General features: G+C 44.3%; 1 long non-coding RNA gene across 1 annotated transcript; it reads right to left on the bottom strand.

The window, feature by feature from the left end:
• Positions 1-41,851: 41,851 nt before the first annotated feature.
• Positions 41,852-64,455, bottom strand: LOC135983204 (uncharacterized). The gene is made up of 4 exons (XR_010600767.1): positions 64,021-64,455; positions 48,651-48,749; positions 43,254-43,314; positions 41,852-42,012 (listed from the first exon to the last, which is right to left on the bottom strand). It is a non-coding gene; the product is annotated as an uncharacterized LOC135983204 (long non-coding RNA).
• Positions 64,456-72,089: the final 7,634 nt, after the last annotated feature.

Genomic DNA, 72,089 nt, shown 5'->3' with positions numbered 1-72,089 from the left:
TCTGTAGTTTCCTGGATTTTTTTATTTCCCTTTTTATAGATGGGCACTATATTTGCCCATTTCCAGTCTTCTGGAATCTCTCCCGTCTCCCATGATTTTCCAAAGATAATAGCTAGAGGCTCAGATACCTCCTCTATTAGCTCCTTGAGTATTCTAGGATGCATTTCATCAGGCCCTGGTGACTTACAGGCATCTAACTTTTCTAAGTGATTTTTAACTTGTTCTTTTTTTATTTTATCTGCTAAACCTACCCCCTTCCCATTAGCATTCACTAGGTTAGGCATTCCTTCAGACTTCTTGGTGAAGACCGAAACGAAGAAGTCATTAAGCATCTCTGCCATTTCCAAGTTTCCTGTTACTGTTTCTCCCTCTTCACTGAGCAGTGAGCCTACCCTGTCTTTGGTCTTCCTCTTGCTTCTAATGTATTCATAAAAAGTCTTCTTGTTTCCCTTTATTCCCGTAGCTAGTTTGAGCTCATTTTGTGCCTTTGCCTTTCTAATCTTGCCCCTGCATTCCTGTGTTGTTTGCCTATATTCATCCTTTGTAATCTGTCCTAGTTTCCATTTTTATATGACTCCTTTTTATTTTTTAGATCATGCAAGATCTCGTGGTTAAGCCAAGGTGGTCTTTTGCCACATTTTCTAGCTTTCCTAACCAGCAGAATAGCTTGCTTTTGGGCCCTTAATAATGTCCCTTTGAAAAACTGCCAACTCTCCTCAGTTGTTTTTCCCCTCAGTGTTGATTCCCATGGGACCTTACCTATCAGCTCTCTGAGCTTACCAAAATCCGCCTTCCTGAAATCCATTGTCTCTATTTTTGCTGTACTCCCTTCTACCCTTCCTTAGAATTTCAAACTCTATGATTTCATGATCACTTTCACCCAAGCTGCCTTCTACTTTCAAATTCTCAATGAGTTCCTCCCTATTTGTTAAAATCAAGTCTAGAACAGCTTCCCCCCTAGTAGCTTTTTCAACCTTCTGAAATAAAAAGTTGTCTGCAATGCAGTCCAAGAATTTGTTGGATAGTCTGTGCCCTGCTGTGTTATTTTCCCAACATATATTTGGATAGTTGAAGTCCCCCATCACTACCAAATCTTGGGCTTTGGATGATTTTGTTAGTTGTTTAAAAAAAGTCTCATCCACCTCTTCCACCTGGTTAGGTGGCCTGTAGTAGACTCCTAGCATGACATCACCCTTGTTTTTTACCCCTTTTAGCCTAACCCATAGACTCTCAACACTTCCGTCTCTTATGTCCACCTCAGTCCAAGTGTGTACATTTTTAATATATAAGGCAACACCTCCTCCCTTTTTCCCCTGTGTATCCTTCCTGAGCAAGCTGTACCCATCCACACCAACATTCCAATCATGTGTATTATCCCACCAAGTTTCAGTGATGCCAACATCATAGTTGTATTTATTTATTAGCACTTCCAGTTCTTCCTGCTTATTACCCATACTTCTCGCATTTGTATATAGGCATCTAAGATACTGGTTCGATCTTGCCTCACAGTTTTGCCCTGACCCTCCTTTCTCTCTGCCATTATAGCCCACACTCCCTCTTGTTTCCGACCCATCTCCCAGGTCTCTATGTTCCCCACTTACCTGTGGGCTTTGCTCCCCTGTCCCCATCGAACCTAGTTTAAAGCCCTCCTCACTAGGTTAGCCAGTCTGTGTCCAAATAGGGTCTTTCCCCTCCTCGAAAGGTGAACGCCATCTCTGCCTAGCAGTCCTTCCTTGAATAGCATCCCGTGGTCAAGGAAGCCAAAGCCTTCCTGGCGACACCATCTTCGCAGCCAGGCATTCATCTCCTTGATGCATCTGTCTCTGCCCAGGCCCCTACCTTTGACAGGAAGAATCGAAGAGAATACCACCTGCGCTCCAAACTCCTTCACCCGTACTCCCATCTGAGTCATCTCCTCCTCCACCAGTGGTGTGTCAGCAGTCCTGTGTACTGGGACAGCTACCTCAGCTGTCTCCACATGGACACTGTCCAGGAATTGCTCGTGGATTCGGATGCTCCTTAACCTAGCCACCTCCTTCTGTAGCTCTCCCACCTGCTGCCTGAGAGATTCCACCAGCAGGCACCTCTCACATTGGATGGTCCCCCCAGCCTGGATATCAGTGAATGGAAATTGCAAGTTACAGTCTCTGCAAAACCACACCAGGATCTGGGTAGAAGCATTCATGCTCAGGCGCTCTGTCTGGCTACAGGCGCAGGTGGAGGAGACAGAAGCAGTGCTGGCACAAGTGTTGCGGGTCTTCCTAACCATCATAAGCCTCCCTCTCAAACTCCCCTGTCTGCAGCCCCCTGTCCGCTGAAAGGGTTGTTTAAGCAAGAAGTTTTGAATGTAGTTGGTTTATAGGTTTTAAGGGGAATAAAAGGAAAACAGATAGAACCGGCAAGGGACCCTCGCTCCCTTCCCACTCCCCTTCCAAACTCCCTTGCGAAACTCCCTGTTAGCAGCCCCTGGTCGCAAAAGCTTTTATTAGCCTGTGTTTCCTTTTCCTGAGGAAAAAAAATCTACTTTAGGCTGACATTTCTCATGCTGGTGCTTCAGCCCAAGGTGAGTGTCTTTTCTGGAACATTAGTCAGGACCAACTTGACTTGCATTCCCCAGGGCAAAAGGTACCAGTGGTTGAAAGAGAAAGCAGACCGTTTAGGCACCATTTTGTCAAGCGTGGGTATGAACTCTATAGTAGACAACTTCTACTTCTTCTGTACTTTGTGTAGATTTGTGCCTGTTTTAAGCATGTGCACATTCCTCTCATTCATCAGAGCTAGGCAACAGCCCCCGGCCCCCTCACACAAATTAGGCACATGTGCACTACAGCTGGCCAAGCGAAGGAACGTAAAGGTGACTCCTAAACTGAGGTTTTGTTTCAGAAACAATTTCATGTGGACAGAAGCAATTCTTTCTTTCTTGTAACACCATTTGGGCTCTTCACAGCTACCTTTTCTGGTCTCTTTTCATTTGTGGCCATGAGCTCGTGAGCTCCTTACCAAGTGAATGGTTTAAATGGACGTGGGTGGTCAGGAGAATCGCTCACGTTTTGCAAGTAAATTGTACAGAAATGGAGAGTATGTGGGAGGAAGGGATGACGTTTGGCAGATAAGAGCTTTAGAAGGGGAATTATAGTCCTCAGAAGCACCATAGGTGCTGACTTTTATTATTCCCTGTGGGTGCTCCACCCTGGCTCTGCCGAAGGCCCCGCACCCACTCCACCCCTTACTCCGAGGCCCCACCCTTGCTCTGCCTCTTCCCGCTCTGGCCCCTCCCCCAAAGCCTCCCCACCCATCCACCCACCACTAGTTCCTCTCTGCCCTCCCCGAGTGCTTCCTGCCAATCGCCAAAGCACTGATTGGTGCCCCATCCTCCACCCAGCCCCGCCGAAGAGCTGATTGGTGGCCAGCCCCTGGGCCCCCACCAGACAGCTGATCAGCGGCCAACCCCAGAGCCCTGTCGAAGACCTGATCGGTGGCCAGCCCTTGGGCCCCCACTAGACAGTTGATCGGCAGCCAGGGTTCTCCGCCAGACAGCTGATCAGCGGCCAACCCCAGAGCCCTGTCCAGCTAGATTTGCCTCTCTTTCCAAGTTCTTTCCATTACAGCCTGTAGCCCCACAGCTCCTGCACCTGTTCACTTCCTGCTCAACAACCACAGTGCTGACGCATCCCCATAGGATTCTGAGCACCACTCCTGTTGTTGCTGGCATGAGCAGAGCCTTCCCAGATTAGGGTTGCCAACTTTCTAATAGCACAAAACCGAAAACCCTTGCTCCACCCCTTCCCCAAGGCCCCGCGCCTGCCATGCCCCTTCTCTGAGGCCCAGCCCCCCACTCACTCCAGCCCCCCTCCCTCGCTCTCCCCCATCCTCACTCACTTTCACTGGGCTGGGGTTCAGGAGGGAGTTTGGGCTCTGGCTGGGGGTACAGGGTCCAGAAATGAGGGGTTCAGGGTGCAGGAGGGGATTCCAGGGTGAGGCAGGGGGTTGGGGTGAGGGAGAGGGTGAGGGCTCTGGCTGGGGATGTGGGCTCTGGGGTTGGGCCGCAGATGAGGGGCTTGGGGAGGGCAGGAGGGGGCTCTGGGCTGGGGCTAAGAGGTTTGGAGTGCAGGAGCAGGCTCAGAGCTGGGGTTGGGGGTGAGGGCTCTGGCTCGGGGTATGGGATCTGGCATGGGGCTGAGGATGAGGGGTTTGGAGAGGCAGGAGGGGGCTCCGGGCTGGGGTTGTGGTGCAGGCTCTGGGAGGGAGTTAGGTGTGGGAGGGGGTTCTGATCTGGAACAGGGGTTTGGGGTCCGGGTAGGGGTTCAGGCTCCAGCCAGGCAGCGCTTACCTCAGGCGGCTCCAGGTCAGCGGTGCAGCGGGGCTAAGGCAGGCTCCCTGCCTGTCCTGGCTCCGCGCAGCTCCCAGAAGCGGCTGACATGTCCAGCTCCTAGGCACAGGGTTGGCCAGGTGGCGCTGCCCGCACCTGCAGGCGCCACCCCCGTAGTTCCCATTGGCTGTGGTTCCAGGCAAATGGGAGCAGCGGAGCCAGCGCTCAAGGCAGGGGCAGACCGCGGAGCTTTCCTGAACACCCCTGCGCCTAGGGGCCACAGGGACATGCTGGCCGCTTCCGGGAGCTGCACGGAGCCAAGGCAGGTAGGGAGCCTGCCTTAGCCTCACTGCACCACTGACCGGACTTTTAACAGCCTGGTCAGCAGTGCTGACTGGAGCCACCAGGATCCCCTTTCGACTGGGTGTTCTGGGCAAAAACCAGATGCCTGGCAACCAATGGGAGCTCTGGAGCCATCAAAAGAACTGCAGCCCCCAGATAGCAGTGGATGAACAGTGTGTAAACAGTAGGGTAGCCATGTTAGTCTGGATCTGTAAAAAGCAACAGAGAGTCCTGTGGCATCTTTAAGACTAACAGATGTATTGGAGCATAAGCTTTCGTGGGTGATGAAGTGGGTATTCACCCACAAAAGCTTATGCTCCAATACATCTGTTAGTCTTAAAGGTGCCATAGGACTCTCTGTTGCTTTTTAGTGTGTAAACACACACTGGGCCTCATTCACCACTGTGTTGCTTCTGTTTTAAGCCAGTTTGAATCCATTGCTGACAGTGGAGATGTGCTGGGCTGGAATTTGAATGATGTGGTGGCAAATTTATTTTGGATCACTAAAGTTTTGCACTGAATGGGCAAGCTGAAGTCATGAGGCGGAAGTGGGAAGCCACGGAATCTATCTGTTGAAATGAACATGAAAGATAACACAATATAGAGAACCAGACGTGTGCTCTTTGTGTGTGTGTGTGTGATGGAGAAGCTGCTGATACGAACACATAGCAAGACTAGTACAGTAGAACCTCAGAGTTACGAACACCTCGGGAATGGAGGTTGTTCGTAACTGAAATGTTTGTAACTCTGAACAAAACGTTATGGGTGTTCTTTCAAAAGTTTACAACTGAACATTGACCTAATACAGCTTTGAAACTTTACTATGCAGAAGAAAAAATGCTACTTTTAACCATCTTAATTTTAATGAAACAAGCACAAAAACAGTTTCCTTACCTTGTCAAATCTTTTTTTTTTTAACTTTCCCTTTATTTTTTTAGTACTTTATATTTAACATAGTTCTGTGCTGTCTTTGCTTTTTTTATTTTTGGTCTCTGCTGCTGCCGGATTGCGTACTTCCGGTTCCAAATGAGTGTGTGGTTGACTGGTCAGTTTGTAACTCAGTGTTTGTAACTCTGAGGTTCTACAGTAAGTATAGTTGCAAATGTGGGCAGCTCATCTGCTGGAATGCTGAGTACACTTCCTCAAGGATGTCTACTATACATTTCCGATGATTAATACTTTGAAAGCTGGTATCCCAAACAGATACTAGATTTTCTGGCTCAGAAGAGAAACATAGGAAGAGAAATGAATCAGTGAAGGGAAAGTATTCTAAGCTCTGCAAAGATAATCATATCCATTTGGAGTGGAATTTATAGTTTATCTTCTTTTAAGATGGGGAAAGGGATGTCAGCTATAAATTTACTGAACACTTTGCCTCTAACATGCAGCTTCTGCTCTCTCATGGGAAACTGAATAGGAATAAATAGAAAGAAATCAAACTCCTGGAAAAGGAATGCCTAACATTTCTGACACAAAAGTCTAGTTAAAAGGGTATGTCTTCACTGCAGAGGTAGCCTGGACTCTTACCCAGTTGTTGCCCCTAACTTTCTTCCTGTTCATACAAAGAAACCTCCTACCTGAGGTTGGTGGTGCTTTAAAACGGGGCCAGGCAGGGGTGTGTGTTAGAGCTTATGTGATGTGTTCACCTGGGCTGGCAATTCACCCCCTTTGCAGTGAAAATACAGGCCAAATTACTCAAGTGCTGCTGGTCCTCCAATGTCTTCCCATAATTCCCCCCATGTGCCTGGAAGGACAAACAAGTTCTCTTACAATTCACTGGGAAAGAACCATAGAGTGGCTCAGCTTACTGCAGCACAAAACATCATAGGATATGCCCTGAGATGTCCCAGCAGCACGTCCAGGTGAGTGCAACATCAGTGAGGACGCAGTAGCTAGTGTAGGTCCTTGCAGTGTGGTTGCTCACCCCAGGCCTAGGCTAACCTGAGTGCTCAGACTCTGTTACTGGTTGCTGCCATGAAGACATACCCGAAGAGGGAGTCTATCAAACAGATCTGCTGAGGTTGTTATGATGCATACAGGAGGGTGTAAAGCTAAACTGTTACAGAGAAATAAGGTATGTTAAAAACCCTTACCTTGCAACTGATTCTTTGTGAGGGAGTCCCATTTATTTCAGTCAGGAACTGCCCAGGCACAAGTTGTAGGCTTACGGCCCTATTGCGGTCTTGCCAGTATCCTTATTACTGAAGCAAATAATCAGCAATAATATTTTACTGCAGCATAATCAGTATGAGGATTATTTTGGCTCACAATTTATAGAGTGGTATATTTTTGGTAGGTAGGCTGAGTATTTTTACTTCTGCGCTGTCGTATAAAGAGACTGAGCCTTGATTACAGTTAGTCAAAACAGTTTAGAGAAGGTCATTGCTTCTGCAGGACTATTACACTTGGAATATTTTACAATACAAAACCATTTGAGTAACGCGGCAGGATGTGGCTTAAGTTGCCTTAGTTAGAGATTGTTCAACAGGATATAAATTTTAACTCCCAGAGAGTTAGAGATGTAGTTTTAAAGAAAGTAGTTTGAATTGCCAAATAACAAGGAAAACTTGGTTTGCAAGTGAAATTTTGCAAAACAACCAGCCTGTGACACCCAACTCACTTTTCAGAGTGGTAGCAATGTTAGTCTGTATCAGCAAAAACAACGAGGAGCCTTGTGGCACCTTAGAGACTAACAAATTTATTTGGGCATAAGCTTTCGTGGGCTATAACCTACTTCATCAGATGCATGGAGTGGAACATACAGTAGGTAGGTATAAATACACAGCATATGAAAAGATGGGAGTTGCCTTACTAAGTGGGGGGTCAGGGCTAACGAGCCAATTCAATTAAGTTGTTAGTGGGCTATCTCAACAGTTAACAAGAAGGAGTGGAAATCACTTTTGTAGTGCTAATAAAGCCAATGTAAACAAGGTGGCCTATTTCAAACAGTTGACAGGAAGGTGTGAGTATTTAGCAAGGGGAAATTAGTTTTTGTAAATGAGTACTTGTGGCACCTTAGAGACTAACAAATTTATTTAGTTTTTGTAGTGACCCAGGCCTAATTTGATGGTGTACAGTTTGCAAATTAATTCCAGTTCTGCAGTTTCTCGTTGGAAATTATTGCCAACATTCTGTTTGCTTTTTTGACTGCCGCTGCACATTGAGTGGATGTTTTCAGAGAACTATCCACAATGATTCCAAGATCTCTTTCTTGAGTGGTAACAGGAAATTTAGATCCCATAATTTTATATGTATAGTTGGGATTATGTTTTCCAATGTGCATTACTTTGCATTTATCAACATTGAATTTCATTTCTCATTTTGCTGCCCAGTCACCCAGTTTTGAGAGATCCTTTTGTAACTCTTTGCAGTCTGCCTGGGACTTAACTATCTTGAGCAATTTTGTATCATCTGCAAATTTTGCCACCTCACCATTTACCCCTTTTTCCAGATCATTTGTGAATATGTTGAATAGGTCCCAGTACCTACCCCTGGGGGACACCACTATTTACCTCTCTCCATTCTGAAAACTGACTATTTATTCCTACCCTTTGTTTCCTATCTTTTAACCAATTACCAATCCATGAGAGGACCTTCCCTCTTATCCCATGACAGCTTACTTTGTTTAAGAGCCTTTGGTGAGGGACCTTGTCAAAGGTTTTCTGAAAATCTAAGTACAGTATATCCACTGGATCTCCCTTGTCCACATACCTGTTGACCCCCTCAAAAACTTCTAGTAGATTGGTGAGGCATGATTTCCCTTTACAAAAACCATGTTGACTTTCCCCCAACAAATTATGTTCATCTATGTGTCTGACAATTTTGTTCTTTACTGTCGTTTCAACCAGTTTGTCCGGTATTGAAGGCAGGCTTACTGGCCTGTAATTGCTGGGATCACCCTTGGAGCCCTTTTTAAAAATGGGAAGCTCACTGGTGCCCGTGATGGGTGGGGAGCTCATGTAGAAGGGAAAAGCACCAGGGCCAAGATCCACAAAGGTATGTAGGCTCCTAACTTGCATTGATTTAAATGGAAGTTAGGAGCCTATATACCTTTGTGGATATACCGAGTAAGTCTAGGAGTACGCGGTGAAAGGGCCACAAATGTGGCGAGTAGCTCTGCAGTTATGTGGATCTACTGCCCTATACTCTATGTGGAGGGTGTGGGAGGGCGGGTAGACACTCCTATAACTCAGAGACAGCTGTGCTAGTAGGGACCAGGGAATCAGCTTCTTTGTTCAGGCTTAATCAAAAGTCAGGATTTGGCCCATTACCAGTGTGATTCCAAAACTCCCTCTTAGGCTTGGTCTACACTAGAAAATTAGGTCATTTTAATGACATCAATCAGGACTGTGAAAAATCCACTCCTCCTGAGCAGTGTAGTTAAGCTGACCCAAGTCCCTGTGTAGACAACACTAGGTTGACCAAATTCTTCTGTTGGCCTTGCTACTGTCTCCGAGGGAGGTGGAAGACCCCCACTTATGGGAGAATCCCTCCTGTTGGCATAGGGAATGTCTCCACTGAAGCACAGGAGCTCTGGTAGTTTAAGTGTAGATAAGCCATTAGCTAGGCCCATGCTAGGGCAGCTCTGTCCCAGAGACAAGAAACGGGGGAGTTTCAGCACAAGGCATCTGTTAACACTGGTTTGAATTTAAAATATTTGAAATGTTTCCGAATCAATGTTCAAAATGCAATCTTGGCACCTGAAACAACACAAAAGCAAACACCAAATGGAGAGAGAAATCAATGATTGTGAATAATTGCTCCTAAGTGTTAATTAAGTCATGCGCAAGTCTACATCTCTTAATAGGAAAATGTAAATCCTAAATCATGCCAACCTCTCTGGTATGTTTTATTCAAGCCTTAACTGTCTCCAGGAATCACAGGTAATAATACTGCTATTGTATCCATATTCTTACATCACCTTTAATGACTCTTGTTTAATTTGCTAAGTGGCAATGTTCCATGTCACATTATGTAGGCATTACAAGGATTACTTTGTAGTCTTTAATTTTAAACATTTCTGAAATGCCAGGCATATAAATTGCTGCTTTTAAGCATTGGGTAAAAAGGAGAAAAATGAAAGGCGTATCACTGCAATTAAACGATATAGCATCTTGTGTTCTTCACAGCAAATACTGAACAATCACTCTATACCATTGCTCTGGCCATATGAGCAGCAGCCAGCCTGAATCTCCATGTAAAAGACAGGAAGAGTTTGCCATCAGAGTTCCCCATCTACAGCTGTACAAAGCAGGAAACATTCTAAACCCGTCATGGCATGTGAATGGACAGGAATAGGAAGTCCTGTGTAATTGCATCAGTACCACAGGAATGGGATGAAGGCAGTATTAGAGCAGGTGTGAGGAACTGGGCATTTGAAGTTTGCCATGTGATATATTTTTAAGCTTTTAAATAAGTCAGTGAGGAGAGTCATAATAACTTTGGCTAATCCCTAGGAGGTGGAAATCTTGTAATTTGCCTTTTGATTCTTTTCCTCTGTCCTTTATTAGCCTTTGATTGCTAGAAGCTGGGAGTGGATGACAGGGGATGAATCCCTGGATGATTGCCCTGTTCTGTTCATTCCCTCTGAAGCACCTGGCATTGGCCACTATCAGAATACTAGGTACTGGGCTAGATGGACCATTGTTCTGACCTAATATGGCCATTTTTATGTTTTAGCCCCAAATCTCCCCTCTCCACACAGTCAGCAGTAGGGTTGTCTGGAAAATAAAAATGCAGTTTCATGACATTTTTGAGGTTTCAACATCTGCTTTTGCTCCACACCACAATGCAAATTTGACCAAAAAAACAGGGAGAGAGACTCAATCCAGAATAGTCAATAGTGCCTTGGTTACAGCATTTACTTGGGATGTGGGAGAGTTTGTATGTTGGTCTTCCATAGCCCAGGTGAGTGACTATTCTGGGGTAAGGATCTCTCTTTCAGTTCTGTCTGGGAAGAGGAGGTGGTGGATGCAGAGGTCAAAGTGGTGGGTCTTCACAATCCGTGGTGACTGAATACACAACTTTCCTAATGCATCAAGGCAATAGTCTCAGATCTAGTTAAACTGCAAGGGTTGTATGCCGCATTTATGGCCTCCCATTCTTGGAGCTAGTTCAACTCCCCGCACAAGCTAGGGCATGCAATGTCCTAGGTTATGAACCCAGGCCTGGGCATCCCCAGATAGTTGCCACTTCCTGGTCTCCACCCAATGGCTGCTGAAATTAGCTGGGCTGAGAAGCTACTAGGGCTATAGCAGAGGTTCTCAAACTGGGGGTCGGGACCCCTCAGGGGGTCACAAGGTTATTACATGGGGGTTGCAAGCTACCAGCCTCCACCCCAAACCCTGCTTCGCCTCCAGCATTTAGAATGGTGTTAAATATATTTAAAAGTGTTTTTAATTTATAAGGGGGGTTGCACTCAGAGGCTTGCTGTGTGAAAGGGGTCACCAGTACAAAAGTTTGAGAACCACTGGGCTATAGCCAAGGCACCACACACAGGAGCTCTGATTGGAGGATCACCCAGCTCCACTGATTGGTCCAACTACACTATTTAAGCCAGGAGGAGGAACAGGAAGTTTGTCTGAGCAACAAGATGGTTTTCTGTATCCTGCACCCAATCCAGTTCCTGGTCGGCTCCTGCCTTATCCCTGCCTTTGCTCCTGTTCCCATCATGCTTGATCTTTGCCTCTCTTCCTGCCTTTATGACTTGCCTCCAAAGTGACTAGTCCTGGCTCTGACCCCGACCTCTGATCCTGACTCCAGCTTGCCCCTGGCTCTGGCATTTGGCATCTGCCCTTGGCTCCTACTCTCAGATTCAATTCCTGGTTCTGACTCTGACTTGACCCCCTTGCTCTGGTAATTGGCAGTTGACTCTGGTGCTGACCCTTTCTGCCCCAACCTGTATGCTTGCTCCACCCCCTAGACCTGACCGCCAAGATCCCAGTCCATAACAGTGCAGGCTGCTCAAGCTTGTGCTCAGCTGCAACAGCACCTGGAGCCATTTTAGCAGCTGGAGATCACTGGAGCAGAATTGTGCTCTGGACACACCCTCTATCCTGAGGAGATGGAAAAAGGGTGATGTACAGCCTGCTATGTCAACCATATTCCACATGAATTTTCTCCTAACCCTTCCTCCCAATCCCGCACTGGGAGGCAGCCTTGGGTCAGGCTTTCCTTTTCCCTCCCCAAATCCCTCACCTGCAGCCAGCGGCGGGGCTCCAGGGCAGCAAAAGCAGCGTAAAAGTAAGGGTGGTAATGAAGTGCTAAGTCTGCTATGTAAAGGGATTACAAATATCACTTTTCACATGGCCAGACACCCTTACTTCTGTCCTGCTGCTGGTGTGGCGCTGCCTTCAGAGCTGGGTGCCTGGCCAGCAGCTGCTGCTCTCCGCTCTTCCTTCAGATCTGGGTGGTAGTATATGTATTGGGGGGGAGAGGGGGGGCAGGGAAGGCATAAACGACTATAAACACACAGAAGGGGGGGGGCGATCAAAGAAATTTGAGAAACATTGCACAAGACTGACAGAGTACTTGGAAATATAATACTTTTCACCTCCATCTCACTCTCATCTGAAGATTTTAAAGTACTTTACACCCATTAATGAATGAAGTCTAACAGTCACTCTGTGAGATAAGGAAACATTGTCCCCATTTTAAGATGGAGAAAATGAGGCCTAGGGAGGGTAACTTTCTCGACTGAGGTCATGCAGCAAGTTTGTGTCAGAGCTAGGAACAGAACACAGGCCTGCTGGCTCCCAGAGGTGTGCTGTAGCCATGAGCGCATGTTTCCTCTCAATGGTTAATGAGTCATCCTTTGAAACATTTATGGACATATTCAATTTGTTTACAGAGTTCACACGAATTTGACTGGAAAAGGAAATGCCGAAGAAAGTTCCCTGCACTGTTAGACTCCCAGTGGTGTCTGTCTGCTCTCGTGTTAATGAAGACAGCCATGTCATGCTGTGCAAAGCCTTTCAGACGGCTCCACTGTTTAGGACCATGTGCATTAAACTTTAATGTGCTTTTTCCACACATCTTGTGTTTGACAGTATGCATTCGTTGACTGAAAATGAGCTTTGTGCCAAATGGTGCAATTCTGTTGACTCTTACGCCAAATCTTAGGACAAGTTCTCCAGCCTCTACTATACAAGAGGCTGAGTAGACCTAACTACCCATATACAAAAATTCCCCAAAAAGGTGTCGATTTTTCCTGCTAAACTCAAGTGCTGAGCTGGCATGTTTCAGATGTCTCCCCAGTGACTGTTTATTTTTAACCCTTCCTGTTCCTCAGCCCTCATCAAAGGGGTTTGATAGACAGTGTATGTAATGAGTGCCGGTAGACAGTTGTGGTACAAAGTTATTTCACTACCCTTTCCAACTCTAGAATCATAAGTTTGAATTCAAGGTACCTTGAAAAAATATGGTGGTCTCATTAATCCCTGGAATTTGTTTTCTATCAGGATGTAGGGTGTTTTCTGCAATGGATATTGCAAATGGTTTGTCCCTATCCAGGTTTGTCCCTGTCTATCTTAACAGCCAAAGAGTTTGCAGCCCTTGTCGAGGGGTGAGCATGGAGATATATGGTAGACACATATCATCATTAGCTTAGCGTAGGCAGGGCCTGTATTAAGAGAACCATGCACAACTTTTGGCCATCCCTCTAATCTCTCGGTTTCATGAGCTCTGACTTCACCCATTGCATTTTGGATTTTGATCTCAGCACTGTGTGGGACAGAGGTGGTGGGTGGCATTATAAATTTCTAAACCAAGGGGGGTGGAAAAGGTGAGCAGGCCTGAAAATGTTAAGATGATGCATCTAGTAGACAGTGGTCTTCCTTTTGCAACACACATCTTTAAAATGTCTGAAGTTTTATTTTTATAAAACTATCAAAAACATCAGCATAAATACGCATCTGTAGCTTTAAATGTTGAGAAGACCAAGCAATGAATGGCTTTGGGTGAAAGTCTTAGGGCCTGAGAACTTAATGACAAACAGGGCAGGCTTAAGTAACCTGCTGCTTCTGACCACAGTGAAAGATCAGCAAGAAGAACAGGAGTACGTGCTACAAAGTAGCAGCCGTGTTAGTCTGTATCCGCAAAAAGAACAGGAGTACTTGTGGCACCTTAGAGACTAACAAATTTATTTCAGCATAAGCTTTCGTGGGCTACAGCATCTGAAGAAGTTGGCTGTAGCCCACGAAAGCTTATGCTGAAATAAATCTGTTAGTCTCTAAGGTGCCACAAGTACTCCTGTTCTTTTTGAGGAGTACTTGTGGCACCTTAGAGACTAACAAATTTATATGAGCATAAGCAAGAAGGTTAACACAGAATGTCAGACACATTGGGCCACAACCATTCAGCTATTTAGAATTAAGCAGGAGTAACCGCTTGAACTCAAGAGAAAGAAGGTTGTTTATTTGTTTGTTTTTTCCGGGAGCAGAGTAAAGATTATGAATTAGGAGTGTGCATTTGGAAGAGACGAATGCCCTGAAAGAGGTGAGTGGAAATGTTCTGTATGGCCTGTAGTATGGATGTGATGTAAGCAGGGACTCCTCCAAATAAACAGCTGATATTAGGTTGATCAGGCTGAGAACATGTAATGGTAAATTCAGTTTGGAGTCTAGGGGCTTCCCTCTGCTTTCAGCAAGAGTAAATCCTTTGAAGTCAGTGTAAACCTGATCTGAGAGGAGAATCCTAGGCAGATGAGCATATTCATCAAATGCTCAGCACTGCAAGAGCATAAATAAATGTACTGTAGTGTTATGCCTGTGCCATATGAGTTGTGGATCTCAGAACTATAATATGGAAAGAGAATCTGATATCCCTATTCCTTTATAAATTCCGTGTCGAGAGCCCTTTGCTTTGAACTGGTAAAAAAAAAGCACTACTGGTGTGTTACTCAAAGGATGGTGTCATCCTAGAAAATATAGATCCAAAAGAAGTAGCTACAGCTTAATTACAGGATAAGTTGGTCTACGGAGTACTATGTTTTCCTGGCAACTTGTAGAAATGCTGGCATATACAGCGTTTCTGATTTAGTGCCAGCATGCGCAGTCCTGATAGACTTCCACATGAGAATTGTAATCACGGCCTTAAACTTTATTAAAATGCATTTAAAAGAAAAGTGATGGGATAAAACAAAATAAACGACAAGTCAATAAAAAGTGACCGGTTTCAGAGTAGCAGCCGTGTTAGTCTGTATCCGCAAAAAGAACAGGAGTACTTGTGGCACCTTAGAGACTAACAAATTTATTAGAGCTAGGGTTACCATTCGTCCGGATTTACCCGGACATGTCCTCCTTTTTGTACTAAAAATAGCGTCCGGGGGGAATTTGTAAAGCACTCACAATGTCCGGGATTTCCCCCTCAGGCAGAGCAGACCGAGCGGCTGGGAGGGCTGCAGGGAAGTCCCGGGCTGGACTCCGGAGCAGCTGTAGAGGAGCCGGATCCGCCCTGCATTCTGAGCAAGTGTATCAGCACAAAGTGCAGCCCTCCCCTTTTGCAACTGGGAGCAGTTTCTGCCATGCAGCGTAGCAAAACGGGAGCGAGAGCACTTTGTGCTGATACAAGGGCAGCTCTCCCCTGCAGTCCGGTCCAGGCCAGGGACCGGGTTTTGTTGTGCAGGGCCAGGGACCCGGTTTTGTTGTGCTGGGGAGCTCAGCCACGTGTCCCGCTCGCACAGAGCCCAACACCCTGTTCTGAGCAGCAGGGTAAGGGGGCCAGGGGGCAGGAAGGTTCTGGAGGTGGCAGTCAAGAAACGGGGGGGGGGCTTTTTGGGGGGAGTGGAGAAAGTTTTGGGCAGTCAGGGTACAGGTAGGGGGTAGGGTCCTGGGGGGCAGTTGGGGGGGGTCTTAGGAGGGGGCCGTTAGGGGACAAGGAACAGGGAATCTTAGGTAGGGGGTGGGGTTCTGGAGGGCAGTTAGGAGCAGGGGTCCCAGGAGGGGGCAGTCAGGGGACAAGGAGCGGGGTGGGGGGCTGAGAGTTCTGGGGGGGAGCTGTCAGGGGGCAGGAGTGGGGAGAGGGATCAGAGCAGTCAGGGGACAGGGAGCAGAGGGGTTTAGATGGGTTGGGAGTTCTGGGGGGGGCTGTCAGGGGGCAGGAGTGCGGAGAGGGATCGGAGCAGTCAGGGGACAGGGAGCAGAGGGGTTTAGATGGGTTGGGAGTTCTGGGGGGGGCTGTCAGGGGGCAGGAGTGGGGAGAGGGATCGGAGCAGTCAGGGGACAGGGAGCAGAGGGGTTTAGATGGGTTGGGAGTTCTGGGGGGGGGCTGTCAGGGGGTGGGGAGTGGTTGGATGGGGCGTGGGAGTCCCAGGGGTCTGTCTGGGGGTGGGGGTGTGGATAAGGGTTGGGGCAGTCAGGGGACAAGAGGCAGGGAGGCTTAGATAGGGAGTGGAGTCCTGGGGGGCAGTTAGGGGCAGGGGTCCCAGGAGGGGGCAGTCAGGGGACAAGGAACGGGGGGAGGGTTGGGGGTTCTGGGGGGGCGGGAAGTGGGAGGGGCAGGGGCGGGGCTAGGGCGGGGCTCCTCCCATCCTCTTTTTTGCTTGCTGAAATATGGTAACCCTATTAGAGCATAACAAAGCTTATGCTCTAATAAATTTGTTAGTCTCTAAGGTGCCACAAGTACTCCTGTTCTTTCAATAAAAAGCGTTCTTTACCAACACAAGCAGCTAGGGTGCAGTAGGAATCCCAGGAAGCTATGGGAGTGGAAGTAGCCTCAGTTCTCTTTTGAGTTCTTCTGAGCAGAGTTAGTTAGAAAAATTTTATATGTGATGTATATTCTTTGTATGGGCATATATAAAATATGCCATAGGTGTACAGTATATAAAAATATATCTACAACGATGCATATTGAGTATACATTTACTGCAATGTATCTGTTGTACATGAATATATATTATATGGTGAGATCATATTGTACTGGTAATGATTTGCTCATGTGATGCAAATTATGGGCCCAATCCTGCAGTCCATACTTATGTGACTTTCTGATGAAATCCTATTAAAAGCTGCAAGATCAGGTCCTCTCATATTTGAGACTATATATATTGTATATACAGAATGGTGGGGAAAAAGTGTAGTTGGAGGTAAATTGCTATATAAGTAAGAATGGTTATGGGTAATTCATTTAAGCAGGGAAGTTTTATGCAAACATAGCATCTGGTTCTCACTGAGGAGCCACGGTTTATCCAATATTCCATGTTATGTGACTGAAAAACAAAAGGTCAAATGACATACTTAAATTCAGGCAATAATTCAGTGGCCTAGAGCCCAATATCTTTCTTGCTATCAATCCTTTCCTTTAGCCACTAGCTCTTATAGCCTTCATTTTGTATCACTTGATAGCATCAATCCAGTACTGCCTGTCTGGTCTGATATATCCTCTGTGCACCTAGATATTAAGGCCTTTTATGAACACAACCTGTTTTTTTCCCAAGCCTGTATATATTTTCTTATTTGACGTATGTGCTGGATTTAGCCAAATCCCCATTTCAGGGCTGTACTCTATGTATCTAGATCAGTTGTAAAACAATTTTCATTGTAAATCTAGAATAATACGCACTGTTCTTGGCAGAATTCTGTAGCAAAAACGTTTCCATTTTAAGATATATGCATGTAAGCCTTTTATGTAGGAAATATTGTCCAAGTGTTTCCTACCAGCACAAGGAGAAGAACATGGCAAGGAGGTTTAAGATATTCCAGGCTGCTGATTTTTTAATCCTCTTTCATGCAAACACATCCAACAACTTGAGTTTGTATTGGCCTCCTTCAGCACCTACAGCAGGAGAAGGAGCAAAGAGACAACTCAGAGTATCCTGTGCCAAAGGCCAGGGCTGGAGTCCACTGGGAGGGCTAGGGGCTAGTTGCAGTGTGCAACGTATTTTGTTGCTTCTTTTAGTAGTAGAAGCAAAGTGCACCCGGGCCTTGTGCTTGCACAGTCATCTTGGGCGTAGGGTGTGGGGTGGGGAGTGCTAGTGCCTGTTAGCCTACAGGCCAGCCCATTACCTGGCTGTCTTGCCTAGGGTTGCCAGGTGTCCGGGTTTCAACCAGAACACTCCGGGTAACACTGCTGACCGGGCCATTAAAAGGCCGGTCAGCAGCGTAGCAGGGCTAAGGCCAGGCTCCTTACTTGGCTCCATGCGGCTCCCTGGAAGTGGTAACATGTCCCTCAGCTCCTAGGCAGAGGCATGGCCAGGGGCGCCCTGTGTGCTGTCTTGCCCCGAGCACCAGCTCCGCAGCTCCCACTGGCCGGGAACCGCAGCCAATGGGAGCTGCGGGTGCGGTGCCTGTGGGCAGAGGCAGCGCGCACCACGCAGAGCCACCTGGCCGCCCCTGTGCCTAGGAGCCGAGGGACATGTCATTGCTTCCAGAGAGCCACCTGAGGTAAGCGCCGCCCGGAGCCTGCATCCCGCACCTCCTCCCACACCCCAACCCCCTGCCACCCCGCAATGTTCCTTAGTGGGGAGGAAGCAGGGAAAAATATGGGTGCCCTCCCACACAGTGCTACCCGAGCAACCACGAGCAGTTTCTGACTACACTGGCAGGGCGCACCTCTGCACTGCCGCACAGCACCCCCTTGACCATGGAGCCCCGGGTGGTTGCCTGGGTGGCCCACCCCAAGGGCTGGCCCTGCTTAGGGGAGAGGCCTATGTAGGGTCCAGGGAGCAGAGTTTTTACTAGAAATGTCATTAGTATTTATGGAAGGTGTCCCTCATTCAGGGTTGGCTTTAAGCACCAGCTAACCAGGACTCCCACTCATTGGAGGGGCCTATATCTCCTGCAAGCACTGCAATTCACAGACCAGCTCCAGTTCCCTCTCTGGCATCGGGACCAGAGAGGGAGGAAACACATCTGGCAGATGGATCAGAAAGCAACGCCTGGCCTGAGTTTCATTCTCCACAGCTTGGTTCCTGCTGAGGGTGAGCATGGGCCTTCTCCTGATTTTTCTTTTTCTTTTTTTTTTTTCTTTCCCCTCAGAGTTCCACCAGTGGGCTAACCCATCCTGTAGCATAGAAGGACTGGGCACAGCTCTCTGCTTTATGAGGGAGTGCACTCTCCCCACAGGGCCTGCAGACTCTGATCTGAGATTCCGCCCTTGGGCTGGCCTGTAGTTAGTCTGACAGTTTAGTTTATTGGAAAATTGTTGCGCCAGTTTAATAACTAAAAGAATGGAATTTCCTGCAATGGCTATTCTGCTCTCTAGCGCTGTGTTCATGTACTAAACCCCGGCCTGGTCCAGTACATCCAGACAGTAAGGCGGAGGTTGCAAAGTTGTTGTAGAGGGGTCCCCAGATTGCCACCCTCACTTTTATGCTGCCTTCAGAGCAATTGGTAGGGCCCTAGTGATAGATCAGGACTCCATTGTATATGCACTGTGCAAACATAAACAAAGACAGCCCTCGCCCCAAGAAGCTTAGAATCTAAATCATCTGACATACAGGTAACACAGCTGAACCTTTAAGTACTAAACTAAGATGGTGACTGAGGCCCGGTATTAGTGGGTATTATGATCACATATAATTAAAACTGCTTAATCATAGAAATGTAGGGCTGGAAGGAACCTTAAGAGGTCATCTAGTCTATCCCCCTGTGCTGAAGCAAGACCATGTATATTTAGACCATCTCAGGTGTTTGTCTAACCTGTTCTTAAAAATCGTCCAGTGACGGGGATTCCACAACCTGTGTTGGAAGCCAATTTCAGTGCTTAACTTTCCTTACGGTTATGAAGTTTTTCCTAATATCTAACCTAAACCTCCCTTGCTGCAGATTAAGCCAATTACTTCTTGTCCTGCATTCAGTGGATCTGGAGAACAACTGATCACTGTTCTCTGTATAACAGCCTCTAACACATTTGAAGACATATGTTCCTCCCTCAGTCTTCTTTCTCAGGACTAAACATGCCCAGTTTTTTTAACCCTTTCTCATTGGTCAGGTTTTCTAAATCTTTTATCATTTTTGTAGCTCTCTTCTGCACTGTCTCCCAGGCCCGCCGATGGGGGGAGAGGGAGGGAGGTGTCAAAGGGGTCAATTGCCCAGGGGGCTGGACGATTTAAAAGGGCCTGGGGGACCCTGGTTGCTGCTGCCACTGGCAGCACAGCAGAGCTAAGGCAGGCTTCCTGCCCGCCCTCACTCTGCGCCACTCCCGGAAGCATCCGGAATGGTCCTACAGCACCTGTGGGGGCAGGTGGTCTCTGCACTGCCCCCCGCCCTATGCGCCGACTCCACGGCTTCCATTGGCCGGGAACTGCGTCCAATGGGAGGTTCGGGGCTGGCGCCTGCAGGCAGCAGCATGCGGAGACCCCCTGAGCCCCCTGCCTGGGAGCTGCTGCCAGAGGGGTGTGACGATCGCTTTTAGGAGCTGCCCGAGGTAAGCGCCAACCCCCTGACCCCTTCCTCCACACCAATCCCCCACCCCAGCTTAGAGCCCACACTCCACACCCAAACTCCCTCCCAGAGCTCAACCCCGCATCCCCTCTAGCACCCAGACTCCCTCCCAGTGCCCGTACCCCCTCCCGCACCCAAACTCCCTTCCAAAGCCCAACCCCTTACCCCCTTCCGCACCCCAACCTCCTGCCCCAGCCTGGTGAAAGTGAGTGAGAGTGGGGGAGAGTGAGTGACAGAGGGAGGGGGGATGGAGTGACCAGGAGGCGGGGCCTCAGAGAAGGGGCGGGGCAGGAGCGGGGCAAGGGTCTTTGGGTTTGTGCAATTAGACAGCTGGCAACCCGACCAGGCGGGCAGTTGGAAGCCCTGGCCATGCTGGAAGAGTGCACCCAGCAGCACAGCTGGCAGCTCGCTGGCCACCAGCCAGCGCAGGCGCAGCTCTGCCCAAATGTCAGGTGGACTGTGTCCACGCGGGCACGGCTTGTGCGTGCATGGGGGCCCATTGACTGTTCCGCCCTCGGGCCCGGAATTGCTGTCGGCGGGCCTGCTGTCTCCAGTTTGTCCACATCTTTCTTAAAATGTGGTGCCCAAAACTGGAGACAGTACTTCAGCTAAGGCCTCGCCAGTGCTGAGTACAGCAGGACAGTTCCCTCCCAGGTCTTACGTACAACACTTCTGTTAATACACCCCAGAATGATATTAGCCTTTTTCACAACTGCATCACATCGCTGGCTTATATTCAATTTGTGATCCACCATAAACCCGAGATCCTTTTCTGCAGTTCTACTGCCTAGACAGTAATTCCTCATTTTGTATTTGTGCATTTGATTTTTTCCTTCCTAAGTGTAGCAGTTTGCACTTGAATTTCATCTTGCTGATTTCAGACCAATTTTCCAATTCATCAAACTCATTTTCAATTCTAATTCTATCCTCCAAATCGCTTGCAACCTCTCCCAGTTTGGTGTCATCCACAGGTTTTTTAAGCATACTCTTCACCCCATTATTCAAGTAATTAATGAAAATACTGAATAGTACCAGACCCAGGGTGGATCTCTGCAGTACCCCACTAGATATGTCTTCCAAATTTGAGGGCAAAGCATTGATAACAACTCTTTGAGTATAGTTTTTCAACCAGTTATGCACACAGTTTATAGTACTTTCATATAGACCACATTTCCTTAGGTTTCAGAGTAGCAGCCGTGTTAGTCTGTGTCTGCAAAAAATTGTTAGTCTCTAAGGTGCCACAAGTACTCCTGTTCTTTTTGCACATTTCCTTAGTTTGCTCCATGAGTTCTCAAAGATAATCGTTAATGATTCTGAGATTGCATCAGCTAGTTCCTTAAGTATTCTCGGGTGAATTTCATCAGGCTCTGCCAACTCAAATATATCTAAGTTACCTAATATTCTTTAATCTGTTCTTTCCATATTCTGGCTTGTGTTCCTTTCCCCTTGTTAATATTGTGTTAAGCATCTGCTCACAAATAACTTCTTTTAGAGAAGATTTAAGCAAAATAGGCATTAAAACCAGGCTCTGCCTTGGTGGTGGTATCTGTTATCCGCTCTCCTTCCTGTTAAGTAGTGGACCTACACTTTCCTTTTTTCTTCTCTTGCTTCTAATGTATTTACAGAACCTCTTCTTCTTGTCTTTTGTATCCCTTGCTCGGTGTAACTCATTTTGTGCCTTACCCTTTCTGCTCTTGCCCCTACATATTTGTGCTATTCTTTTATACTCATCTGTAGCAATTTGTCCATGTTTTCACTTTTTGTAGGATTCCTTTTAGATTGTCATAAGTGATTTTAATAATTAAGAACATGTGATCTGGTTAAATTTTGAGTGAAACCAGTTCTTTCTTATTAACTGAAATTAATTGTACCCATCTAAGTAATGTTGTTTATACTAGTATTCAGCACAATAAAAACCTCCAGCAGATTGAACTTCTTATCAACTGTATTTTATTTTTGCATGGTTGTGGTGAGGCCGAGTGGCCTCCCTCTGAGTGGGAGAGCGAGGGACCATTACAATACCCTTGGAGGGCGGAACCTAGATCGCCCTGCCCCCATCACCGGAAGTATCAGGGTGTGGCTGGAAGTATAAAAGGCTGGCCCTGCCGCTCAGTTGCGGGGGAGAGACTGCGGAGGAGGAGGACACTTTGCCATTTCTGCCACGTCCCCGGGAGGGACCTACGCTGGGCTGTTCCCGATCCCCAGACGCCGACGAGGACTGGCCCGGAGTGCCTGCCGCTGTGTACCCCAAGGAACTGGAAGGGGTCTGGAGACCATAGGTACTGAACCCCGGGAAGACCGGAAGTAGCCCGGGGCAGCCACGGAGCAGCCGGCTGCAGAGCTTGGTGTGACTCAGGCTTGGTCTACACTAAACCCCCAAATCGAAGTAAGGTAAGCAACTTCAGCTACGTGAATAACGTAGCTGAAGTCGACGTACCTTAGTTCGAACTTACCGCGGTCCACACCCGGCAGGCAGCCTTCCCCGTCGACTCCGCGTACTCCTCGCGGCGAGCAGGATTACCGGAGTCGACGGGGAGCACTTCTGAGTTCGATTTATCGCGTCCAGACAAGACGCGATAAATCGAACCCAGAAGTTCGATTGCCTGCCGCCGAACCAGCGCGGTAAGTATAGACAAGCCCTCAGTCTGTATGTTGCGGCTGGATCCCCGCCGACACAGGAGCAGCCACTCCTGCCCCTGCCAGGGCCCTGGGCTGGGACGCGGTGGAGTAGGGTGGGCCCACGTCCCCTGCCACCCCAACCTGGGTGACTGACCCCCCTACATAGTGCAAGGAGGCTCTAGCCCTTAAGTCACCTGTAGACTGTTTGTTTGCTGGCTGCCTGAGCCCCGCCCAGGCTAAAGCCAACCCTGGTAGACTGTTTTGTGTGCTGGCACCCTGAGTCTACTCACGCCCAGGCCCAGCTCACCTGTAGACTGTTTTGTTAACTGGCTGCCTGAACTCCGCCCAGGCCACCCGGATAGGCTCTGTTTAAGGGTTGACTGCTTGAGCTACCCAAACCCAGGCTAAAGCCTGACAGGGACTATTAATCACCCAGCCCTATTGTCGGCTCTTAGCTATCTCACAGACTCTGGTCCTGTCTGGCCAGGACCAGCCTGAGTGGCCTCCCTCCCAGTGGGAGAGCCAGGGACCATTACAATGGTGAACAAGCAAATGCTCTGCTAATACAAAAAGTAAAGCTTTAAACAATGCAGTAGCTCTGTCCTGTATCCGAGAGTTGGCCTTCCTTGGGTCAGGAGCTTAGCATGTTTACAGTAGTCATGTGCTGTGCTTATTTCAATATATTTAGCATTTATGTAAAGCAGAGTTTAAAATAACGTTCTACAATCATAAAATTGTATTAGTTTTTTATTTCCTTGGGGCCCAATGGGCCAAATTTGTATCTTGGCCCCACTGCATTAAGTCCAAAGTAATTCCATTGAAGTCATTTGGTCCTGTGTGTTGATGCTTTGTATTTTAATTACTTCCTCTCTCCTCATAGTGAATATGAAAATACATAGATCATTTCCAGCAGAACGGTGGCTCCTGCTGATCTAGCAAATAATTTTCTACTCTTATTTTGACTCGCTCTTAGAACAAGACAGGACGGATTTAGCTCTGCATGTAGAAACTAGGCTGAAAAAATGGGTGGGAGAAAAGACACAAGCCTCTTTGTCCTCTTTGGAATTCATTTCAAACCTCACAGATGAATAAGCGACTTTATTTAACCCAGCCGTACTAAAAATAGGTAGCACCACCTTAGCCTTTATGTAAACTACTGGGTTCAGCTGCATCTCCTCAGTTGCAATCGCACTTCAGAGTCTTTGCTTTAAATTGAGGTGTGTATAGAGCACATGCAACTGGGCTGTTAAAAGGAACAGAAGACTCGGAATGTAGCCGCAGTGTTAAAATGGCAGCTAACATGGGGCAGGGGAAAGGTTTAAATTGAGATTGGTAGTGAGGGGGAGGGGGAACCCCATAATGTCCTTTTTTGTAAATAGCATGTAAAAACCTAGGGTCAGATGCTGCTCCAGTCATTCCATTGAGCCAACAGTTACTCTGGATTTATGCTGCTGAGATGGACAGGAGGATTTGACCTCAAGTCTGGTGGAGGTGCTGTTTTTAGTGCTTTGTTTTGTCTTTTCTCCTGTTCTATCACTTTTCTATGAAGCACTGAATCCTCCCCAGGGTGCTGTACTCCAGGCCTCAGTTGGGCCAAATCTTGCTCCCATTGAAATTGTGAGCAAAATTCCCATTGGCTTCAATGCATGCAGGATCAGGTCCATTATTTCAACAGCACAGGGTATGTAAATAATGCTGCTGGAGTGCTACTACTGGGCAAACACTGCACATGCTACAACACAGAGTTGGGGAGGAAATAGGAGTGTCATACAAACTGACGGATTGTTTTCCCGCAAGAGAAGGAGTTTCCATGCCCAAGTCTGCGGCAGCAGAACTGAGATCATCCCCATGTTATTTTACATGAAGGTAGTTTGAAAACAAGCCTCATTTCCTTGACATTTGACCTCTTAATAGTATCTTTCACAGATATCCATAGCAACCTGGAAACTCAAGTTTGCCTTATGGAGTCTGTCTATCCTGCAATCAAAGGCATGATCTAGTGTAGGTGTGCCAATCAGTGCTGTAATTACACCTTTGATTGCAGTGTAGACATACCCAGGATGTCGTCTTGAGATTTTTGGCTGCAAAGAAGGCAGGCAGTATGATCTCCTAACCCGAGGGACCTGCAGGGAAAGAGGGCCTATCTTTTGGTGCTGCTGATCAAGTCTGCCCTACCAAGGCCAGTTCAAGCAAATCTGGGACCGACTGTATGGTCGTGGCCTCCTTGAAGGCAAGGTCCAGTAGCGTAGCTAGGGGTGGAGCACGGGGAGCGGCTGCTCCCCCACTGAGCACATTCTCAAAAGTGGTGCCTTAGGTGCCGACTCTCTGGGTGCTCTTTAGTACTTAGTGTACCTTTTTATATGGCTATGCTTGCTTCTCATTCCTCTTTGGCCATAGAAGAGCTATCCTTTGTGCATCAACTATGTCCCATAGTATCCTCCTGTGATGGATTAAGGCTAGATCTGTACAACTTATGAATTCTGCTTGATATTCTGAAGCTGATTATGCAAACCTGTTGTATTATGTCTCTCTACAAGTAGAGCCAGTACTACTGACAGGCCCTGGAGCATATATGCACCCAACAGATGCATTAAGAAGGTGATTAGGACTTAACGACCCTATTCAGGTGTAAACATCTGGGATAATGAGTGAGCTGCATCCTTAGAAAACCAGTTTAGCTGACTCTAGGAGGGAGGGGAAGGGAAGGTAGGAGCACTGGAAAACTGTACCAGGACGAGAACAAATAGGAGTCATACAGGAAGAGAAAGCACTGGGCAGGAAAGAGCAAGGTAATGGGGCTCCAGTGAGAGAGGTCACTCAGCACCAGGGTTTGAATTGTGCTGGAACACTCCAAAACATCATTCTAGCACATTTTTGAGGAGCTGGAATGGCATTTGGGTACTGCTAGTATCACTTAGCGGTGGAATTGGAAGCCTGTTCCAGGGAGAGGGATAGCTTAGTGGTTTGAACATTGGCCTGCTGAACCCAGGTTTGTGAGCTCAATCCTTGAGGGTGTAGGAGCTGGATTTTATAATGTACTATGAGACTTAATGTATGATTTAATTTCATCCTGTCAGACACCCCTTTTTGAATAGCAGAAAGGAATGACAGACCAGAACAATCCTTATGAGTGATTATGGTCACCCTTTTGTTTTAGAATAAGTTATAAAGCTACTATGGTTTCCTATACGTATTACAAATTAGGAAGTAAGAGACAGGATTCTCTATTGTATCTATGTTAAGAAGATTAGAGGAATGTTGAGGGCCTGAAGCCCCAATGTGAATTGTTTTAGTTATAAGATTTAGCAAGGCTTGATTTACAATGTATTCTGCTGAATATACAATACTGCTGTCTGTATACCTTTGAAGGTTTCTGTAAGAGATTTGTGTGAATGAGGCATGCATGCATCAGAAAAAGATAAGGTGTGAAAGCCATCACAAATGTCCAGATGGTCAAGAAGAAGTGAGAGACTTGGAAAGCCCAGAAGACAATCAGAAAACATCCATTGTATCCGATGTTAAACATGTTAGCAGCATTGACAACCTCAGAGGCGAGGCAGGCACCCCCGAAGGCGAGACAATAAATAAGAGATAACAATGGGAAGCTCGACAATAACCATCAAATGATACCACCACTTAAGGACTAATGATTACAGGATGACATTGCAAAATACATGGACTCAAATGGAAATTTACAACTATAAAGCTGGGGTGTTTTGCCATGGAACTCTGGGTTCAGTCCTGCAAAGCCTCGGAGCATCGGATCGCGACCGACAGAACCCAGTTCCACACTCGTGCTCAATCTAACTGGCCATTAGATTGACTTGAGTTACAACAGACTGGTAACTATGAACATCACTGGCAGGACTGTGTGTGTGTGTGTGTGTGTGTGTGTGTGTGTGTGTGTGTGTGTGTGTGTGTGTGTGTGTGTGTGTGTGTGTGTAAAAAGCATATGCTAACTGTGGTATTCTCAATAAATGCTGTGTGTATTTACCTTCCTCTATAAAGATCCCATGTGCTTTGTATGAGCATAACAAGGGGGCCCCTTAAGGATCAGGGACAAAATCAGTACTCGGACCTTCACAGCGGGGGCTGGACTTGATGACCTATCAGGGTCCCTTGCAGCTCTATGAGATACGTATATCTCCATATATTACTTTCCCCTCCCCTTTTTTTTTAAAGGATGGAAGTGCATTTAAAAAAAAAAATTCTTCGCTGCTTCGCAGTGGATGGCGCCTTTTTTTATGTGTTTGCTCCCCCTGCTCTTAGAACCTGGCTACGCCACTGGCAAGGTCCTAGATTTCGTAACCTTCTTTCCATCCCCACCTTCCCCCAAAACCTCAGTCCGATGAGAAAAGGGTGTTGAGTAGTTGTGTTCAGATCTGGGGACTATGTGTCCTGTTAAGCAGGAAGAAGGGGAAACCTACGCTGTTGTGATGGGCCAGTATATTTCATGGCAAGTGGGACTAAATGTTGTGGCAAATTCACTAAAGAGGTTTTCACAGACTCATTTCTAAAAATGAAGACCAAAGTAAGTTCAATAGCCTTTGTTGTTGTTTTTGATATTAAACGCAATTTATTGTATGCTAGCTCCATATTTTCAGTATTTAACATGTCAACATTTTTCTATTGCCAAAGCCTAACTGCCTTGTAGAACTTATCAGGGAGGAAGCTTGAGATTTGGGCAGCTGTGTAGGGGACAGTTGGGTTTCCTGGCACCTGAGGAGATTGGAAGGATGTCTGCGATGGTGGGATAAGCACCTTTACTGGTTGTTTCTGCTAGAATTGTCAGCAATGAAATTAACACTGATATTGAAAGTTAACTCTGAAACCCAACGATAACATGCCAGTTCATTCCTCTCAGAGGTTTTGTTTCAGGCTCTCTGGTGATTCAAGCAGACATTTGTGTATTGTGTAACTGAAGTTGACGTAACTTGGGTTGACTTACAGCAGTGTCTACAGTGCTGTGTTAACGGCAGACGCTCTCCTGCCGACTTATCTTATTCTTCTTGGGAAGCTGGAGTACAGGAGTCAACAGGAGAGCACTCTGCCATCGACTTAACTGGTCTTCACCAGACCTGCTAAATCGACACTGTTGCATCGATTGCAGCAGTGCTGATCTAGCCGTAAGTTTAGACACGCCCTTAGTTTTTGTAACAAAGAATAATAGATTGTGGAATACAAGATAGTAGCTGATGGGCAAAAGTACTGGTTCACTGATCACCATTAGTCATGCCAATTCAACATCCCAATTCAACCGCTGCAGCCAGGCCCTTGATAAAGAGGGAATATCCTGCAGCCCCCAGGGAACTTATGTTATCGGAACAACTTACACTATATATCATGAGGCACTGGGAAAAAGTTATGTACTAATAGGCTTTTCTATGGGACTCATCACAGTATTGTCAACCCAATTAGAAATCATAAGTCAGACAGTCAAAGAATTTTTTTTTAAATCAAATCACATTTTTTAGTTTGCCTCTTGACTTTTTAATTCCCCTCTGTTCCTCTGCCCATGTGCCTGTGTGATTATTTCAGGTTGAAAAAATAACCTATAATTCACACAAAAATGGCTGCTCATATATAGACTCGACTTACCCCCTTTTCATCCTTAAGTTAGTGGAACGTCTATCCATTTCCTTTTACTGTCTTCACCCAACAGCCCCACTCTCCTGCCTCCCACTACCCCAGGACTCTCTTTCTGCTCTAAGGCCATACATGAAGTCAGTGTTCAGTGGCAGGACAGGTTTGTTGCAAGCACCAAAATCCTGTGACTCACGCTCAGTTTGCGAGAGTGGCAACACTGCCTTCCCTGGCTGCTTGGAGGGGACTTCCCTTCCCCATCACTACCTCCAGGCTGGGGGAGCTGCCATCCATCTGCCTATCACTATCCTCTGTACCCCACAACACCCTGCACCCTATTCCCCCTAAATCTACCTCCTGCTGCCCCTCATTCTCCACATGCACCTTTCACAGTGTCTCTGTTGCTCCTCACAATCCCTGGGTCCTCTCCAGTCCCCCAAACCATAGAGTGGCAGCCATTTTGCCTATGGGCATGGCTTCAATCTAATTGAAAAAAATGGGAGATGGTTTATCAAGAGCAGCCTCACTCCCATATGCAGATAGACTGTAGGGAAATGGCAGCCACCTTGCTGGCTGCAGCCACATTGATAGTAATAGGAGATGGTGGCCATTTTGAGTAAAGGAAAATTCGTGAATTGGCACCTTTCATCATGTTCTCTTGAGCCAGGTCAAAAACTGCCCGAGCTGTGGTAATCACAAGACCTGGTAATGCTGCAAACATTAATGTATGAGGCCTCGCAACACCTCTTTGGGGTAGTTGAAAATGTTATAAATGGAGAAGCTGAGGCATGGAAAGGTCAGGTCCTACGTTTTCAAGTGCCCACCAATGTTGGGTGTCCAATGTGGAACAGTCAGGGCCTGATCCAGTCACCATTGAAGTCAGTGGAAATTGCCCTTTGAGTCTATTTTCCTTGGTCCTGAGATCATAAAACTTCAATTGAAATAAATGGGAGCTGTGGACTCTCATCGCATCTGAAAACCTGCAAGTGAAGGCAAAGCGGAGACCATGCCATGGAGGCAATTCCCTCTGTCACCGCTTCTGCCCAGTCAGGATCTGCTGGGTTCTGCTCTTCTGCTCATACTGAATTTACCTCATTTGGCTGAACATGAGCTCTCCTGCCAACACTACATATTAAAAAAGTAACATGTACTGTATAGTATTCGAATGCATCAGATATGTTGGAAAACATGAAAAGTCCTTGATATTTTATGTTGTTTATAAATTAAATCACCAGTGCATACAAAAAGGTTGTCACAATCCATTTACAAAAACAAACTTGAGCTTTGGCTTGATTTCATATCCCTGACCAATTGTTGGAATACAATTGTTCGCATTTTAAACAAATCCCATGCTTTATGTGTGTGAATTGTCAGAGGGCGTGAAAACGTTCACATGTCCCCTGTAATGGAAGGTCCAGAGCCTCAAAGTGTGCATGACCATATAAGGGAGACCGGGGTGAGGGATAATAATTCTGGTTGGCTGAAGATTCCATGTAATTGGATTCCTATTCATCAGTTTTAGTTACGTGGTATAAGACAGGCCGGAGTTTTCTTAGATCACAAATATTTTTGATAGAGCTGGTTGGAAAACATTGGGGATTTTGTTGTTGTTGTTCAAAAAAATTCATTTTCATCAAGATTTTAAGAAGAACATTTCAACTTTTTGTTGAAAAACTGAAACATTTTCAGCTTTTGTTTTTTCAACAAAAAATTGACATTTATGAGGAAAGGAGACACTTAGGACTGGTCTACACTATGGGGGGGATCGATCTAAGTTAAGCAATTTCAGCTACGTGAATAATGTACTTAGCTCTCCCGTTGATTCCCCTTGTGCTTCTTGTTGAGGTGGAATACCGGAGTGGACACTAGAGTGATCAGCGGTTGATTTATCACGTCTATACTTGACATGGTAAATCGACCCTCGCTGGATAGATCACTGCCCGTTGATCCAGCTGGTAGTGTAGATAGCCCTATTTGAAAATCCAAATGTCTAGAACTGAGTGAGCTTAAAAAAAACAACAAGGAAGCCCATTTAACATAGCCCAGAGTGTGTCCTTGTTGGCACAAGTGAGCTCATTAGAATCTAGATACTGTACCTGGGATGTAAGAAATGAATGTATATTCTCAAACTATAAAGAAGAGCATTCTTCCAATCTATGCTGTAGCAGGAAAGAAGGAAATGAGCAGCAGCTCTATACTGTGAACCTGAGGAATATGTTGCTTACCATGGGAGTCACTCCTCTGAACAGATATCAGATAAGATAAGAGTTTTCATCCAGTAGAAAATTGACTTTTATGCTGGATTGGAGATTGAAAGATCGTAAGCACCAAATGAAGTTCCGATGATATGGTATAAAAAACTTTCATTAGATGTAAACTCAGGACCAATTTCTACCAAATAGGGGATGTCAGATGTGTTGCTCATGTGAAATACATTGGGCTAAAATGTATGACTGTGGATACATAAGATTCTCCCATACTTCCAAATGTTTTATGCTAGATATCTTCTGTATTGGGGTTAATGGGACGTGGTTTGGTACAAAAGCGACACTTTTTAGCACAATGCACCATAACAATCAGATCCATCCCTGAGAGTGCCTTAAATAAAGGCCACTTCACTTGAAAGAGGTGTTTTAGCCTTCACATAAAAATGTCAAGAAGCATACATCACAGAGGAGACACCAATAAGTAGAAGGCTGAATATAAATAAATGAATAAATATTCATGAAAATGGTAGCACTTAGAATCTATGAAATCCATGTAATGTTAAGTCCAGAAGAGACCATTGTGATCATCTAGTCAGATCTCCTGCATAACACAGGTCACAGAACTTCCCCAAAATAGTTCCAAGAGCATAGCTTTTAGAAAAACACTTAATCTGGATTCAAAAATTGTCAGTGATTCACCACAACCCTTGGTAAATTGTTCCAAGGTTAATTACCCTCACTTGCAAAAATTTACACCTTATTTCCAGTCTGAATGTGTTTAGCTTCAACTTCCAGCCTCTGGATCATGCCACAGCTTTCTCTGTGAGATAGAAGAGCCCACCATTAAATATTTGTTCCCCATGTAGAGATACATATACTACACCTCTACCCCGATATAACACGACCTGATATAACACGAATTTGGATATAACGCGGTAAAGCAGTGCTGCGGTGGGGGTGGGGGGCTGCGCACTCCAGCGGATCAAAGCAAGTTCGATATAACACGGTTTCACCTATAACGCGGTGAGATTTTTTGGCTCCTGAGGACCGCATTCTATTGGGGTAGAGGTGTATAATCAAGTCACTCCTTAATTCTCTTTGTTAAGCCAAATAGCTTAAGCTCTTTGGTTCTGTCACTATAAGGCATGTGTTCTAATCCTTTATGGCTTTTCTCTGAACCTTCTCCAATTTATCAACATCCTTCTTGAATTGTGGGCACCAGAACTGGCACAGGATTCCAGGACTGGTCACGAGTGACAAATACAGAGGTAAAATAACCTCTCTACTGCTACTTGAGATTCCCTTGTTCATGCATCCCAGGATCGCTTTTGGTCACAGTGTTACATTGGGAGCTCATGTTCAGTTGATTATCCACGCGACCCCCCCAAATCTTTGTCAGATTTGAGACTCTGAGCTGGATTTTAGTTAGTTTTTTAAATATATCTATTGGGTAGGTTGGTAAAAGTCTAATGATGTCCTCATGCCTCATCCTAATTAAAGGTAAAACTACTCATTGTCCTTAGACTAACACATTGAAATGTAACAATAAGAATCATGCTAGGATAAGCAAGATGGGTTATAGGGTTTTCTCAACACACACACACACACACGCGCGTGCGCGCGACCTGGGTCTGGCTCACCCACAGGCTTCTTGGATGAATTTGGGACAGTCACTGCATACATGCTGTACTTCAGTTTCCTGTCTATAAACTGGAGAGAATATGGTGGGGGTGTTTGGGGCCTAAATTAGGTAGTTTGTGAGTTGCTGAAGTACTACCACGATGGGGGCCACATAAACATGTAAACAGATGGCAGGCAGCCTCCCCAGAGCTATGCCACAAGCTAGCATAGAACAGCCAGAAAGTAAATCCCAGTCTTTACTGAGGTAAAGCTATCATTTGCAGGATCTCCGTATGTCTTCTGCTTCACTGACACACATACCACAAAGTGTTACAACCTTGCCTGCTTCCTTTTTGAATAGAATCTCTCGATAATTGTAAGCATGATTGACAGAGAGTCCAGTGCTCAAGTTTCATGATCTTTATCCTTTTGGTAACATGACATTTTTGGAAAACATAGTTCCATGATGGATTATCCCAGTCTTTCATCTTTTCTGCTGCATGACGCTGCTTTTCCAGCATAAGCACAGAGCTTCCAGTAATGTTAGTCCCTATTGGGCTCTACAACAATCTTTAAAACAAGTGTTTAAAATGTGCATTGTATTAAAAGATAAATGAAAATGAGCCAGCTGGCCTATTGCTAGAGTTTCATGTAACACAGGGCAACAGAACTAGGAAGGTTGCTTAAACAGGAGAAATTCAATCCTTTATCATTTTAAAGACAAGACATAACCAGTGAATTTTGAGTTCCCTTGTCTGGGAATAGCTCTAGTAAAAAGAGGGGAAATGGTAAATACTGTATATATGGAACTGAAATTGAATTTAGAATAGTTTATACAAAGGAAAGTGGCCATTAACTGCATAAAAAACAATGTGAGAACATTCAGTTTTCAGGGCATGAGTTTGCTTAACTGACTAAGGCCTGGTCTATACTACCCGCCTGAATCGGCAGGTAGAAATCGACCTCTCGGGGATCGATTTATCGCGTCCCGTTGGGACGCGACAATCGATCCCCGAATCGGCGCTCTTACTCCACCAGGGGAGGTGGTAGTAAGAGCTGCCGGCGGGAAGCCGCAGAAGTCGATTTTGCCGCCGTCCTCACAACAGGGTAAGTCGGCTGCGATACGCCGAATTCAGCTACGCTATTCACGTAGCTGAATTTGCGTATCTTAAATTGACTCCCCCCTGTAGTGTAGATGTACCCTAACTAAAATGGCTTCTGTATTATATGTGGAATGGGAAACGCAGACCCCCAACTGCCATTTTGTATTTTTCAAGCAAGAAGTCTTTGATATACCAGCTCTTCAAATAGGTCTATTATAGGCTTTTAATAGACTAAATTGTGTAATACATCTATGGGACATACAGTAGTTGAATGTTATATACAGATGACATTTTACAAAATTGGAAAGAACTGAAATAGAGCAAAATCTAACAATGTCTTATTCCATAAAACTTTTTTTCCACACTACATGAAATATTATACTATAAGCTAGACTAGAAAAATATGACAAGGTCTTTTTTTAGTTCCTACAAAGTTTTTTTTTCATCCAGAAAAAATACAAAATAACCATTGTGTTTCAGATAGACAACACTGTTGTACAGAGACAACATAATTTGACACATACAGACCTGCAAATTGAAGAAATAGGGCTTGCTTTTTAAAAACATTTTGCTCTCTTTCCACCTTGCTCTTTTCTTTAGAGTCTCTGGCCTACTTTCAAGAAAATACAAACTTTTTTTTTTTGTCTGTGACTTTGTTAAACTGTGGCCATTTGGCTTTAGTAGAAAGCTTTCATTTTAAGAATCCATTCACTTCAATTAAAATGCTTAAAAGGAGCAAGAGGAAACAGGGAAGAGGAAAATGATTAGGTTGAACGGGTGAGAAAGTACAGCAACTCTGTATGGGCTGTAGTCTTATGTAATTCAATGAAAAAGGTAATACTGGGTGGCTATCCTGCCAATTTATGCCTAGAGGGTTTTTTTTGTGCTTCCCGGGAAGAGTGCTTAGGCAAGTCCCTTTGTCTTCAGCTGGAAACAGGATAAGGCCCATATGTGATAAGAAAGGGTAAGTATTCAAAAGCATAAAGAAAATAGTGGGGAATAATCAAGTTTTTCCATTTTGAAAAGAAAAATAAATGAAGTGGCATGTTTAATGTCACCCCAAGTACAGTTGGGCAAAGCTGCAGGTTATTACGTCAGTGAATTCTCAGAGCTAAACTCAGGGTTTTTCCAGAATGTTGTGAAAATTCTTGAAAAGGAAAGCAAAAATCCAGTGTTTTAGAGCATGCCACACACCGACTCAGTTGCCTCACTGCTGCGGTTGGCTACCTGTTTTTTTTTTTTTCTGTCATAGTGGAAGTGATGTAGATCATACCAACTTAGGCCCTACTGCCCTGCTCCTGTCAGTGCTGTGTTATCACTGCCTCCATGTCTGGTCCCTGGGTACTCAATGTGTTACTCAAACAAAAATCTTGAGTTTGTTCTCACTTTTTTTTGTTTTGTTTTTTGTAAGAGCAGTGCCACTAAGACCACCAGGCAGAAGGGGCTGACAAGACTCAGCAGCCAGGCACTGCAGAGGGTTATGAGGCATTCTTCAAAGCTTCAGGTTCTGTTGTGAATTTTGGATAGTCTTTAGCCAGAATCCCATTCAGCCAACAAGCTCATTTTGTGACAGAAAAGGTATGAGAGTCCAAGGCAAAAGGCAAAACAGATTGTTATAAAGGTTTTAAGAGGAAAGTTCAACCAAATATTACATCATAACTATACTACGCTGCTTATAAAATGGTCACAAATCCCAAACACCCCAAATAGTGAACTATATACATATACATACATTAATGTTGCTTTGAAGTAAAATAGTCTCTTTCCTTTGTACTTATAAACATTCATTCCACAGAATTCTTTGTACGTAAATATATTAAATTTGGTGGCTAAGAATGTATAAAATTATCTTATTAACACATCTGGCCAGTAAATTTTATTGATCATCACACACTGAAAAGCTTCCTCTAGAGAAAACTATTACTGGACAAAAGAATGCACTTGAAAGTAAACAGAGTAAATGCTGGAAGAAATTGTATTATTTCTTTAAATCTGTAACAAGCTGCTTTTTCCAGCTGAGACTTTAACTGGAAATACAGGACCCATCCAGTCCTGAAAAGGAATGAGATGTGGACAGTTCTAATTCCATAGTTTACAGGGCATTTGTCAGTTGAAGAGTGGAATCCTGCTGAATGTATGCATATCCTCCATCAAACACTGTCCAGTTGGTAATATTTCTGGCCCAGATCATCACCTCCCATGGATGCCCCAGGACAGGGAATCTCTGTAAGGCTCCTGTCTGGGGAGCCAGCTTTGCCCCCAACAGAGAAGGCTGTAGGGCCCATCCCCAGACATGGCCGATATGGAGAATCCAGGGGAGCCCAGGGCCATCCCTGGAGGTCCTGTGTCCCAGCACCAGCTCTGGCCCCCAGGAGATGGCTCCATTGGAGCTGTGCTACCAAAGCCTCACCCTGGCTGCACCTGCACCCAAGAACTCAGCAGAAGAGATAATGCAACTCTAGCCCATATTACTTTAGCTGATTAACGATGACAGGGCGAGATGGGGGATGATATGCATTTACCCAGCACTACCCCCACTCATTCCTACCACAAACTGTCCTATCTTTACTCCCTCCCCTGGCGCACAGGGTCCAGAGGAAGGCTGGTACCATTGAGGTCCCCCACTATCGCAGGTCGAGGCGGAATGGTTTGGGCCTCTGTACTTATTTTCGATACACTAAACATAATGAAAGAATAGTCACAACAGTTCCTATTAACATCTTGGGGCAAATTCAGCCTTGGTGTAAGCAGGGGCCATTTCTACTGGCGTTGGTGGAGAATGACACTCTGTTACACCAGGGCTGAATCTGGACCCTGAAGTGTGTGCACAAACAGCACAGTCCACCCCATCAAATCTACAATAAACAGTCTCACTTCACAAACACCAGAGACTAGCTATTCCGGTTCAAGAATTGTACATCAACAAAGCATTTCTAAAACTTTTGCTCCTTGTTTAAAATACAGTTAATAAGAGGCTGGTTCATTTGACTTTGCAGAGATTGGTCAAAGGGAGAGTACTGCTCTTTTCTGCATCTGTAAAGGTCGTCTTCAATTTCTGTGTAGCCACGTATGCAAATGTTACACTTGTGTCTCTATACAAAAAGTTACAAAGTCAAAGGGTGACATTATATTACATCTATTGTCCATAATATCACAGTGCTAGTTTTAAATGGCTAAAAACAAGAAAGGTTTTAGATTTTAACATGTTCCTTCTGTAGAAATTCAAACCCTTTGTGCTGCTGTTAATACCTGAAAGCAGCCTGGCTCTAAGGCGAATCCACTAAAATGTGCTAATTAAAATTGTGAGCATTTTCGCTTTGTGATCCCACAGTAACGAATGTATTTCCTAATGTGTCCCATTGTTTCCTAAGGAAAATTTAAACAAATAGTATGAATCCCAGCCTGAAAAATTAAATGTTCAAAAGAACAGTTCTAAAGCCCATACACTTCTTACCATGTACTAACTAAATAAAACCTTTGCAGATTTAAATACAGATTACTTTGACACGTCTTCAGAATGTGTTAGCTTTTCAACAACATTCACAATGAAGTTTCACTTCTGAGGCCGTGGAGTTCCTAGTCATCCTTTGCAGTTCTGCTTTCAATGTTATCTGTATTGCCTTCCACTTCTGGAGCTGGATGTGCTAAAATATCTGTAAAGAAACAGTTCATTGGTGTTTATTTCCCCATAGGACTACGATAACCTTACTTGCTTCACTGTGTTCACTGAAGCAGATGATATGTATTATGGGCTCAGACTTGGAATTAGTAATTAACTGTACTTGCAAACCAGCTGTGAAATCCAAAATAGGAAACACTAACTTCACAGCCACTAGACTTTACAGGTGACTGCAGAAACTGAAAATTGATATTTTGCAAATGGAGAAGTACTGAGTCCTCTTGTTTAAGCTATAATGCCCACTGAAGTCAACGGCAGTGTATTGGCTGAGTAAGGACTACAGGAGTATGCCTTATAAATCAGATTTATTAGGCCTTCCACTACCAAGGAAGTGGACAAGTACTCAGATACTTGGTACAAGTCTCAGAAGAATGTTGTGGTCATGATGTGCAGACCAGATTTTTGAATACAGATCATGTTAACACTTCCTCTTGACGCAGACAGAATGATTATATTCTTCTGTTGCCTCCAGCCTAATACCCCAAAATATTGACTGAAATGGTGAATGGTCTGACTGATTTCAAGAACAGAACTATTTGTCCTTGCTCAGTTTTTGGAGATAAAGGGGGGTGCGTGCACTGAAGAAAGATTATGCAGCCTCATCCTGCAACCACTATTCTCACAGGCAGGCCTACTGAAGTCAGCAGGCATCTGGAGTAAGAAGGGCATGCGGTTTGGGATTCCAATGTTGATGCATTTAAATGCAAACTACATAAAGGTTTAAGAAGATAGTAGAATACTTGAGGCCAAGAAAAAAGGGCTATCTATAACAATCTACATAATGTAGGACTTCATGTAAGAACTACATTCTTACACGTTTATATCTTTTAGCCAGATATTTACCACCCAGTGACACTATTAGTCATAATATATGTACGTGTTAGCGTGTATGCTGAACTAATGCAAGTTTCAGTGACACAGTGATGCTTTGGAAACATACAGTTATTAAAAACTTTGCTTCTAGGCTTTTAGATATATAAATAGAAGGGGATTATGACTGTTGACAGATTTGTTTCCCAGTTCAGAGTGAAGTGCTAATAATGTGCAATAAGCTGGCTGTTAGCCATTTGAATGATCAGTGGTAAACTTGAGTTTTAGGCATTTCAGATGCTCAGCAGCTAACCTTGATTGTTCATTTCTTAAATATAGCTATATTCATCTCAGGTATTTCTAAGGCACCTGTCCCTGTAGTATCTAACTACACATTTAGTGGCTTCTGAATATCAGCAATGAATTCCAACATGTTACCCTGTCTGGAAATGTCATTTTTCTATAGTGGAAAATGAGGATCATGAATTCATACTTTCCAGATCCATTTGCTGCTGTTGAACACAGACTCTTTGGTCAGCAAGGGGATTCTTGTCTTCCGTGGATTTCAGGTCATCAGGTGGCCAGCGTAGCTCTCCACTTTCAACTTCCCCTGATTCAGTTGGCTCTACCACAATTGATGGCAACCTTTTTGACAGCTTGGGGTACTTCTCACGTGAATCTGGAAAAGCCTAATAAAATATTGGGTTATATGTGAGTCAGAATAGCACACACTGATTTTTTTTTTTTTGTATTCAGGCTGTGATGGTGAGTACAGCGGAAGGCTTTCATAGGGAAGAGGTCCCCCTCCTTCCTCACTGACTCCAGGGTATCCTCCCCATTTGCCACTCTACTTTAATATCCATCATACATACTGTGTCATATCCACCCTACCTCCAGTCAAGAGGTACTGGATAGGATGCCACTGACACAGCTCTTTAATTGACTGATGTAACCACTGTTGGGGATTCACAGAAGCATTCCCTCCTGCTAAGGCTATGTGCATTGTCCTATGCACTGACAACCCTTGAGTGTCTGAAGAGTAAGAGATTGGGCCCAGAAATCCAACACTTCTCCAGCATGCTGTGCAAGCAATTAGTGGTCACTAGGGTGACCCGAGATCAGGGCCGGCTCCAGGCACCAGCTTGCCAAGCAGGTGCTTGGGGCGGCCGCTCGGGAGAGGGGAGGCACCTCCAGCTATTCGGCGGCAATTCGGTGGACGGTCAGGAGCGAAGGACCTTCCGCTGAATTGCCGCCGCAAATCGCGATCGCGGCTTTTTTTTTTTTTTTTGGCTACTTGGAGCCGGCCCTGCCCAAGATACTTCATAAAAATATTAAAAGAGTTTAGCAAAAAATTCTATTTCAATATAGGTCGCCTACTAGTCTAACATTCATATGTATTCACTGGAGGAACTGTAAAACACAAGACCACATTTGTGTTACTAAATCATGCATCTTCAATCTTTTGTCCTTCACTGCTATTGCTCAGATGTGATTTATTCATGTTTTCTTGCCATGAAAGTTTATTTAGAAGACAACATTTCGATGAGTTATTTTGTAAAAATTCCATGTTTAATAACACATTCATGCAAAACAGGCATCCATGGAGACCATCTTAAACCAAAGAACAGCTCAAGTTATTCTTTTCAGTTGACCCATTAAATCTCCAGGTCACACACTATATAGTGATCAAAGCTAGAAACCGAACTTTTTTCCCCCTAAGGTAAGAAGGTACATATATTAAAATGAAAACTATAGCTCGCTAGATATTTTTAGCAAAGGATATTACAACTTGTCAACAATTGTCTTTTGCTTTTCAACATCTGTCTTTTTGAATCCTTTGTTTTCTAGGAAAGCAAGAAAATTAAATACAAAAGCTTCCAGCATGCTATTGCAACATTAATATTGTTGCCACTTTGCTGAAACCTTACACTTGGATCTTCCCCAGCTTTTCTATGTTCAAGTCAGTACAGGTGTATTGTGTTAATTTCTCCTCAACATTTAAGTTTCTCTTTATAACACTAGAGGAGAGTTGGAGACTAGTGGACGAAGCAAAGGACTGGGGGCCAGGAACTCTCAAATTCAACTCCAGACTCTGCCACTAATTCACTGTGTGATGCTGGGCAACTCACAAATTCCACTCCCACTCCTCCACCTCCATCTACACTAGAGTTACAACTAAATGAGGGAACCCAGTTACAACATGGTTGTTATCTGACCCAGCTATAACACATTTCCAGTTAGAAGTAGAAACAGGACCTTTACAATGTTCCCTAACGAGGCTAAAACATTGAAAACGTGGTTCAGGTCCTGTCTACATGACAAATTGGAACTGAATCACAAGACAACTGCATTTTACCAGGGTGCCTTGACTCAGAAAGTGGGCAAAACTACAAAATAACCACATGACCTTATTTTTTGTAACACTCAGGCTCCTAGTTACCCCACATGTTGCGGTAGCTGTCATGTGTCGTATCATGTCTTCTATTAGAATGTAAGCTCTTTGGGACAGGCGATGTCTATTCCCGTATGTCAGGAAAGCACCATTTTTGGCACTGCCATGATAGATAAAATATGTAACTGTAACCAGGTCTCCCCATCTGTAAAATAGGAAGGATGATCATTTGCTACCTCACAGTGGTGTTGTGAGGATTAATTAGTGTTTGTAAAGCTCTCTGAAGATGTAGTGTTACATAGCATGCTTACTGTGACAGACTGCTAAGAAATTATTAAATAAAGCCTTCAGTATACTAGAAAATTCCACCGGTTTAGCTAAACAGTTTAATAATTGTTCTAGTTAAACCTTTCCACCCCTAAAATAGATACACTTAAAATGGCTGGACCTTTCCTTATTATAGTCAGGGTTGGTAGCACACCTATTATTAATGCTTCCCATTATATGAGCATATTTTCAGCTGCTTATAACTTTGCCAAACTTTAACCATTTGGGTTGAAATTCTCCATATCAAATATCTGCCTCACATTGAATTTTTCTGGAAAATTTTCAGCCAAAATGGTTCAGCTGTATCTGGGAATAAGGCTAGGGAAAAATTATAAATGGGTTGGAGCGGGGACTTGAAATCTGCGTGAGGCATGTGTCTTTTGCCTTCTATGTGAAAACTTGCCCAAATTTGCCCAAGTAGTAAACCTTTGAAAAACTGCAGTTTGTACATTCTCAGTAGAGACTTAAGATTTTAGCCGCTAAATTCCTCTATGATTCAATCCTCTCTGGGCATGCTCCTGCCTGGGGCTGAGCAAAACTTTCTCTGCAATTGCAGTTCTGGGCTCCTGTGGGAAATGCTGGATCTGGGTCCGATCACCTGAACTGGGAGCAGGAAGAATGTGTCTCTCTCGGGTACTCTCAATGACCCCTTGTTGAGCCAGACAGTGTGGAGAAGGAAGCTGCCTCATTTGCATGCAGAGCAGACAAGAGTCAGAGTGGCGTGGGTGGGGGAAGTAGATTGGGACAAAGAGGCGGGGAAGACTGGGACTAAAGGCTGGCTGTAGGGAAAGAGTGAGACTGGGAGTTGGGATGGGGGGCTAGTCCTGGGTGGGCAAGGAGACAGGAACTAAGAGCCATTGAAGCAGGGAAAAGGTGGTGAGGAGAGACAGATATGACTAAAAGGCAGTGTGCAGGAGGAGAACTGGGACTGGCTGGGCAAAGAGATTGGGTCAATGAATTCTGGAGGGCAGGAGGAAGACTGAGATTGGACGAGGAGCTTGGTGAAAGAGATTGGGAGCCAGTGGGGACAGGGAATGGGGGTGGAGTGGCGGGTAACTGGAGGCCAGGGTATGCAGGGAGAGAGGAAGATCAGATGAGGAACCAGGAGGGGATGAACTGGGACTGGCTGGGTAAGGAGACTAGGGGCAACAAAATGGGAATGACTGGGCAAGGAGAGTAGGAATGGGACGGGAGAACTTGGGACAGAGAGTCAGGCGTGATGAGACTAGGACTTGCTGGCAGGGAGATTGGGACTGGATTGAGAAGCCTGAGGCAGAGAGATTGGGACTAGGTAGGCAAGGAGAATGTGATTGGGACAAGAAGCCAGGAGTGGTGAAGAAAGGGGACTAGTATAGGAACAGACTGGAAGGGATAGGGCAAAAGGGGTCAATCTTGGGGGAAACAGGCAGAAGAGTCTGTGCTCACTAAAGTGCACTCAGCTCCAGAGCCCGGAATGGGACCCTAGATTCCTGAGTCTCACCATTCTTCTTCTGTCACCAAATATCTGTGAAACCCACTGGCAGGGTGTCCTATCTCCTTCTAGAGCTGGTTCACATAGACGATGACAACCTCCTATTGGTATTTGTTACTCCCGTAGCTGAAGTGACAGAGGATTTTGTGGTGGATCTAAAGGTTCCAACCCTGCAGATGAACCATGTAAGCATCAATATGATGTCAAATGATGGAATTTCTGTTTTTTCAGATTGCTTTGTTAAAAACCTAGGAAATTACGCACACAAACCAGTTAGAAGAACATTATTAAGATTGCAAAGTCAAGGAAATGTCAGAATCAAGGTTGCCTATGCAACTTTTAATTCACCCTCTGATCCAGTTTTTAATTATATGATCACATAACTATTTTTTTCACAGGACCACTGCCACATTCAGTCCACAGGAAGGACCTGCCCTGGGGATGAATCAGGACAATGTAGTGAAGGAGACTCTTGTCTGTAGGACCCCTGTCTGATTTTGTTGTAACAGCTGAAAGGTGTGTAGCAACTGAGGGTAGGTGATTCCAGGAATTGAAAGGAAGGTCTCATGGATAAGGAACAATAAAAACGTGTATAAAAGAAGATGCGTGATTTCTGCTAGGGGAAACAATCAATAGTAAACAAGAAAACACAGTCAATCTTTGGAATTTTCCTGCATTTGGAAAACATTTCAGTATAGGTAGATAATGTTCCCATGAGATGCAACTTATATTAAAGTACCTGTGTAAAAAATGGATACAACTCATCCATGAGGTGCTCTAAGAATTATTTTGGGAAAATTCTATGGCTTGTATTATACAGGATGTCAGGCTAGATGATCACAATGGTCTCTTCTGCCTTTGGAATCTATTAATCCTGTGATTGTGTCAAAGCATTTCTCTCCTAAAAAGGTCTGTCTTTTCACTTTGAAGCTACAGTTATCTGGGTACCCCAAAATCACTGCAGTAGTAATAAAAGGTTGGATAAAATATTCACTGTATATCCTCACCTAATGATGTCTGCTTAATCCTGAAATAGAATATACATACTTGCAAAACCAATTTTTTTTAAAAAATGGTACGTTCTGGCTTGTTGATAAACTTCACTCTCTGTCTGCATTGTAGCCCTGTGAGTGTCCGAACATTTATTATTGCATGAAACAAGGCTTCCTCCCATTCAAGTCAATAGCAATTTTGCAATTGGCTTCACTAGAAGAATCATCAGGCTCCCAAACCTTACATTTTTTAAATTAAAATTGAATAGGATTACATGTATATTTTAGACATTGTTTTTCTGTGTCCCCTACCGTCAGTTGATCTAGATTGCTGGTTAATGTATAAAAGCTACTAGTTGTATTACATTGCATATGTTTTAGTAAAGCAATACAAAATACTTTGATTCATCTAAACTTACCTGGGTAGAAGGGCCGCCTTCTTCCATAACAGGTTCCCGTGTGTTCATCACCTCTGTCATGCTGCAAGTATTAAAATCAAGTTGGACAAATTCGGCTTTGCACTTGCTAAAATAATCTTGTTACAGGCTGTCCTTTATCATAATCTCTTGAAATCTGTTTACTTATTAACAGTGTTTTTCCTCCTTTGTACACACAATTATTGCTCATAGTCACAGGACTATTAAGATTGGGCCACATGCTACACTCTGCTATACAGTGCAGAAAGTTGCTAAACTGCCAAGTTAGGGGCCAAATCCATGGTGGGGGACTGCAATATGCCCTCTCGTAGGCCACAGACTCCCTGGAGGTCCATCCATCCGGGTGGCACTTATGGCTCTTGGAGGTACAGTCAGAGGTGGGGAGAGGTATTGTATCAGATTCTAGATAGATAGGAAGGGGAAGAGCTGGCAGAACAGCTGCTAGACATGACATGGTCTTTTTTTCAGTCTGAGCAGACTTCCAAGCTGAAATCTACAAGCTGTTTAATACTGGTTAGTCCTGCATATATCATGACATCTCAGGGTTTATTTGGTCAACCCCTTTCTGTCCCTGACTGGGAGATTAGAGAAGAAACTCCAAATTCCCACACTCCTTGATAGAAATATTCTGCCCTAATGCCAATTTTTCAAAGCAGAAGTACCAAAGTATTTGTGTTGGGGGAAAAACAGAGAAGGAGAAACATATAGTTTGGGGCCTGCCAACCTTGACAGTGACCTGTTAATTATTAATATGTGGTCATATAGATTGTATCTCTAGGCAAATATGTACCCAAAGAAATACTAAACAAACTTGAACTAAACTAACTTTTGATATTTTATAATGACAGAAGTTTACAATGACAAGATGTCTTTCCCATTTATTAATGACACAATAATTCCTACTAAACCATTAACTGCATACAACCAAACTCTTTTGGTGTCTAGGGGCCAGATTTTCAAAAGCACCTAAGCTGGTTAGGCCTGTAGGACCAGATTTTAAAGGTAGTATCTGGGCACCTAGCTCCTGTTGAAATCAATGGGAGTTAGGTACCTAAACACCTTGACAAATCTATCCCCCAAATCTTATTGAAACCAATGGGTGTTAAGTGCTTAACCTGCTTAAGTGTGGCTATAAATCCCACTAGCACCTGTCTGCATCTTTAGGCACCTAAATACCTTTGCAAATCTGGCCCTAACTTTCTACTGATTCTGTCTAGCACACATATAACTGAAAATAGAGTGATCTAAGAGGGACCAGACACTGGCAAGGAAATGGTCACACAATGATCTTTACTGCAGTGAGTTACTTAGGCCTGGTCCCCACTAAGTCCCCACTTCGGACTAAGGTACGCAAATTCAGCTACGTTAATAACGTAGCTGAATTCGAAGTACCTTAGTCCGAACTTACCGCGGTCCAGACGCGGCAGGAAGGCTCCCCCGTCGATGTCGCGTACTCCTCTCGGCGAGCTGGAGTACCGCCGCCGACTTCGAGCACTTCCGGGATCGATTTATCGCGTCTTAACTAGACGCGATAAATCGATCCCAGAACATCGATTGCCTGCCGCCGGACCCTCCGGTAAGTGAAGACAAGGCCTTAGTCTAGTGCATATCTATTATTTATACTTCCATACAATTAGGATTTTCCCCATACTTGAGCTTTATAAATAAAATATTTGTCCTTCTACTGAAAAAAATTAGGATAGTGACTGAAAATGACATAAATTATTAGGAAAACTGCAGCCATCAAAAGATAAATCAATCTCCCAATTAATTATCTAAATGTATGACCTACCAATCATCTTGGGTGTAACTACATTGGCTTTAGTGGAGTTACGCCCTGGATGAATTGGGCACAGTGTGTTTAGCTCTATCTACTAAGAGTTTAGCAAATGAAGAGCTACTCACTTTGTGAGACTCCTTTAGAATATGTAATGCCCACACTATCAGTTACACAGTTCTGCTATTTGCCACAGCAAAGACTGTTTGATGTATCCCCAAATACCACTAGTCCTACTGGTCTCATTTCTCAAACTCAGGCCTACGTTGTTAAGACTATTTCCACACAAAACAAGAAGTTAACACCTCTTAAGGAGAACATTTTTGGGACTTATGTGACCAATTGCCCCATGAGTCTAAAATATACAGTCTCTGCAGTTAATATAAAACTCTTCACAATTACTTTAATTATCAGCAGCACAGAACAGCATGATATCATTGGGACTGTAAAATCCCACTGAATGTTTTTCAAACAAAGCCAAACCACAGATCTGCTACAAACTTGAGATTAGATGTGGGCCAGAACCAAAATTGCAGAGGCATTCTCTGGCTTCAAAAACTTCTTAGGTCAGATTCAATCTAATATATGCCATTAGCTCAGTTGAATTCAATGGTGTTTATTCTGATTGACAGCAGAGTAAATGAGAGCAGTATCAAGCCCTTTATCTCTGCAGTAGGAAGAACCAAATGCCTGAATCTGAGCATTCCTAAGCTTAGATGTTCTAAATCTACATCAAAATCTTCACGTTTAAGAGGGTCAGATTCTGCCCATTGTAGACAGAGATTCAAGATGAGGTCTCTGATATGGGACTTGGACCCATCCTGAGGAGACAGGAAGATTGACAGATATTTCACCTTGCTATTCACTCTGCTTCTGTATCTAGTATTGAAAACACTTCCCTGCCCTCGTTCCCCAGAGCAATAGCCGTATGCACACATTTAAACGAGTTGTCTAAGCAAAAAAATGTCATTGCGACATAATGAAATTCCATTATTGGTCAATAACAGACTTGGTACTTCCTTGAGACCACGCTAAGCCCTGCACATTGTTTCTAAATGACTAAGACAAATGATTCTGGCTGGGAAAGTGGAGATTGTCGTGCCAGTGTCACAAAAGATGCCTCAGTGAATCAGCACTCAAGCTGTTGAAGCCCAGACCATTCCCTTCAAAAAAAATTCTATGGACCTTCAGGGTTTGATTGAATAGGATGGCAGAAATAATTGTACTTCATGCATTTCAGAAACGAATGTAGGGCCATAGAATTGGCAAGGAATTAGGCTTTAACTGAAATAGATTAATTGTTCACCAGCTCTGCTTATAAACACTAAAGGAGAGCAAGAGCAGTCTGTATAGTCCAGGGAATGCAGTGATGTTTATAACATGCTTAACTAAGTATTTAATATTAATAGCTAGCAATAAAAGAATTGAAAATGCAGCTGCACATCAATTCGGCTGAAAGATAGAAATCACTTGCAGGACACTGGAGAATGATTTCTAGCATTGCTGAATCTCAAAGACCTTTTGTGGCTGTGACATGATATTAACAGAAAAGAATTTTTTATTGTTGAGTGATCTTGATGGGTTTTATTGCTGCTTTTATAGGAGTAGCTCTGAACCACAATGGCAGGTAGTTAATGTACAATTTATAATTTATCATAAGAACTGCACAATCTTTTAAACGGGGTCTTGATTTTATTTTATGTACTGTATGTGCTGATCTCACCAATGACATACAGTAGCCATAGCAATGCAAAGCAAGGCAATAAATAGCATTTTACAAACAAAGGGAATAAATTCTGTTCTAGTGGATGAGTCACCTACTCTGAGCCTTAACATTCTTTTAGCAATGAATTAAGAGATACATTTACATTCCCCTGGCTTTAATTGAGCTAGAATGTACTAATTAAAAAAGTAGCAGAATCTATTCTTGCTTTTCTGTGAAAAACCTAGATGCAGAGAACATTCTCTCAAATGCAATCAGTCAAATTTTAAACTAAGTGTGATGAAGACACAGCAACAATTCCATGCTCTGTTGGTATAATCCTGTCCCAATTTCATTTTGGAGGCACTAGCAAATAAACAAGTTTTGTCTTTCTGCTTGTGATGCCGCTTAAAAAGGTCAGTGGGCTAAAGAGCACTAAATTGTTTGACAAATGATGAGCCTCTTCTCACATAAGTGAATACATAGAGAGAATGTCATAACTATATTTAAAAACAATATATGAAATTGCTTTTTACACAGGCCTTAATTAACCTATGGAACTCACTGCCATAAGGTAGCACTCAGGTCAAGAAGAGCTTAGGCTTCAAAAACATTAGACACTTATATGGCTAATAAGAACATCCACGGTCACATAAGACATGCTAATATTTCATAAGGGGGGTAAACACCCTTCAGGGCAAAAACCAACCACAAATTAGGAATAAATCTCCCCATGAGCAGGTATTGTCCATTCCAGGATTTCTTGCACCTTCTTCTGAAACATCTGGTACTTGTCACTGTTGGATATGATACCAGACTGGACGGGCCGCTGGTCTGATCTAATCTAAACAACCCTGAAATGGTTGTACACTTGGTTTAATGGAGGCTGCATCTAGAGCAGGGATAGAAATCTCTCAATATCATGCGTCTGACGAAGTGGGTATTCATCCACGAAAGCTTATGCTCCAATACATCCATTAGTCTTAAAGGTGCCACAGGACTCTCAGTTGCTTTTTACAGATCCAGACTAACACGGCTACCCCTCTGATACTCAATATCATTGGCAACTTGCCAGGAACCTTGCTCTTCAATTGGATATACGTATACTATATGTTTCTATTAAAGATGAATGCAAGCTTGATAGTTGTACTTGCATGTATTTTGATAGAAGAACTGAAATGGCAGTTTTAGTTCCCCATCAATAAACCTGTCATCAATCAGCTTTGGCCTCCCTTTGCAATTCCCACCGGCATTTCATGACTCTATGAGTATTTGGCTCTCTGGTATCATGTAGGGTGTCACAGGCCAGTGAATGATCAAATATGTGTAGAATTCTCAGACTTGATGCTGCTCTCGCTGGCATCAACACTTCCTCCACTGATTTTGAAGAAGTTATTCTAGATTTACACCAGAGAGCAAGAGCAGCATTAGACCCATTATGTATTCATAAACCAATACCACTATAACACATTTCAAAAGAGGGACCATGATGCGGCACAGCCATTCCGGAATATTACAGTTCCGACACTGGAAGCATTTGTTTGCAGCACAGACAAACTCCAGGGTGAACAGTCATCTGTTTCAGATATTTCTTTGTGCTTCAGGAAGAGACACTGTATAATATTGCCAAAATTTTTGCAATTGACAGACAGAACCATGTAGTTCACTCTATGACTCAATGAGCTTTTTTTTTAAAGGCAAAAATCTAAGACTACAATTGAGAGCAAAGGCTTTCAGAGTGTCAGGATGGCAGTAAATATGATCCTGAGGTAAATGCCAGGAAGGTCTTTTGATTCTTAGAAAAAAACAAGAAAGGAAGGGCGAGCAAGATAACAGCAACAGCTTCTAAACTGGAGTGATAAATAATAAACACAGGACAATGAAATGAGCAGTATATTACCTTTAATCACATGAATGGATGTCGTTTCCAAAAATTGTCTTTGCTGCCAACGTTCACTTTGGTGATGAAGTATTTCACAGAGTCAAATCCTAAATGTATCTGAAAGAGACAACATTAGAGAAAATCAGAAAATGCAATGAAAATGACAAAGCTGGCACAGCCCAGTATGAAAGATTACTACTGTAAACTTCATGCTTCAGAGGGAGAAGGTAGAAACTCCTACTTTGGAGGCTTGTATAATTTTCTATGCCAAATGAAAATCAATCTTGATTAGGAAACAGCTATTAGCAAATCCTAGTGAATTACTGAGGCAGTTAATACTCTAGAGCCCCCCAAAGGCTGTTGGTTCAAATAACTTGGCATTTGACTCTTCATGACTAGGAAACAGTCCCTAATCAGAAGCAAAGCCACATTCTCGTTATTGAAACTGGGACACACTGTGCTTCTTACAAATAGGAATTTTGATTTTATGAGGGAAAACAGCTAATAAGTAGTAATAATAGTGTAAGTCATTTAATTTAGTATTGACAATGTGCTTGGTACAGTACAAACATGAAGTAAAGACATTCCCTGCCCAAAGAGCCATCAATCAAAAAACATAGCAGACACACTGGGAAACCCAGAGAAGGGGATAATTTAGGGGCTGCGGGGGCAGATCTATATTACTATATTCTTATGGGCATCACAGAAGAAGTGATTTTTAGGAGGAATCTGAATGAGGATAAGGTGATGCCCTGAACAATGACAGAGTGGCTGCTTGGTGAACTGAGATAGGGTTCCCACTATAGTAACGTGCATCACCCATTTTTGTACTTAGTTTTGGTTGTAAAATATTAGCTAAATAGCTTGAAAAGTTACAGTGATGAAAAACAGTACATATCTGAACTAAACAGACTTTGAGAAATGCATTTAGCCCTATGATTTGCCAAAGCTACTTTTATGCCAGCCACAGCTTTTTCTTTGGACGTGAAAAAGGCATTTTCCCTGACGTGAATGGCCGTAGTGTATACATTTTATACCCTCCAGTGGTTTGGATTCTGACCCAAGTGATTAGACAAACCTACCTGTTCTGGAGGCCTTTCTGCCAGGATTTATATTACTGCATTAACTGCACACTGATTTTATTAAAAAAGAGTGGCTGGGCAAAATTGCCTCTTGTGTTCTAAAGTTTCTTCTCATGCTAGAGCCCATGGCTATTGCCTTTAGAGAAGGAGACAGTCTCAGGGTCATTCTGGTGCACAGCACTTACCTTAGCATTTCTCTTCAAGTCAACATATTCCTCTCATATCCCCAGAATTCAGTTCAAAACTGTTTAATTCTTGTCAGGTGATTTTTCACTCCTTTCCAATTATCAGATCAACTTGAGATAATCTGTTACTCTGTCCCTTAAGAAATTCATGACTGTACTCAATATTTTACTCTTATTTGGAAACTGGACAGCATTCAAAACCTAGTGATCCAATACACTGGTAGGAAGATTTTAATCCCACTGACCACTATAATACTGCTATTAGTAAAACCCATGAAAATGCAGCAAGAACTGACCTATGTTAAATCTCTCCTTTAGAAAAGATTAGATGTTGTAAGGACAGTTATTACACACTGAGTCAGCTATCAGTGACAGACTAAATGATGTAGGGGATTATTAAATGGTTATAGAATTGCTTTCCTCTAGGTCATTGCTATGAATCCAGCCCAGGACAGCAGCTCCCTGAAATTATCATCATCTGATGATATGCTGTTCAGTGGCATATAAGAATCCTGTAGCTTCAGTCCACTCCTTGCTGAACAATTCACAAAAAACACCTTCACTACTACCACTTGTCCAGTCTCAGCAGAGAAGCCAGTGACTGAACTGATTGGGAGAATGAACTTCTGTCCAGAACAAGGTTGAGCCCCCTTGGCTAGATAATGCCTGCCGGTGCAGCACCTGCTCTCTGAGGGAACTTTAGCCTCCGATGTTAAATCACATGAAAATTATAATGAGAAAAAATCAACCTGAAAAATGTCCAGTGAAAAGAGACCCAAACCTTCCAGCAAAGCCATATTTAAAACAAACACACACAAAAAACTTTTTCAGTCTAAAAGTGTTAGAGGGAAATTCTCCCAAAGTACAAAGCAATCAGAATGCAGTTATTCTCCGAGTGGGGATATGCTCGCTTCATCCAGCTAATAGACACGATTATCTTCTTTGGCTGACATTAAAGGAAACATTAACTAATACCCTTCCTTCAACAGTATTGCTTAATCTTTTAAAACAAGGCACCGCTACTGAGGCCACATGGTGAGCTTTAATGATGTGGAAGCACTGCCTGAAAATTACTCCAATAAAGCCCCTCCCTGTTGATCTGCTCTTGTCTCCTATTACACTACCGCACCTCCTTTGCTGTGCCACTGATGCCATCCTTGTGTGCCAATTGTCTGTATTTGTCACAAATAAGTGTGTACTTTCTTCCACGCTACCCCTTGTACAGGGAATGCCCTCCCTGCATTAATCTGCAGACCCATTTCCCGCCCCCTACCATTTTGATGCTCCTCCTCAAGACAACTTCTGCTGTGATGCCTGTAAGGAATCAGCCAAAGGATGATGACTTAGCTAGGCAGCTGTCTGGGATAGCGCCTTTTATTTTATTTATGTCGTAAGAAACCAAAAACTACAGTTGATCTGAAACCATCAAGTTGTGCAGCAACTGAGCTATGTCACTGGTGAGCCTGTAATCCTTACCGTCAACTTCAGTTTGTCATACTCACGTGCTGGGTCTTAGATGCGATTGTAAGATTTCTGGAGCAGGGATTATATGTTGTACTGTGCCTAGCACAATGGAGCCTGAATTTTGATTGGGGCTTTTAGGCACTACTGCAATACACATAATAAATATATGAATGATGCCTACGGCATTGCCAAGGAGAACAATTTAATGGTGTGTGTCTAGGGAGGCAGCTCGTCTCTGAAAGGTAGGTTATTCCAAACTCCCTTTGCCTTGGGGGTGGATATCCCTTGTATAACTTTGCGGGAGGCAGGAATTCAGTCAGGAACCACTCCAATGCACAGACCTTTCTCAGCGTGGCGAGCTGAACCACAGTGTCCCTGAAGGGCACTGTGACTGAGAGTGCAATGACATCAATCCAAGACGCTTAACAAAAGAGCCCTGATTCCCTCAATAACAAAACACCCAAACAGTCGCTTCAGCAGAGGCAACGTGTCGGGGAGTACGTGGGGTCACATGCCCCCTGCCCCTCAGATTTGCTGCTTGGCTTGTACTGCACATGCTCAGTAACACCTGCTGAAGCCACTGCCCTCACTCTTCCTCCCCCACTTCCCCTCTTACCCCCAATCAGCAGGTATGGGTCATCTCTGCCCTACAGCCTTGGTTCATTAGCCCAGATTAGGTCACCACCTTCCCTTCCGCCCATGACTGATTTGTATGTCCTATGCCCAGCAAGCATCTAGTGGCCACACGCCAAGGCAGCTCGCTGGGCCTGTCTCCCAGTCCAAAGCTCAGCCTCTGGGCCTGCTGTCCCAAATGGTGCTTTCTAGAGTGGCATTTCCATCCTCCAATGGGAAAAGAGCAGGAAGCAGGGGCGGGATTTGCAACTAGCTCTCTAGCCTCCCCAGGTGGATTGGGGAAGCCAGTTCCTCCTTTCGGCTCCTCTCCTAACCAGTCAGGGCTGTGGGGGCAGGGCTGGCCTTCCCATGTGGGGGGAGGGGGCAGCTCTGTGATGGTCCATGGCAGATTAACTACAGTATTGGCAACCCCAAAGGTTCAAAAAGTCATGACTCCGAGCCCAAAATGCCATGAGATTGGCCAAAAATCATTCAATCTTTACAACAGATTATACTGTGCTTTTGGGGCCGTCTTTTGATTCTTGAACCCCCGCCCATCTCCAGAGCCTGGGTGACTGTTAGTGTTGCCAACTCTCCCAGGTTTATTAAGGTGATTTTGGCCCCCTGAAAGGTGATCATCCATCCATCCATCCCTTATTTCAAGGGATTGTTCCTTATTTCACTGATTTGCCTCTGAGGGTGACCACCCGTCCCTTATTTAAGATGTATTGAAATGTATTAAAACTGATAAGTACCATTTCAAACAGTAAATTGAAGCTTATGATAATTGCACTGTATACTTGAGGGCAGTAGAAATTTACACTTGAGAGAAAAATACATGCTATGCTAAAGGAAATGGTGTTTCCTTAAAATAAAAGATCTGTCCCTTATTTTTCATATGGTTTTCCCTTATTTCCATTCAGCAAAGGGGATCATCCTATCTCACCCCACATCTGCTCATCCCCCTACCCAGCAACTAATTCTGCCCCAATCCCTAAATCAATCCTGCTCCCCCTAGTCCCCCCAATCAATGCTGCCCCCACAGCTGTCTGTCCACCAGCTCCCCATCATTTCTGCCCCCACATTTCCTCCTCTACTCCCCCCATCAGTTCTGACCCCTCTGCTGCCTCACATCTGCTTATCCTGCAGTTTCACTGGTTTTTCACTCCACTCTCCCAGGCCCGTGGATGGGGAAGCTGCAGAGGGTCCCATCCCCCTTCTCAGGCCAGGCATTGCAGGGAAGCAGGAGCAAAGGAACTGCCCTGTTGCACACAGAAGATGAGGAAAGTGTGGAGATGCTGGGCTCTTTCTGTTCCCTCCCTCCCCTCCTGGGAGAATAGTGTCAGCTCCCGAGGAGAGGAAGAGAGCTCTGCCTGCATCCTGCAGCAGCTCTGATTGGCTGCTCTTCCCCAGGAGGCAGGCAAGTGAAGACAGCCAGGCTGAAATTCACAAGGGGGCAGGAGCTTCTCATGTCATCATGAGACTGCTGGCTGAGATTCCATGACTCATGAAAAAATCATGAGAATTGGCAACACTCACAGACTTTAAGGCCAGAAGGGACCATCATGATCATCTAGTCTAGGGGTCAGCAACCTTTCAGAAGTGGTGTGCCGAGTCTTCATTTATTCACTCTGATTTAAGTTTTCGCATGCCAGTAATACATTTTAATGTTTTTAGAAGGTCTCTTTCTATAAGTCTATAATATAGAACTAAACTATTGTTGTATGTAAAGTAAATAAGGTTTTTAAAATGTTTAAGAAGCTTCATTTAAAATTAAATTAAAGTGCAGAGCCCCCCGGACCAGTGGCCAGGACCCGGGCAGAGTGAGTGCCACTGAAAATCAGCTCGCATGCCGCCTTCGGCACATGTGCCATAGATTGCCCACCCCTGATCTAGTCTGACCTCTTGCAGATTGCAAGCCACAAATCCTCACCCATCCTCTCCTGTAGAAGGCCTATAACCTCTGGCTGAGTTACTGAAGTCCTAAAATCTTGATTTAGGACTTGAAGTTACAGAATCCACTATTTACACTAGTTCAAACCAGAAAGTGATTCATGCCCCATGCTGCAGAAGAAGGTGGAAAAACCCCCAGGTCCCACCAATCTGACCTAGGGGGAAATTCCTTCCTGACCCCAAATATGGTGATTAGTTAGACCCTGAGCATGTGGGCAAGACCCATCAGCCAGATACCTGGGAAAGAATTCACTGTAGCAACTCAGAGCCCTCTCCATCTAGTGTCTCGTCTTTGGCCACTGGAGATATTTGCTAACAGTGGTCATGAATGGCCCATATGCCATCATACCATCCCCTCCATAAATTTATCAATCTCAGTCATAAAACAAGCTAGGTTTTTTTGCCCCCACTACTCCCTTTGGAAGGCTGTTCCAGAACTTCATTCCATTGATGATTAGAAACCTTTGTCTAATTTCAAGACTAAACTTATCGATGGCCAATTTATATCCATTTCTTCTTGATCCAACACTGGCCCTTAACTGAAATAACTCCTCTCCCTCACTGGTGTTGATCTCTCGGATGTATTTATAGAGAGTATCATAGCTCCCCTCATCCTTCCCTTTGTTAGGCTAAACAAGCCAAGCACCTTAAGTTTCCTCCTGTAATGTAAGTTCTCCATTCCTCAGATCATCCTAGCAGACCTTCTCTGCACCTGTTCCAGTCTGAATTCATCTTTTTAAACATAGGAGAGCAGAACTGCACACAGTATTCCAGATGAGATCTCATCAGCGTCTTGTATAGTATTTCCCTATCTCTATAGATGCATCCTAGGATTGCATTAACCTTTTGCACAGTCGCATCACATTGGCAGCTCATAGTCATCCTGTGACTGACCCATTCCTCCTTTCTCCTCCTCTGTCATTTCCAACTGATACATCCACAGCTTATAGCAAAAATTCTTGTTGTTTGTCTATAAATGCATGACCCTGCAATTTGCACTATTAAATTTCATCCCATTTCTATTACTCCAGTTGTCAAGGTCCTTCAGATCTTCTTGTGTGATATTCTGGTCCTCCTCCATATTGGCAATACCTCCCAACTTTGTCATCTGCAAATTGTATTAGCACACTCCCACTTTTTGTGCCAAGGTCATGAATGAAAAGGTTAAATAGGATGAGTCCCAAGAACAATCCCTGAGGAAGTCCACCAGTAACCTCCCTCAAGCCTCTCAACCTGAGAGTTCACCTTTCTGTATGATCCGTTGTAATCTCCTCTTTAACCAATACCTTATCCACCTTTCAATTCTCGTATTAATCCCCATATTCTCCCATTTAACTAATAATTTCCCATGTGGAACTGTATCAAATGCTTTACTGAAATCCAGGTAGATTAGATCTACTGCATTTCCTTTGTCTAGAAAATCAGTTAACTTCTCAAAGAAAGAGATCAGGTTTGTCTGACATGATTTACCTTTCATAAAACCATACTGTATTTTATCCCAATTACCATTTACCTCTATGTCCTTTACTCTGTCTTTCAAAATTTGTTCTAAGATCCTGCATACAATTGATGCCAAAGTAATGGGCCTGTAGTTTCTCGGATCACTCCCTCCCCCACCTCCCTTTCTTAAATATTGGTACTATATTTACAATTCTCCAGTCACAGTGTGTGACCCCAAAGTTTATGGATTCATTAAAAATACATGCTATTGGGCTTGAAATTTCATGTGTAAATTAATTGAAAATTGCAAAACTAACTGAAATTCCCAATACACATGTTCTATCAATGCAATTGAAATAAAAAGTGGTGAACATTTTTAAGCTCAAGTGCCTAAAGTTGGGATCCTAAGTAAAAATGCCCTTGTTTGCCAGGTGCTAAGCCCCTGCAACTCCTACTCATTTCAATGAGAGTTGTGGATGCTTGGCATGTCTAAAAGTCAGTCCACTTTTATTTAGGCACATTATGCACATAACAGCCACACCTCAGCCAACTCAGTTCAAAACTGTTAGCCTGCTCACCAAAACCTTCCCAGGTATTATAGACAATAGAAAAATGATCATTACAGAAGAATATTACCAAGACTGATCATCCAACAAATTCAATAATAATAATTAAATAAAAGTTTAACATCAGATTAACAACTGTTTTACAGGACAGGTATGTCCCTTCCATCTTCTCCGCCCTCTTTATAGTTTTCAAGTAGATAATTCTCCCATATAACAGTAATGGAAATATTAACAGCCTAACAATATTGCATTGAAGTTTCACCTTGTTATAAATAGCTATAAATTGGCCTTATAGAGTTATTTGACTTGCAAATTTATTTTATAATTTAAAAAGGCACCGCAGGAACTGTGCTGCAATACCATGGGCTTTACTGACTATTTAAATGGTACTTAGAGGTTCCATACCCTCTCCCCTCTGTAAAGGTGCAGAGTGGCTCCAAGTATGGTTTAACTGTAAACAATGTAATCCTGGAGCTCAATCCTGATATCATGTACACAAAGCTGCCATGGAGTTTTGAGTGCCCAATGATTTCAAGACTAGGCCCTTTGCCTCCCACTTCCTTACCACACTTAACAGCTCTGTAGAAAGGCAAGCATTTCTCTGGCCAACAGGGTGTTCTCTTCATTTTCATTACAAAAAGCTACTGACTAAGAAGAAAACTGAAATAAAGCTGAGATGGAAATATAACATTAAAGCTGAGAAGCCATGATTTGCTGCTAAGTGTGTCCAAACTGGAGATCCTCAGTAACCCACAGGGAATTTCAGTGACTGAAAATGAGTATTTGGTATCAACAGATTTACTCACTAAGAAGGAGGGGGCTGGACTCGATGACCTTTCAGGGTCCTTTCCAGTTCTATGAGATAGGTATATCTCCATATATTATTATAAGGAAGGGAGATGCATTATTTTTGGCAGATTTCTCTGCAGAAGGTAAAAGTCTGTCAATTTTGCAAAGACTGGGAGTGATCCCAGACTGAGTTGCAACTGTTGTGGCAAATGAAGAAATGAAGAGGGTGTTAAACAAAAAAGCCATGAGATGCTCATCCGGGAGAAGGAGGGTACATTCAGTTTTCTAGTGCCAGGTGTTTCTGCATAGCCAGTTCTTTTGTGTCTTGTTTAAGACTGATTCATCCTATGTTATTATCCTAGATAACTTCTGGGTTTACTGATCTTTTCCCATTAGCATTGTTTCCATTATCAGCTATACAAGCTGTTTTCCCCCAATTCATCTTTCTTAATGTATTCATTATAAAATCTCATACTGACCAGGAAACAAAAAGTAGTTGTTGTCAGACCACCTCTAATATCTAAAAACTTCAGTTGACACATGTTATCAATGTGAATGTAAGCTTAATATTATTAACAATATTTTAACTTCCATTCACTCTTGTCTTCCCATCCGTCACTTGTCTTAACTGATGATCTTTAAATATTCAGGTTTTCTCTTAAGTCTCATCAAACCAGAAGATTATGTAAAACCATGGCTTTGAAAGGAAGAAGAAATGCAGACAGTGTACTATAGATGTCAAGAAAGAAACCAGTGGATAATTCCCCCTCTGCTGAACTCTGGAAAAAGTTAACTATTTCTTCTTTGGGCTAGCTTCTGATCTCCACCCCACTCAACACCAAATGCAGTTTTATACTTTCAAATTATGCTCTCTATATTTCCAGGTGTTTGTACTCTCTTCCCCCACACCTTGCCACTGTTTAAAACCTTGAACAATGCTCCCCTTTTCCCTAGTATTCATTGTTAGTAAGTACTGTAATCGCTAAACAGATTATTAACTCAGCCTACTCAACGGTTTGGTTCTTGCAGATGGAGAAATTCTGCATTTGCAACTTGTTTACTTCTTTCAATTTAAAATCTTTTGAGCTGTGCAAGCAGGACGCTTCCCACCACTATCACGTGTCCTTTCTGGGATCAATGGCTTCCACCCCAAACTCAGGACACCATTCCACCACTTCTGTTCAAGTATTGCTCATAGATAAATACAGTATTTGATTGCAAGTTCTTTTAGAATCCTCACACTGAGGTTGTTCAGGAGATGCACTGCAAGTGCAATAAGAAAGCTATTTGCAGTTGCAATCATGCTGCTTTGGGCAGTGAGTTTGTCTGATCTTATAAGGTTGGCTGGGCTGGGCAGTAGTATTTAGATGGAAGATCTCCAAGGTGTTCTGCAGGAAGTGGTATTGTGTGTTTAGTGTGGGTATAACTCTTTTCCACCTATATCAACACTGATCATATATTTGTACTGAACTGTATCTTAGGCACTTTAATGCCTAAGATATCACCTTGTGGTTGAGATGTAAAAACTCCTGACCACTTGTGGTTATTACAGACTCGTGGCACTTCTGCAGGAGCTGTGGGGCTAGCTTCAGTTTCCTGGCAAACTTCCAATTTGAATCAGTACCTACCTTTGATCCTGCACCCTACAGTTTTGATGGAGACCACTTTCTTCTTCCCAACCTATCCTAAACTGTTAAACAGTAGGAAACACTAGACAGCTTCCTTGTTTCCTCTGGATGTACTTCTGTGATGGATGGATGTGCATTTTATAAAGTTTTTTGGGATCCAAGGAGCTATGTAAATGTAAATTAGTCTTATAACATGGAATCAGGATTTACATGTGTGTGAGATCTTGCTTAAACCTCTCACTTCTGTTTGGATGCAAATCTTTTTCCTAAGCAACTGAGACAAGTGAAATATGTGTCAGAGTCTGGAGGTTAGATATCTGTTCTGTTCTTTCATTTCAGAAGGTGCTCTTGTCTCTTCCCTCCGACACTGTACTTGAGTTCTCCTCTCCACAGGTCCAGAGCTGCCTTCCTCTTCACAGCTTCCTATGTTAGGTATAAGATGTTGATTTCTCTGAAAAAGCAGCAGCAAGCTAAAATGACTCGATGTGGAGGAGCAGCATTTCAGAATGAGACACAGCATGGAGTTCTACAAAGTGAAAAGGGGTAGGAGGCTTCTATTTCTGGAGTGTGCGGCTCTCTCTTTGCTAACTTCATGAAGAGCTAGTTTTTACTTTTTTCTGTACCAGTCTCCAGATCAGCTAGCGCTAGCGGTGTAAGATCAACTCGGTCAAAGTTTTGCCACGGACCACTGTTGATCTACAAAGGTTTGGTTTAGGGCCCCAACAGAGCTGGCAAGTCATTTTACTCAGTCTCAGTTTTTGTGATTGTATTGTGAGTCTAATGATATTTAGTGTTTTTCTTAAAGCCTCAGCTCCTGGAGTCCTGTGATTACATGAGAATCTGAGCTTTCTTTTTTTTTTTTTTTTTTTTAGTAAGTGTCTAGGCCTCCCAGTTGCAGAGTAAAGCTGGAAAAGTGAATCCTAACCACTCAAACATAATAATAAATAAAACAGAAGGAAAATCCAAAATTTATTTTAAAAAACCTCATGGCTTTTGGGGGTGACTTGACTCATGGTTTTTGAACACATAGGATTGGCAATACCGCTTCATACTCCTCTTTTCCAGATGTTTTACAGGCACTTAAGTTTGTGAACCCTTCATCTCAACACTTAATTACAGGAGCTTTCTGAAGAAGGTACTCCACAGAGGCAGGGGGCAGGAAGAGAGGAGGCAAGGGCAACAAGCCAGCATGAGCAGAGGCAGGAGGAGGGCCAGGCAGCAGGGAAGCAATATGCAGAGGAACAGAGGGAGAGAGAAATGGAGCAGATGGGAAAAGTGACTAAATGAATTTCTCTGAATGCTAGTAGGCCTCAGTATCATGGAAATCTCCATAGACTCTGCAGAGAACTGTGGATCTGTGCCAAGGAAAGGATTTTTGCCATTCGATACAGGAATTGGTTGATGCGAGAGGACCTCATTAAAAATCAACCCCATAGATACTAAAGATAAGCCTCAACAAGCTGTTGATACATTTTTACAGATATGTGTTCTGTTACTTGCTGTACAAATAACATCTCTGTTGAGAACTTACTTTTGGAATCTGAAAATGCCCTTAATGCGCAGCATGTTCCTACACTCTACTTGTCACTGCAGAGAACACTGTGGGCTACCTGGTTTGTTCAAGAAGTATTACACACCAAACATTTTGCAAAGCACATAAACCCTCCTAATTCAAAGCACAAGCCAACTGGTCATTAAATGGGGTTAGGGAGAAACTTCCAATAATTTCATAATTATCCACGATGATTTCTTACACCTTCCTTGAAAGAAACTGGTACTTCTTTTTTTGACACTGTTTGAGGCAGGATACTGGACTCATATTAGGGCTGTTCCACATCTTGTAGTAGCTTTGGGAGTTGATAGCAGACAAGATTCTGTTCCGCTTCCTCTACTTAACAGGGTCCAAATTTTAGTGCTTCTGATCAACAGAACAGGTGGTTGTGCTGGCTGACTCTTCTGTTCTCTAGAGCATGAAAATTGGATTCCTGTACTTCACTACTTGCAAATACTTCTGGATTGTCCCAGTATTAGACAGCATTTCCACTAGCAGAAGAATGTATGCATGTCAGAGCATCAGCACAGACTAGGCAATTATTAGAAGGGAAAGTAGTCTGAGATGGATTCCAAATTGTCTGTTCTCTTTTTGGAAGGCATCATGAAAGAATATTCCAGTTTGTCCATCACACAGAGTGCAGCTTTATAGGTAGCAGAATTAGGACAAGAGCAGGTTAGACATATGGAATTGCAGTTACCTAAAAGATGAAAACTAGGTATTTCCTTATACCTCCCTATATAATCTATGATATATGCAATGAGGTACTATAGACACTACACTACAACCTTGTAACCCTGAGCCTTTTAGGTCAGAGTTTAATATAGCCAAAGTATTTGAACAGAAATGTAAAAGATGGTTCTCTTTTGTAAGGCCAAAGATACAGACTAGACTCTCAATGTTCAGCATTGGTAATTAACAGAAGAGTGGAAGGTGTCACGATACCATCTCTTAGCACTAGGGATGGAGGAGTTTTTCTTTCTGATTTAAAAATCGAAAGCTCAGCAACAAGAATTAAATTGAATTTCCAAAGTACTAAACATTGCCACATTCTGAGTTGGCTAATGTGGGAATGCAATGTGCTGTCCCAGAAGGGATAGTCCAGTTGCATATAGCAGGCAACACATGGAAAAAATAAAGAAGGGAATTTTTTTTTTAAAACACTGCCTGAGTCTTGAAATAAGCCATGAAATCTAAAAGCACACATGCTTAAACAGTGCGAAGAGCCACTCTTCCAACCAGTTTCTAAACATGCACCTGAAAGATCTGCAGGTCTGTTAAATGTGTGCAGACAGGCAGTTCGATGTACATTAGTCACCCAGTCAGCATGGGCAAATGCACATGCCCACTCAGACTGTGGGCATATTGACAGATGTTAGTTGGAAATTCAGGCAATTTGTTACAAATATTACAGAGGTTTGAACAGATGTGCTGTACTTTCAAAACTTTACTGACTTCTAACATAATGTGACTGCAGATTCTATGTCAGTACACCCATACAATCCCATTGACAGCAACAGGCTTGCACAGCTGTAGCACAGCAAAATTTGGCCCACACTGCTGACAGATCTCCTATTATTTGGATTATGGTGGCACACACAATATGCTAGGCACTTTCCAAACATATAATAAGATGCAATCCCTTCTCCAAAGTGTTCACAATCAAAGAAAGAACAAACAAAGGATGAAGGAGAGGGATAAGACATACTTCTTTTCAAATTAAAAAATGGTTGTGTCAACTACCTCACTTTCCTTGTACCTAGTCATTATTAGTTGCCAGTTTCTGTAGGCCTCCTAGTAGAAGGGAGTCTGGGGGAGGGATTTGAAAAAGGAAAGGGTGGTGGATTTATTCACACACACATATGTGCATGTACATACTTTTAAAAAGGACAAAGAAGTAATTTCACTGTGTGTGATACTCTGTAGATTTGATAGCTCATCTATGCAAAAACATGTTGCTCAATACAAAGAGATCACTGTGAGGAAGAGAGAAGGTAGTGACTGTATTTGCACATTCATTATTCTACTAAAGTAATGTACCGAGAAGTTAGAGAAAACACCACATGATTGACATATTGTCAAGCCACATCAGGAAAGCAAGGAAATCAGGTCAAATAGTTCCTTGTTTTTCTTCTCTGTAATCATAAGATTGACTCTAAGAACCATGCATTTAAAATGGAATAATAATTATCAGAATATTGAGCTATGTGCTGCATTCTTTTCTGGGGACCGAATGTATTGCTCATAAAGCTAAGGGACAGAAAACACTGGCTTTGGAAGGGGTTTTGTGTAGGCACGCAGTGTGCAAGCTTCCCCTTCTCCAGCTCTGCCAGTACACTTCAGTCCAGAAAACTGCTATTTTGTTCTTGGGCTTCTTTCAAGATTGCTTATAGTGCCAAACTATAGGGCGGATTTGTAATGCAGACAAATTAGGACTATGATGTGAGTATACGCTGCTATGTCCCAATCCACTACACCAATTAGTTTGTAGTATTTTAGTAAAGATGTCAGCCAGCAAAACCTACTAAAAAGAGAAAGCTGCCCTGACGGCGTATGTCCAGTACAACTTGCTTATTTTAGCTAGAAGGTTTATTCTATCAGACTTTTAGCCTAACTCCCCCCGCAGTGACACTCAGAAAAATACAAACAGTTCTCTGTACCAAATAAATGAAAATTTTTGTGGTATTTTTCATTTGGCAATCTCTGGGATCATATGAAAACATTCACACTCCGTGCTCAGAGTAATCATTATCCCTATTTACATGGTATAGTATATTCATTATGTCTATAAATGAAATTGTAAGTGTGATATTTGCTTACTTAATGGAAAGCACCAGAACTCAGGGTACGTTTAATCAGAGTATCCAAACTACAAGTAAAAGTGTAGTCTTTTAAAAATTACATTTTGTTACCTTTCAAAATTCATCTTGAAAATGGTGAAATAAATGAGTAGCTAAGATAATCACAAACCAAAGTCTCTTGATGCTATTGTTATTCATCATGGTTCCTTCAAACCTAGGCCATCCAGCTGCCAAATGGGATTTTTTAAAAAAAGTATGCACTGACAATAACCACTCTTTAGTTAATCCTCCTTAACCTCCTTTGCTGGGTAAGAAAACTATATTTAAAGGGGGAAAAGCAATGCACCTGCAATTCTTATTCATTCCTTCACACACAATTTATGATGCATGTAACTATTTACAAGCAGTAAAAGACATTTTCTAAGATGTTCCAGTATATTATATGCACTCATCTATATACACGCTTCTTAGTTTCACTGCATAACTCCTAAGTAGTTGGAGCTAAACAAGGGCACAAATGGTTGTGAACAGTGATAGATTATAGTTATTCCTGAAGTGGCTTTTGCCCAGAAATTGTAGATATAAACTTTTGAATATTGTTGATTCCATTATTAGTGTTGTCAGAGTCTATGATTTCTAGGGGGGTTCTGTTTCCAGGTGGTACAGCGTGCAGAATCTCTTCTGGAGAGAGCTGTTAGAAGTGTAATCTCCCTCCTTTGAAGTATTTGGGGCCTATGACTACAACTTCCGTTAATGGGACTTTGATATATAAATCTACCATACACTGAGGGGAAATGTGCCCGATGTATTTAATTATAGGTCCCTGTGAACTGATGGGTAGCAGACTGAAGCCGTGAGTGTCTTGTGCATGATCATCCCTACACAGAATGAAAATAAGGAGAGCATAACACTGCCGGCTGCTGTCCCTTCCTGTTTATACTATACCACTTTGTCCCCTTATCTTGAATAAAAATAGTCTTTTGCCTTGCCAAGAAATCGAATCGAATTCTTCCTCCAGTGAGGTGGCTCTGGGCTTCCTCCACGCCACGGCTGCGTCCTGTGCTTGCTTCGGCCCCCTTGCCCTGCCCTGGCTTCCTGCCCCAAGCGCCTTCCCTTCCTGCCCCAGCCCTAGTCGGGATTCCCCAGCGCACGAGAAGCCCCGTAGTCCGGCTCCCTGCCCGGGCAGAGCGGCCCCAGCCGCCCGCAGCCACCCAACTTCTCCCCCCGTCTTCCAGCGCTGCCTGGGACCGCGCCACTCCGCTGCCCCAGCGAGCCCCGAAAGGGCAGCGGCTCCCGGGGGGCGGCTGGCGGCTCACCTGCTGCTGCGGTGCGAGGCGCCCTGTCGCCTCCGCGTGTCCCAGCCCGGGCTGCCCAGTGCAGCAGGGAAGCTGCGAGGAGATGGCCAGCAGCTGCCGCTTTGTGCCGCTAGGAGAGAGGCAGAGCAGAGCTCCAGGCAGGCAGGCAGCCCTCTACCTCCCATGCACAGGAACAGAGGGAGCCTCAGCTCCTCAGCACATCCACATCATCAGTGACCAGGGGCTGGCATCACGCTGCTGCTGCTGCACCTCCTCGCATGCAAACGAGCTCTGCTACTCCCGGGCGAAGAAACCACTCCCCTAGGCTGAGTGCAGGCAGAGTTCGTGACTCCGCGGCGCGGGAACAGAGCGGGAGCCACACGGGCCACGGCAACAGTAGGGCTGAACCGCCTCAATTCCCCATGTCCTCCCCCCAGCCTTTGTGTCGAAGCTCCTGAGTTTGGAAAGCAGGCAGGAGGGGTACTGAGCTAAGTGGTTTTTAAACTGCAGGCCCTATGGAAAAGTCCTGCATAGCGCATCGAGCAGCACGTGGTTGCTTTTCTACAGATTTGTTTTAAACCGTCCTATAGACTTTAACAGGGAATATATATATATATATATATATATATATATATATATATATATATATATATATTTGCTACAGAAATTTGTGGGATGGTTTTTGAAAATGCCTCCAGGCAGACGTTGTTGTAGCCCTGTTGGTGCCAGGATATTAGAGAGACATAAGCAGAAGATCATGTTTTGTGAAATTCTATGGGGTTTTTAATGAAATCCGATGATATTTGTACAGAAACCTCTCGATTTAAACGTCTTTTCCATTCTACAGCACTTTTCCATAAAGGAAGCAACAAAGCTATTTCTACCCGCCTCCGTGCGGAGCAGAAATTATATTACTAATACATGAGAGATGACACCAACCAAACACCTCCAGATTTGGGGCTGGAGGGAGTTTCATCATCTTACCCTGCAAACGACCTTTATCATAAACAGGATGAAAAACCACAGTACAAACATCCATAAACTTTGAGATGTTCACATTAAACATTCAGATCTGAATTTCAAGGCTTGAATTCATCTGCCCAGGGCTAAAACATGAGAGCATGCAAACAGATACAGTGCAAAATTCTATACATCATAGAATATCAGGGTAGGAAGGGACCTCAGGAGGTCATCTAGTCCAACACCCTGCTCAAAGCAGGACCAATCCCCAACTAAATCATCCCAGCCAGGACTTTGTCAAACCTGACCTTAAAAACCTCTTAGGAAGGAATTCCACCACCCCCTAGGTAACCTATTCCACTGCTTCACCACCCTCCTAGTGAAAAAGTTTTTCCTAATATCTAACCTAAACCTCCCCGACTGCAACTTGAGACCATTACTCTTTGTTCTGTCATCTGCTACCACTGAGAACAGTCTAGATCCATCCTCTTTGGAACCCCCTTTCAGGTAGTTGAAAGCAGCTATCAAATCCCCCCTCATTCTTCTCTTCTGTGGACTAATAATCCCAGTTCCCTCAGCCTCTCCTCATAAATCATGTGCTCCAGCCCCCTAATCATTTTTGTTGCCCTCTGCTGGACTTCTGCCAATTTTTCCACATCCTTCTTGTAGTGTGGGGCCCAAAACTAGACACAGTACTCCAGATGAGGCCTCACCAATGCCGAACAGAGGGGAATGATCACGTCCCTCGATCTGCTGGCAATGCTCCTACTTATACAGCCCAAAATGCAGTTAGCCTACCTGGCAACAAGGGCACACTGTTGACTCATATCCAGCTTCTCGTTCACTGTAACCCCTAGGTCCTTTTCTGTAGAACTGCTGCCTAGCCTCTCGGTCCCTAGTCTGTAGCAGTGCATGGGATTCTTCCGTCCTAAATGCAGGACTCTGCACTTGTCCTTTTGGCCCAATCCTCTAATTTGTCTAGGTGTCTCTGTATCCTATCCCTACCCTCCAGTGTATCTACCACTCCTCCCAGTTTAGTGTCATGTGCAAACTTGCTGAGGGTGCAATCCACACCATCCTCCAGATCATTAATGAAGATATTGAACAAAACCAGCCCCAGGACCGCCCCTTGGGGCACTCCGCTTGATACCAGCTGCCAACTAGACATGGAGCCATTGATCACTACCTGTTGAGCCCGACGATCTAACCAGCTTTCTATCCACCTTATAGTCCATCATCATCAGTGTGCCTTGCATTTTAACAGGACGGACCACTGCTAAGGAGTGAGTTTTGGTTTTGATGGCCCATTTGAGCAGACTGCTAATGAAGGGCAACAGGGGCCTCTTCTCAGCCACCAGGGACACAGCAGAAGGCTGGGAGAAAACTTCAGACCTTCTGGGTGGTGGGCTGTTTGTGGGTTGTTTTTTTTTTATGGTGTATTCTTCATGTTGAGAGATTTAGATCTGGGAGTAGTTTGTTGTGATTGAGAAGGTTTCCAATGGTGGGACGAAAGGGCAGGGTAAGAAATCATTAAAATGAGATTCCTGTAGGATGGAATTTATGGGCTAGCTTCTGTGACAGGGAGAATGGCTATAGGTGATGGTGGCATCAGAAATGTGGATAGCATGCGAGTGATTGTCTTGATGTTCCTCTCCATTTCGCCACAGTGGCAGTGTGGTTATGGGGAGAAAGACCCAATGACTATAACAATGAAGAGGATTTTTTTTCTTGTTTTGAGAGGGTTGGCGCTGTAAGGTGGGAAGCTGTTCAATGTGAAATAGTGAGTGCGTGGTGGGTTGGAAAGGATGTGGTGTGTGGGTAGGAGTTTTGTTGAGATGTCTTTTGGAGCACCCGGATGTATCCCCTTGAAGGCCACTGTCAAATGGCCAAGAGAATGGAACAATACTGGGACTAAAGAGGCCCAGCATGGGGCGTGGGGGCTTGGAGTCGTCAATCCCTGTGGTAGCTGGCAGTGGGAGACCAGATGATAATACATTTGTAAGGAGACTCTAAACCAGTAACAAAAGGTTTAATTTCTGTTCCTTTGGTCTCTCAGGAGGTCTAGATGTCAAAAGATAAAGATCCTGGTCTTCAGTTCATGATGATTAAGGCTCAGTCAGTGAGAAATAAAACATCAACTTTCTATGATTTGTTGAAAGGTGAAACACCTGACTCTGCCAGGTGCTGATGCCAGCAAAAAGGGCTGGGTTCCATTTTCTAGGGGTTTCCATAAAGACTTAACTAACACCAGATAGAGCTCACATCCAGAATCCTGGGAAACTATATCAAGTCCAGGGCCAGCTCCAGGCACCAGCTTACCAAGCAAGTGCTTGGGGTGGCCACTTCGGAGAGGGGCGGCACGTCCAGCTGTTTGGCGGCAATTCGGCGGATGGTCCCTCACTCCTGCTCGGAGCGAAGGACCTCCTGCTGAATTGCCACCGCAGATCGCGATCGCGGCTTTTGTTTGTTTGTTTGTTTGGCTGCTTGGGGCGGCCAAAACCCTGGAGCCGGCCCTGATCAAGTCCCAAGGGCACCCTGATGAGCAATACTTCCCCACTTGCAAGCATTTAGTCCAGGGGGTTAAAATAAAGAAAACTATGTTAAGGGAGGCACCGGGGGTTGGAGGATGATAGAATAAACTTGGGGAAACTAGCAATTAATAATTTGAGAAATTCTCTGAGGTAAGACTCCCTCCCACCAGGGGCCCATAACAATCAATCTCAGTGCTCCTGGTGGTTTTGTCTGGTTGGTGTGCCAGCCAGTTCCCTCCTTCCCAGTCTCCACAGTCAGTTAGCTGTCCTGAACAGGAAAAGTTCAAGGATCCTGGCAGGCTCGGGCTCCTCAGAAGGCTCTACCACCTGGCCCAGCTGAGATGATTTCAGCTTTTACTGCTGGGTAGGGTGGCTGCACCACAGTCGTTAGGTAGGCTGCTGCTCTGTCTGTGCCTTCAGGCCAAGCTATCCAGCTCTGTCCCAGCCCCTGCTGTTCTGCTCCATCAATTGCCTCAAATTTGCCATTGCTGCAGTGGGCCAACTGTCACTTCAGAGCTGCTGTCCGCCACCACAGCCATTTTGTGCTGTCCGTCACTTAGAAGCTGCCACTGCCAATCTGCACCATCCACTGTTCTGTCGTAGTCTCCGTTCAGCTCTCTAGAGAGGCATAAGGGGCACTGATGGACCCTTAACAGAGTCTTCACTATCAAAGAGGCACTCCCCGCAGCTGCCCCTCCCCCGCTGTCTTCTGGCTCCCTCACCAAACTGTGCCTGACAGCAGTCCAGTCAGGGTGGCCCCAGGCGCGTTTGATGTCAATGTCTTATCCTCATATTTCCTACCAAGATCAATAGCATTTTGTTGCCCTCACACTCAAAATTTAACTGTTTCTTAACCAAAATGCCCCCAATCTGTCACATAACTAAAATGCAAATAAGCCATACCCATTCAGTCAGTTCCCCTTGCTCCCCGCTTTTGGCACAGTTGCCGCCAGCTGGGTATTTGGTACATCATGAACCAACAGAGGGATCAGCGGACAGGAGATGCAACTGTATTGAGTGCATCCTGCCCAAAGTGTAGGTCTCTCTCTCCCACTGTGCAAAGGAGGGTTTGAATGGTTCCATGGAACTGGGCCCAGGCCCATTAGGGGCCCACAAAGGGTCCATTTTTTACTTCTCGCTTTTTTCTTCCACCATGGGCCCTTAGCCTTCTCTGTAACTTCTCTCTTCTCTTAACCTTGATTAATTTTATCCGCATTCCTGAGCTCTGGCTATTAGTTTCACCTGGAATAGTGCTGAGCTTCACAGAGATATTATGATTTTTCATCTGATTTCTCTAAGTTTCACAGAGATATTAGTTCTTTCACCCACTGCTGCAGTCATGCCAAACCTAGCAATTCATTGGTAAAGAGCTTGGTGGGTGAATTCTTATAGTTAACCATGATTCCCTCCATGAGTACCGACAAGCACAAAAGTGGTGGTCAAAAGCGATCAGAAAAATGTGAGTGGTCTACAAAGTTTCTTGAAATGTGTGAAATACAACCATGTTCATGGTGAACAATTCACAGACATTTCTGCTATTCGCATTTCTGAGCCTTCCTTATCTCATGAGGACGTTGATTTGGGTTTGTCAGGCTTCCTGGGTGCTGGAGTCCCTGATTCCAGCATAAAGCTTGGCATTGAATTGTTTGGTCCCGGAGTCTGATTCTGGGACAGAAATTTGTCTGTTGGTTGCTAGTACAACTGTTGCGGATTTGGACACTGAAAGCGGTTTGACTACTGAAAGCGTGGGGCAGAATTTTGACTTGGACAAGGCAGATACGACTACTAGGCCACAAGTGACTGGTTCTGTTCACTGGTTTTTTTTTGATAGAAAACAGTCCCATTGTTCATTTACAATAAGACTTTTCACCTAACGAATGCAAAGGAAGGCAATTATTAAAATTGTGATTCTTTGTCAAAATTCCTAATGGGGAGTTATGCCAGAGATCTTGGTTGATAGACGGGTTGACTCCTTCCTTCTTGTTCTGTTTTGCTTGTTTGCTTTTCTAGCCAAATTCCTCATCTTCCTTTGTGAACCATAAAAATACATTCACTGACTATTTCCAGTTTAGCGAGTGAGTACGCCAACATGAACATTCGAAGGACAACATGGAGGCAGTCTCTCGCTGGATGGAACTTGCAGAATGGTTGGAAAAGGGTCACACAATTGAAAAAGGTATGCAAACCTGCTGTCGTTCTCAACAGGGGAGACCTAAAAAGGCATCCTTGAAACTTAGCAAGCACCTACCCTGAGGATTTAAACACTGAGAGTATTGAGAACAATATTGAACTCTTTGCCAGTTTTTGCAAGCATATTTTTAAGGATGACTTAGAAACAAAGGTGCCCATTGATTGCCTTAGCTACATTCACAAACGCTCTTTAGATGCGAGTTTCCCTAACATAAAAACAGCACTGCATATTTTTTGCTGTCTTCCTGTAACCCTGGCTGCTAATGAAAGACATTTCACCAAGCTAAAATTAATCAAGACCTATCTAAGAATGTCCATGGGGCAGTGTGAAGGGGCACATGCTCACTCAGAGAGGAGACTATCAAGCTTTTCTGGGCTTGTTTGCTACTACCAAGGTGCACCGGTAAGGCTTGCTTTGTTTGGAGGGCGAGGAGGGGGACTTTAAAGGGAAAACCCGCCACAGGAAGGGGTGGTGAACAGGAAGAAGACTGCTGTACCTCAGAGACTGCTGACCACAGATTCAGATCAGCCAAGAGGGAGACAGTAGCACGCTTCATATCCACTGAAACGGCATGGACCAGCTATAAAGCAAGGTATCCCACCAAGAGGCCGGACTGGAGCTAGACGCTCATTAAAGACACTATCACCTGATAAGCCAATCACAAAAGACTGCCTAAGAGACAGACCACCTTTGCCTTTCTTTTCTTTTACTCCGATTCCCCTCTCTCTCAATGGAAAGAGAGAGAAAAGGACCTTTCTTTGGTTTGTTTGGAGAACCCCTTGTGTATTACAGACACAGGAAGGACATTATGAACAACTTGGATCGGGGTTTGCTGGGGACTCAGGAGAGCCCCAATCCCCCACGGGCAGGAAAGGATAAGCAATGTGGGTGAAACTTCCCCTGGGGGAGGCGAGCTCCTTGTCCTGCCTCCTCCACCCACAGCCCTGCCCACACTCCACTCCTGCTCTGCCCCAGGCCCCACCACTGACTCGCCACTCATCTCTTCATCCTCCCTGAGATTCCTCACTCCACTCACCTTCTCCCCCGCCCACCTGCTGCTCACCTCCTTCTCACCCCCTCCCACCAGACCCTTTCCCCACCCGCTGTGAGACCCCCCCCCACCTGCTGTGCAGCTGGCTCAACACTCCCCTTCTCACCCTGCTGCTACCCCCTCCCCTCCGTGACACCCGCTCCCCTTTTCACCTTAAAGCACTAATAACATTCCCCAAGGGAACTGAACAGGCAACAGGTATAGCTCAATTGCCAGATAGATTCTCCTCTGCGTGGCAGGGAGTTCGGTGTACGCTGTATAGAGAGACCTGAAGCCTAATCTCTCCTTTTGAAAAAGTGCTTGTCATTGACAGCCTGCATGAAGGCAGTAGTTTAATCACCTTTCTTATACAGAATTCCCTGCCAGACTCATTTACTTAAACTGGATTTGAATAAAACAATGACTAGATCAAGAAATAAACTCACTGCCTATGTCAGCTCTTCCTTGAGCCAGGTTAGCAGTTACTTCTGGGTACAGAGACTTAGGCCTTGGCTACACCGGCAATTCACAGCGCTGCACTTGCTGCGCTCAGGGGTGTGAAACACCCCCCCCCCCCGAGCGCAGCGAGTGCAGCACTATAAAGCGCCAGTGTAATCAGCGCCTGCAGCGCTGCACGCTCCCTCGCAGCGCTGCAAGCTACTCCCCTCGGAGAGGTGGAGTACTTGCAGCGCTGCGAGAGAGCTCTTGCAGCGCTGGCGGCACGACTACACTCGCGCTTCACAGCGCTGCTGCGGCAGCGCTGTGAATCCGCAAGTGTAGCCAAGGCCTTAGGGCACGTCCAGGGCCGCCCAGAGGGGGGGGCAAGTGGGGCGATTTGCCCCAGGCCCCGGGCCCCACAGGGGCCCCCACGAGAATATAGTATTCTATAGTATTGCAACTTTTTTTTATGGAAGGGGCCCCCAAAATTGCTTTGCTCCAGGCCCCCTGAATCCTCTGGGCAGCCCAGGGCACGTCTTACTGGCAACTTTAAAGCACTGTAGTCTCCCAGCGCTCTAAAAAACCCACCTCCATGAGGGGAATAGATACGCTCCCAGCACTGGTGCACTGTCTACGCTGGCACTTTACAGCGCTGAAACTTGTGGGGCTCAGGGTGTGTTTTTTCACACCCCTGAGAGAGAAAGTTGCAGCGCTGTAAAGCGCCAGTGTAGACAAGCACTAACTGAAGGGTCCTCATTTGGAAACTGTTTTTAACCCCAATAACACATTTTTCTACAATATAAAAGCCAGCTGAATGTGGCCAAAGGCTTCCTTGGCATTGGAAAATGCCTGTTAAATGGCTTCATTACCACTTTAATGGCTCTCTAACAGTTTCAGTGATCTCTGCTACTAGGGCTCTGGAAGGCTTTTTCACTGTGTA

Source organism: Chrysemys picta, chromosome 4, assembly GCF_011386835.1.
Source record: "Chrysemys picta bellii isolate R12L10 chromosome 4, ASM1138683v2, whole genome shotgun sequence".
NCBI lineage: Eukaryota > Metazoa > Chordata > Testudines > Emydidae > Chrysemys > Chrysemys picta.
The sequence above is the reverse complement of the archived record's forward strand: the minus strand, read 5'-3'. Positions and strand labels throughout refer to the sequence as shown.